The sequence below is a fragment of the Peromyscus eremicus genome, chromosome 7 (assembly GCF_949786415.1).
Source record: "Peromyscus eremicus chromosome 7, PerEre_H2_v1, whole genome shotgun sequence".
Classification (NCBI taxonomy): domain Eukaryota; kingdom Metazoa; phylum Chordata; class Mammalia; order Rodentia; family Cricetidae; genus Peromyscus; species Peromyscus eremicus.
Window position 1 is genome coordinate 62,852,698 of NC_081422.1, and position 72,089 is coordinate 62,924,786.

A 72,089-nucleotide genomic window follows, 5' to 3' on the forward strand; every position below is an offset into this window, starting at 1 on the left:
TCTTGGATGACTTTGATTAACATAGTAAGTTCCAGATCCATCCATTTTCCTGCAGATTTCATAATTTCACTTTTCTTTACAGATGAATAAAATTACACTGTATATCCATATCATATTTTCACAATCTAGTCACTCATTGATGGGCATCTAGGCTGCTGGGTTCAGTGGCCATAGACCCTTAGCATCTTTTAACCCTGCTATGTGTTTTCAGTGTCAGTCAAAGTTGAGAATCAGTGAGTTAGCAAAATAAACATTTGAGTCTTCCCTCACAAAAGCCCAACTCCTAGTTAAGAGTCAAGTTCAAATGGAAAGCTATCTAACATTACTCCCGTAGTGTTCATTGCCCAATGCCCATCCAAGAGCAGTTATAAAACTGTCTCTGATAACTCAAATACCCTGGCCTATTCTGACATCCCTATCCCAACTATAACCTCAGACTTAAATGAATTGTGTCTTTCTTATCTTAAATCATCCTTCAGACTCCAACTGAAATGAGTCATGACTTTGTACAATTTGTTCTGAACAGTCTCTGGAAATTTATTGTCAACTCTGTTCTCTACACTGCCCCATTTCCCCTTAAAAATGAGGAGCCTGCTGCCTCTATTCCATGTGGATTACAGAGCTATTATAGAGCAATTCCACATGGATGATAGAGCTGTTTAGAGTTGTTATAGAGCAATTCCATATGGATTATAGAGCTGTTTAGAGATGATTATAGAGCAATTTCATATGGATGACAGAGCTATTTAGAGCTGTTACAGAACAATTCCATATGGATGTTAGAGTTGTTTAGGGCTGTTATAGAGCAATTCTATATGGATGATAGAGCTGTTTATAGAGCAATTCCACATAGATTACAGAGCTATTCAGTGCTGTTATAGAGCAATTCCATATGGATTATAAAGCTGTCTAGTGCTGATTATAGAGCAATTTCGTGTGGATTATAGAGCTGTTTAGAGCTGTTACAGAGCAATTCCTTATGGATGATAGAGCTATTTAGTGCTAATTATAGAACTGTTAACTGGACCTCTAGGTGAGCATAGTTAGGAAGATCAGCTACTCTGACTCATCAGGGCCCTCTTCCTCCAGGCAGCTAGCCAGGTCCCAGCTCCATACACTTTGATACTAAACCATGTGGGTATGTAGACAGGACAGCCTCTGCAATTTCCTCTGATGCCATCTACCTTAAAACAAACAAATAAACAAATAAGCAGGCCCTCTCACTGGCCTGTAGCTCTCCAAGTAGATTAGTCCACTGAGTCCCAGGGATTCTTCTGTTTCTATCTCCCCAGCCTTAGGTTTATAAGTCTACTCCATCACACCTGGAATTGGGGACCAAGCTCAGGTCCTCATGCTTACAAGACAAGTGCTTTATCAACTCAGATATCTCCATGGCTCCCTACCTTTCAAATTGAACCCCAAATCATGTTTGATTTTATTTGGGATACATGGACTGTATAGACGAATTGGGGGGAAATTATGGTTTGACACACAAAGTGTCCCAGTCCACTAACACCATATACTCCTTCTGTTTATGTCTTTGAAATCAATAAAGTTTTAGACTTTTCTCTGAAAGGTCTTGACCATTTCTCAATGTATACATTAGATATATTTTAGGAATTTATTTGTTCTTAGTATGCAGACTGTTCACATATGATTTTTGTATATTGACTTTTCTTAGTCAGTAAATTTACTATAATTTCATATTTATTCAAATAACACCTCTGTTTTTTCTTTGGGGCTTTCAAATATAAAATCTTAAAATCTTTATTTCCTTTTTACCCATTGCTGTGCTTTTGTTTCTGCTTTCTTACAGGATTAGCTAAGATTTCCGATGTCTAATCAAAATTAAACAAAAGTACTAACAATGAGGGTAACAGGATGTATGTGGCAGGAAAGCAGAAGGCAAGATTGTGTATAGGGAGAAAAGAGGCCAGCAGGAAAGGGAAAGGAGGAGGCAGGGGAGGGGAGGGAGAGGGAGAGGAAGCAAGGGAGGGGAGTAGAGAGCTGGAAGAGGGAAGGGAGGGGATAAGAGAGGGAAAGGGGATGGGGGAGTAGAGTGATAGAGGAGTTGGGAAGAGAGTAAGGAGGTGAAGGAAGCAGTGGAGGGGAGTAGAGGTTGAGGAGGCAGGGAAGGGGAGTGGAGAGTTAATGAGCAAAGTAATAGATGTATGTACAAAATGTCACAATGCCTTGTGTTTTAACTAAGAGATTTAATGAACTAAAACCCCCAGTTTGGGAATGTTCTATTTTTAGATATTTAAATATACATTTAAAATAAGTTAATGTAAAACCTGAGTGGCAGTGGAGACACCTTTATTTTCTCCTGAACCACAAGCATAAGCCATTCTAGTATCATGTCACATTTTTCATGTTATTTGCTGTAGGCCTTCGCAGGTTTTCATCATCCCCTGAGTCATTTACAGTGAGTTCCCTTCAGTCTCTAATGGATAAGTTATATTTCACCCCTAACTTCTCACCTGTTCTGTAACCATGCCTTTTGTCCCATGACACTGCAATCCTTCTCTCTTGACATGTCAAGCTTTCCCCACCTCATCAACGTTGAGTTTGGTTGGAGACAACACTCAGTGATATATGATGCCCATGGAACAACTATATGCCAGGTCCAAGCTTTGGCTATAGGCAATGTACCAAGTTTCTACTGTCTTTTCTGTTGCTTCTGCTGCCTCCAGGAGAACATGCCTAGAATAGCCTAGCAGTCCAAATATGTACAGTCTTAAATCTGACCTAGAACTTGAGAGCAAGCCTAGGTGAAGCCAATGTATGCCATTCAACCACCATCAGACTTGGCTATGGTATCAATAATTCACCAGGGCTCCTAATATCTGGCTAATGTCTTCATTCGTGGATAAATGTGGAGTCCCATAGAATGCTGCCTCTTCTTCCACTGTGGGGACAAGCATATGTTTACCTCCCTTAATCTGTGATTACATAAAGTTGATGCTTTCTTTCATGTAAATCAGTTTTGCCTTGATAAAAGCAATTTTACTCAGTCACGATGTGTTCTGGTTTCGATGGATTTCTAGATTTGGTTGGCTGATTTTCCTCAGAACTTTTGCTCAGTGCATCAATGTTTATGAATGAGATGCCATGGGATTTCCTTCTCTGGAGTTGCCCTTGTTGGGCTTGGTATCAAGGTTAAAGCTGTCTTTTTTGTTTTTTGTATCTTTTATGAAATTCATTCTTTGACAGTTTCATACATCTATACAAGATATTCTGACTATTGTCACACACTCTCTTATCCCCCTCCCACTCATCCACTCTCAGTCATCCTCCAAACCCCTCTCCCACATTCATGTCTGTTTTGTTTTGTTTTGTGACCCACTGAGTTTAACTGGGGTCATCCAGGTAGCTAGGGATTTGGAACTCTCCATTGGAGCATGGTGGGTTTGTAAGTGGGTACACAACTGAAGACAGTGTCTGCCCTTACCCTAAAATTTTCTCATAGCCAGTAGTTCATCAGGGAGGAATTGGGCCAATCCATGATTGACAATTGACAAGGCCAGTCTTGTGTAGGTCCATAGTCAACAGCAGCTGCTACCATTAGATCTTGAATGTGTTGGCAATGTCATGTCCAGAAGAACATTTCACAGTGCTTCTCCTTATGTCCTGACTCTTACATTCTCCCCACCTCCCTACTCTGAGATGTTCCCTGAGCCTTACAGGGGTTGGTATAAATGCCCTCTTTAGGGCAAGCACACTATGACTGTGCAATATTGCAATATTCCTCACCCCTCTCTGAAGATATGTCCCTTTTGTGTTTCTTCTTTAGACTTCACCTATGTATAAATTCATGTAATATTTTCTTTCTATCTCTGGCTTATTTCACATAGCAAAATGTCTTCCAAATTGTGAAAGATTGCAAGATATCCTTCATGTTTAAGGTTGAATAATACAATAAGGTTGAATATATACCTGTACCACATTTCCCATACCTGTTTGTCTCTGGATGAATGTTCAGGCTGTGTTTACATCTTGGCTATTGCAAATGATGTTGCAGAGAAGTTGAGCACTGGGTTCTTTAATACAGAGGAGGATGTCTGCGTCATGTGGCCACTGCATTTCTGTTTTCTTTAGGAACACTTGTACTATTTCCCTTGATGGATGCACAAATCTATATTTCTGCTCTCCTCTTTAAGTATCCATCGTTGTATTTATGTGCTTGTAGTTGTTATAATAGCCATTCTAATGGCTGTTAGATCATCTCAGGATGGTTTCTACATGCTTGATGATTAGTGATGTTGAACACTCTCTCATCTAGTCTCTATTTTGACCCCTTTTGATCAGGTAAATTTTGATTTTTAATTGTTTATTTTGCTGTTGAATTGTAAGATTTTCTTTTAAAATGTGGGTAATTAACCCCTCCTGAGATATGTACTTTACATGTATTTTCAACAAATCTGTGTGTCGTCTTTTCTCTGTGGTGTTTCTTTTGCTGTACAACATCTTCTTAGTATACTATGGTCCCATTTTCTTACTTTTGCTTTTGTTGACTGAGATTTTGGCTTTAATCTCCCCCACTTCCCCCACCCCTACCCAAAAGTTTTCAAGGCCAATGTCATGGAACTTCTACCATGTTCTTTCATGGAAGTCTTATGGGTTTAAGTCTTATATTTCTGCCTTTTAATCCATTTTGACTTTTCCCCTGAATATAAATGCAGTTACCTTCTTTGTGTGTGAGTATCCAGTTTTCCCAGCCCTTCTTATTGGCCTGGTTTTTCCTACGTGAAATCTCTTTGGGGCCCCTTATAAACAGCAGTTCACCACGTGGGCTCAGATTTGTTTTTAGGCTCTCTCTTCTATTCTGCACATCTATGTTTCTATTTTATTTTTTGTCAAAGTACTATGTAATTGTAAATCAGAAAAAGTGATACTCCTGACCTTATATTTTAAAAGTATTATTGCTATTGTATTCAAGGTTTCCTCTCTATGTGTGTAATTTTATATGAATTTTACTACTTGTGGTGGTTTGAATAGGAATAGCCCCCATAGGCTCATATATTTAAATGTGTGGTCATTAGAGAGTAGAGCTACTTGATGGGGATTAGGAGGTGTGTCCTTGTTGGGGGTGTGTAACCTTGATAGAGGAAGTGTGTCACTGGATGTAGGCTTTGGGGTTTCAAATGCTCAAGCCAGGTCCAGTGTCTCTCCTTCCTGATGTCTGTGGATCTAGACTAGGACTCTCAGCTACCTTTCCATCACCATGTCTGCCTGCACGCTACCATGTTTCCCTGCCCCATACGGATAATGCATGATGGACTAAACCTCTGAAACTGTAAGCATGTCCCAATTAAATGCTTTCTTTTATAAAAGTTGCCATGGTCATGGTGTCTCCTTATAGCAATAGAACACTGACTAAGACAGTACTATTTTTCTATTTTTATAAATAATGTCACTGGGAGCCTGAAGAAATCTCTCAGCAGTTAAGAGCACTCAATGCCCTTCCTTATAGAGGACCCAAATTCAGTTTTCAGCACCAACATTAGGTGGCTTGCAACCACCTAAAACTCCAGCTCCAAGAGTTCTCACATCTTCCTTGGGCCTCATGAGTGCCAGTACCCATACACAGATACTTCACATATATATAATTGAAAATTTTAGAAACAAGTCTTGAAAAATCTCTCTCTCCTTTTTTTTGAGACAAGGTGTCTTTAACAGTTCTAGCTTTCCTGGAACTTGCTTTGTAGACCAGGCTCTCCTCAAACTTATAGAGATCTGCTTGCCTCTGCCTCCCAAGTGCTAGGATTAAAGGCATGGAGCCACCACCACCCGGCAAAAACAAACAAACAAACAAACAAAAAACTCTTTCATTTCTTTCGTTTTATAAATTCTAACAGTCTTATAAGTTTTAAAATGCTTTAAGACTTAACAACTTCTTAAATAATAAAATTTGGGTTTGTTGTGATGATCTGTGTCCTACTTCCATTATATTCATTTTTTTATTTCATTTCATCTATATATTAATTATTTCTTTTCTTTGACTAACTCTGAATGATATTAATGTGAAATTTATTGTGGTTCACAATTTTATTTTAATACAGAATAAATTGTTAATTTTTAAACTGTATTTAATGGTAAATATTATACAGCTGTTGTATGCTATGTGCAATATTTATCAATGAGATCAACTTTTTAAATCATTATTTTGATTATTGATCAAAATTTGATTGATAAAAATTTCTTTATTTTTCCTGTTTTTTTCTTTACCTTTGCTAAAAGTCACCCCTTTTTGAGTATTTCTAAATTTCTAGTTACAGTTCTGTGTACATATGTACACACACATACACACACACACACACACACGCACGCATGCACACACATATATACATACATATATAGTGAAGGGGAAAGAGAGAGAGAGAGTCATTTCATAAGTCTGTGACTCTAGAGAGATCTGTTACAGTTATAGTTATGGTTCTGTCTAGTTTTTGCTTTACTTAAACACATATAAATGTCTACGTGGTCGCATGTGACAGTTCCCGTATTCAGTCTCTGTGTCTCTACTGTCTGTTGCTTCTGCTCCTCTGCCACAGCACTTCGTTACCTTGTGATTCTGTTAATCTGGGGTTTGATCACTTTTTTTCAGGGAAAAAATATTTGTGAGACTCCTTTGAGGCTAAGCATAAAAATCCATTCAGCCACAGGGAATCTGCTCTCAGCTGCCTAAAGCCTAAGTGCCTTTGAAAGAAAACCCACAGCTTAGCAGGTTTTAACCATCTTTGCAGTGTTAAGTTGGACTGTAAATATACATCATGGATGGCTCCATCACTATTCTGCAACTTCCCTTGCCCATGTTTGTGGGTGGGCTGGGTTTACTTTTTCATGTTCCCTTCATTAAAGATGTAACTCTTGATGCCTTAGATTTATGTAGGCATATCATTAATCTCTTCACATAGAGAATGGACTATTAAAACTTAAACTCGAGTTCTCTAGGTTATACGTACTCCTGGGCTAGAGGGTCCCAGTGTTATGACTGTCTGTATGAACTCTTACCCTGTTTTAGACTTGGCTCTCATTTACAGTGCTCTCCCAAAGAGTTGTAAAAACAGATGTGTAAGTCAGCATCTGTATCATTTTGTGGGGGTGGCTTTCGCATGCACGTCTAGACCCTGTGTCGATAGAAGTGGAATGTGGATTTGGGAATATTTTTGAGAGAATGTACAAGATTTAGAAGATGACTGTGTATTAGTCGGTGCTGTGGCAGAGGAGCAGAAGCAACAGACAGCAGAGACACAGAGACTGAATACGGGAACTGTCACATGCAAGCATATTGAAATTTATATGTGTTTATGTAGAGCAAAAACTAGACAGAACCATAACAGAACTCTCTAGAGTCACAGACTTATGGAATGACTCTCTCTGTCTCTTTCTCTCTCTCTCTCTCACTATATATATATATAATATATATATAGATATATCATATATGTGTGTGCATATATATGTATATATACACATATATGCACACACACACACACACACACACACACACACACACACATATATATATATATATATATATATATATATATATATATATATAAAATTGGAATGACTTATAGACTGCAATCCAATAAAGGCTGACTGTGAAAGGAAAGTCCAAGAATCTAGTAGTTGCTCAGTTCCAGAAGGCTGGGTATCTCAGCTGGTCTTCAGTCCATGCTGGAATTCCAAAGAAGTAGGCTCCACGCCTGTGAAGGAATGGATGTGCTGGCAAGGCGAGGGCAAGCAGGTGAAGGACAAACCCTTCCTCTTCCAGCTTATACAGGCTTCCAGCAGAAGGTGCGGCCCAGATTAAAGGTGTGCCTTCCCACTTCAAGATCTGGATTAAAGGCATGTGTTATCCACCTCAAGGTCCGGATCAAAGGCGTACTGTCTTCCTGCCTCAAGATCCAGATCACAAGTGTGTTCTTCACTTCTGGTGTGTAGTCCATTCCAGATGTAGTCAAGGTGACAGCCAAGAATAGCCCTCACAACCCGGATTTCTGTCCTGTGGGGAGGAGATAAAACATGAGAAAATATTAAGGACATTTCAGAGGCTTTAGTCCTGAGCAACTGGGTGACTGGTGATACCAGTGACTGGGTTGAAACAGACTCAAGGAGAAGGCTAGAGCTTGGAAGAAGAGAGGAAGAAAATGATCTATTGTGATGTCTATTAGGCAGTCAGCTAGATCACGCTTACAGAGTTTTGACACAATATATGTTGTAAAGAGAGAGACTTTGTGCTGAAAGGGATTTTTGTTTTAAGATTGTAAATGTGGAAAAACTTTCATTTGGCTGTCAAAGTCATTCCAAATGGACAGCAAGTTAAATGTTTAGGGAAATGAGTGGGAATTAGAAGCAGTCATCTTTGAGGTGATGAGTAGATATGAGTCTGGGCCTCAGAGTACTTATGGTGTAGGCATTTGGAGGGGGTATCTTTGGCTGACACCCTACAGAAGAGCTGGGGCAAGTGGGCATAAGGTAAGTTATAAGGAAAGAGTGGACTGATTAAGAAGATGTTTAAATATTTGCAGAAATACATTAAAGATGCAATTAGTCAGCCAGTCCTTGCCCCATTCCTCCTCAGTTTCTCAAGTGCAGATGTTGAGAGGGGAGGAGGATGTTAACTAGATAAGGATGTTCAAAGTCAGTAGATGGCAGAGAGATGGACAAGACGTAGGAGAGGACTTGGCAAGGACATGACACAGGTCATGGCATGAAAGATGGTGAGAATATACAAGAAATAATGAGTGGTAAAAACAGACCAAAAGGCAGAGAATCATTGCCCTATCCACTGCCTCTAGTGGGCACATTGGAGGGACTAAGCTGGAAGGGAGTGGAAGGGGTACGAGGCGGGGATGCTATTGGCAATGATCAGGTCTAGGATTTGTCCACAGAAGAGGCTGGTGAAGGGAGATGGATCAGATAACAGGCATCGAGGTCACCAATATCTAATGGTGCTTACTGAATGGCAGAAAGGAGAAACCTGATAAGCCTGGGGCTCAGGCAGGAAGACACAGCAATTAAGTTATAGTGAGTGTTTCCATCTGATGACATGTACTTAGAGTACTTTTATAAGGTTGTATTTGTGTGTATGTGTGTGTGTGTATATATGTATGTATATGTGTATGTAAATAAATTGTGTGTGTGTGTGTGTGTGTGTGTGTGTGTTTGTGTGTGTGTGCAGGTACTACAGAGGACAGAAGAGGCTGTCAGCTACCCTAGGGCTGGAGTTACCAGGCACTTGTGCTCCATGATGCGAGTGCTGGGAACCAAATTCAGGTCCTCTGGGAGAGCAGAACTTTCTCTAAACCACTGAGCCACCTCTACAGCCCCATATAGTATATGTTTACAACACCACATGATCTCATATATAAAAAGAATCTAAAGGATTAACTCAGTAAAGAGGAGAAATGTGGTGATAGGCTCTGAAGTGGAAGGGAAATGGACAGATGATGTTGACCAAAGGACCCAACATCTAATAAGTTGAAGAGAACCATTCTGCAACATTATGATTATAGTTAACAGTGATGTGTTATATTCTGGTAAATGGCTGACAGTAGATTTTAATTATGTTCACTGCAAAAATATATAAGATTGTACATGTTAATTGGCTTACTTCAATCATTCTATTATATATATATTTATATATGAAGAACCTCACACACCCTAATAATTAATATTATATATTACATATTTTAAAACTTTATAATATAGATCATACATCATTTTTATCAGTTAGAATTAATTAACTGCAGTTGTTTTGAGACAGGGTCTCACTATTTAGCCCTGAATAGCTTGGAAATAACTGGACCAATCTGGACTCTAATTCATAAAAATCCACCTGCCTCTGCCTCCCAAGTGCTGGGATTAAAGGTGTGGACCACAACACTTAGCCAAGTAACTAATTTTTTGCAAAATAACTTGGAGGCAATAGATTTCTGTGGTTTAGCACTGAAAAGAAAATAACAATTTTGCATTGGGTGGTGTGGTAGCTGAAGGAAGCCACAGTGAGCTGGGAAGAACCTCACACACCCTAAGACCAAGCAGTTTATGGATAGAAAAGAAAAACCAACTTCTAGTAGAGGCCTCTGGGGGAGGAGGGCCAGACGTCAGCACCAAAGTGGACAGGCCAGTTAAAGATGCAGCTGAGAGCTCTTGCTCATTCCAGCCTTTGGTCTACAGAACAGATGTTAGTAAAGGTCCAAATGGTCCATCTGAAGAGGACCCTAAGAATTCTGAGCTAGGGGGCATGGTGCCCTGCAGGATGGTTGCGGCTCTCCCTTAGGAGGAAGGTGAAGGCCTTAGTCTACAACTTCAGTCTAGAGGATGGCTTGTCAGGCAGGCTGCTGGATTGCAGTTGACATGGGAGATGGGTAATGGGAAGACAGGTGGAGCAGAGGCTGAAAATCACCTCTAGGGACACAGAGCTCTTTGAGTCTTTCTATCTCTCTCTCTTTCAAAAGATTTATTTCTATTTTATGGCTATGGGCGTTTTGCCTGCATTTAAGTCTGTGTGCCTTGTGTGTGCCTGGTGCCTGTAGAGGCTAGAAGAGGGCACTGGATCCTCTTGATCTGGAACCATAGGTGGTTGTTAGCCATCATGTGGGTGCTGGGAATTGAGCTCAGGTCTTCTGGAAAGAGCAACCATGTAACCACTAAGCTATTTCTCTACCCACCTATTTTAGGGATAGTACAGCTCACAGTGACATGGACCCTCCCACATTAGTTAGCAATTAAGGAAATTGCCCACAGACATGCTCACAGGCCAAAGTCGACCTGGGCAGTCTTCTATTTATGATTCCATTCTCAGGTGACTCTTCATCTGTGTTAGTAAAGCCAACCAAGTCCCTAATGCCTGTTGTTGATGCCTGAGGCTTTTAAAAAAAACTCTTCATAATTCTGTGTGTGTGTGTGTGTGTGTGTGTGTGTGTGTGTGTGTGTGTGTATATGTACATACATACCTGTGCATGTGTGTACATACAGGTAGAGGCCTCACCTATTGTTCCTTAGTCACTATTGAGCTTTATTTTTCGAGACAGGCTGGTCTGTCTGCCCAGGGAACCCTTGGGATCCTCCTGTCTCACTCTCTCTCCCAGTGTTGGGATCCCATGTGTGCACCACTGCACCTGGCTTTTTCATGGGTGCTGTGGAAATAACTCAGATTTTTATGCTTAGCAGGCAAGTACCTTAACGACTGAGCTATCTCCTGAGTCAAGTCCTTAGCAGTTCCTGACAGGGTCTTAAGTGGATGCAGGACTCTTCATATCTATACTTTGTTCTGATTGGTGGGTATGTAAGTGCATCTTTGAATGCCAGATTTACACAGTTCCCAAGTGGCTACATAGAGAATGGACTAGAATAAAATTCATTCATTATCTAATTATATGATTTTAGATTTTAATTTCCTAGGTCTCACCTTTAAGCTATAATATCCGAAGTCTGAACTCAATTTTGTAAGTCTCTTTTGACTATGAATTCCCCAAACTTCTGGAATGTGGGGATGGCCAACATATCAGGTCCTCACTATATGTGCCCAGATATATTCCTAATTAACTCACTTCGTCCTCACAATGAGCCTAGGTGGTAAATAATATTTATCCTCATTTGTGGATGAAGGAACTAGGGCTCGGAGCAGCTAAGCAAACTGCCTCTGGTCACCCAGTTAATAAGGGGAGGAGTGGAGAAGCCAGCCAGTCTTCCACTGAAACCAGTGCATGTGCTTATCCTCCTTCCTCCCTATCACTCTGCCTCCCCACACCTCTGCCTTAGCAGTAATGGAAGAGATTTTTTTTTTTAATCAGATTTCCCTTCCTGCCTTTTCACTAAATGGACTGTCTCAGGCTTAACCATGCTAGATAAAAATCTCAAGGCTATGAGATCAGAAATCTGTCTCCAGCAGCCCTTCCTCGGTAGGCCCGTGATTGGCTGGAAGGAGAGACATCTTCGACTTTTCAGAAGCCAGAAGAGCAAAGTTATTGCCCATTCTCAGTGCAAACAGTTGGGCTTCACTTGGGTTTGGGAGTCTGGCAAAGGTTCAGAGCTTTGCATTTTCTGTGAAGCCATTGCCTATTCCTGTCAGGAGATCAGTAAATGCTGAGAGAGATTCCAGAGCTGATGGGTGAGTCACAGACACCTGGACTCCGCAGAGCCTTGCTTGCACAATGTGCCATCCAGATGAAACCCTGTGTTCTTTGTGTTGTGTGGACGCTTGCCATCAACCTTGTAGGACTGGGTGTGGAACACTGATGGACAGGAATAGAGAAGGTTCTAGAAAGGACATTTAGAGGTGTTTTTGGAGGGTTTCCTAAGGTAGGTGTGACTTCCTTTAAGATCAAATGCTGCTGGGACAAAGAGTTCAAAGTTTTTGCTCTATTGTGGCACACAAGGGAAACCATAGTGCCTCCCTTTCATGATCTTCACTTCAGTTTTCTTACACGTCTAACAGAGACAAGCTCAATAGGTCAGGCTGGAGTAGAATGAGATGCTGTCACTCAAGTGAAGTTGGCACACAGTAAACACATCATATCTTGTAGGATTTGTGAGTATATATGTGTACATGTTCATTTGTATGAGTGCATAGGTGTACACATACATGTTGACATGTATGTCTGTGCATGTGGAGTCGAGCAGTCCACTAGAAGACCACATTGGGTGTCTTCCTAGATTGTGCTCCATCTCATTGTTTTGAGACAGGGACTCTCACAGAACTCAAAGCTCTTTGATGCAGCTACACTGTCCTAGTGATGGAACCCCAGGGTTTCTCCCTCTTGACTCTACCTTCCTAGCACTGGGATTACAGATGTATTTGTCACTTTAAAAAGGAACAAAACATGGTGTGGTGGTCTGAATGAGAATAGGCCCCATCGGCTCATATGTTTGAAATCTTAGTCCCCACTTGGTGGAACTGTTTGGGAAGGATTAGGAGGTGTGGCTTTGTTGAAGGAGGCATGTCATTGGCTTTGAGGTTTCAAAAGCCCACACCATTCCCAGTTATCTCTGACTTGTGGTTGTTGCCTCAACTACTGCTCCAGCACTGTGGCTGCCTGGCTGCTGCCACATTCTCTCTATGATGTTCGTGGACCAACTCTATGAAACTGTAAACAAGTGCCCAATTAAATGATTTATTTTATAAGTTGCTTTGGTTGTGGTGTCTCTTCACTGCCATACAAAAGCCACTAAGACACATCTGGTTATTGGAGTTGGGTCTTCATGGTTATGTGACAAGCACATTACTAACCAGGCCATCTGTGCCAAGATTTTAAATGCTAAAGCATTGTGCTTAGGGAATCTTCAAGATTATATGCCTTGTTCTATTTTGGATAGCTGAGAACACCAAGGGCAACACAGATGGAATAAAACAAACATTCTTTTTATGACGGTTGATGGCAGAAGCAGGGTGAGACCTTAGCTCAGTGGTTCTCAACCTTCCTAATGTTGTGAACTTTAATAGAGTTCCTCATGTTGTGGTGACCCTCCCGACCCTAAAATTATTTCATTGCTACTTCATAACTGCAATTTTGCTACTGTTATGAATAGTAATGTAAACATCTGATATGCAACCCCCAAAGGGGTTGTAGCCCACAGAGTAAGAACCACTGCCTTACGTCTTTCGGTACATAGATTATCTTTTCCCTACATCTTACCTGGACCAGTTGTGAGTCTCCCAGTTCCCTTTTCTTGCTAGTTCATCTGAGCAGAGACGAACAGAGGACAGGGCGTGAGAAGAGCCAGACAGCCAAGTGTGCGAGTTCCTGGCTGGCTCTGGCAGGTGACTGGGTCAGATGGACACCTGGGTACGCTGTGTGGTACTTCTCCTTCATGACTTCATGCTGTCCACATGTCATACTGGTAGAAAATGGGGCTGTTAACATGACTTAGGAGATCTTTGGGAGACAGGAAGCTTCTTTCTGATTACCCTACAGCCTTCAGGGTCCAAGAAATCTCTGAAGAAGGCTGATGCTTCTAGCCTCAGACATAGTCAAGAGGTAAGATGGGCTTGCCTGGATTAAATGGGAATGGGCTTCTGGATCAAAACTACAGAACACTGGAAGCTACTGCAATGCTCACCAAAGTAGCCCAGGGAGTGTCTGTCGCTGATGTCACATTCTGGAAAACAAACAAAAGTAATGGAAAACTTTCAAATGCTGGATGTGATCTTCAGCCTTTCTCAATAGCATCTTGGTGACAGCTGAGCTCACGGCTGCAAAGACAAGCCCTGCCATTGGACTGGACTGCAATGGGACCACCATAACCTGCTAGTGCTGTCTCCTCATGAAGGAATTCTGGGCCCATGTCCCCTTTATTCGCTTTTAGTGTCAAGCTGCCAGGTAGCCTCAAGATATACACCAGGCACATGATATATACCTGTTGTTGAAACATTGTTCCCAAGGACAATACGGGATGCAGGGATGCTCTAGCTTATGACCTGTATCTTATGTTTCGTTTGATGGTTGGCATCAATTGCAGTTGTTATTTCTGTGAGGGGTTTGTGTGTACAGCCTCCACCTGTTGCTTATAGATAGGTGTGTGTGTGTGTGTGTGTGTGTGTGTGTGTATGTGTATGTGTGCCTGTGTGTGTCTGTGCCTGTATGTCTGTGTGTCTGTGTATGTGCCTGTGTATATGTGCCTGTGTATCTGTGTGTGTGTGTGTGTGTGTGTGTGTGTGTGTGTGTGTATAACAGTGACAGCTTCTCCAGACTTTGGCCTTATTCTCTCTACAAATGCATATTAGGAGTACAATATAACATACTCTGTTTTGTCTAGTCTATTATTGCTTATTTTATAAATAATAATGTCCTCAAAATTTCTCCAACACCATCAATGGGCAGGAAAATTTTGGAAGACCACTAAGCTCTTTTTATTTATTTTTTTAAAATGTTTTATTTTGTTTATGTATGTGTGTGTGTCTCTGTGTGTATGTGCACATGAGTACAGTATCATCAGAGGCCAGAAGAGGGTGTATGATCTCTTGGAGCTGAAGTAACCACTGGTTGTGAGCCACCTGTCAGGTGCTAGGAAGCGAACTGTGGTTCTCTGGAAGAGCAGCAAGTGCTCTTAACTCCCGAGCTGTCTCCTCAGCCCCTAAGCTCTTTTTACATAAACTGTCTAAGAAGATTCTCTACTGAGAGTTAATGTTTTCATTTATCAAGAGCTGTTCTGTGAAATGATAAGATCATTATGTCCAAAGCACAGGTTTTCATGTAAAGAGAAATCTAAGGGGACTACGTTTATTTTTGTAGCAATGATTCAATTCCTGGTGACTGCCAAAATCCAGGTGTTCAATACATGCTGTGGTGATACCCATGGTTTCCTGTGAAATCTCTTAGCTTCCTTCCTTCCTTCCTTCCTTCCTTCCTTCCTTCCTTCCTTCCTTCCTTCCTCCCTCCCTTCCTCCCTTCCTCCCTCCTTCCCTCCCTCCCTCCCTCCCTTTCTTCCTAAAGGAACTTCATCAACTAAATGAACTGATTGTTGTTCCTTAATAGGTAGGACTTGAAGTTTACTTTGAAACATAAATTAGCATATTCTTAAACAAAGAGGGATTTCTGTGCTCAATTAAATTTTAAACCTTGTTAAAAAGCAAAAGTGTCAAACATTCTGAGCCTTAAGAAAAACTGTGAGAGAAAGGAGAAATAAAAACCATGTAAACTTTACAAGTTTAACACAATGATATTATAATGCTTAAAAAATAGGGTTGTTTTGATTTTGCTTTTGTGTGTCTATGTGTGAGTGTGAGTGAGAGTGAGAGATGAGGGGGTACCTGGGGAGGTAGAAGAGGGTGTTTGATTCCCTGGAGCTAGAGTTATAGGTGGTTGTTAGCTGCCCATTGTGTGTGCTGAGAACTGAACTCGCATCCTCTAGAAGAGCTGTAAGCGTTCTTAACCACTGAGCCATCTCTCCACAATGTATACTTTACTGAGATAGTAATTAAGGAATTCATTGAGTTCTTTTTTATCTGACAGGCTTTGTTCTCTGGATTCATCCCTTCACTTGACTCCTATGATCTCAAAGTGAGGGAAATACTGTTCCAACTGCTTCTTAGGTGAGGAAAGTTGGGACAAAGAAGGTGACAATTAACTCAGTGTTAGCCAAGTGACAATGCCAGACTGTCTGTCTCCAGAGTCTGGCTTTTCTTGCCACAGTAAATATGGAACAGAGGACCATAGACCTTGGAGACAGAGAACATCAAGGGGGTTAGAATCCTGACGCTGCCACTTACTGGCTGCATGACCTTGGGCCACACTACATATTCAGTGTTGCTCTGTTGTAGACTGCTTGGCTGGTAGACAGCTCTATATTGATTAGGAATGATGCCAACTGAGTAATGATGCCAACTGAGTCACTGCATGGTACTGCATAAAGAGACCTGTATTAACTTATCAATGAGGACAGGGATGTGCTGGTAAATGTGAACAAAGGACCCTGGAGTTTGAGAATGGGGCATCTTCCAGATTTAGATATAGTGTCTGCTGATTTTTGTGGCATGCATGCTACCTCTGTAGTGAGATGTAACTTAGTGTCTAGTTGTAATGAAAGACATGGTTATCAACTTTCAAATAACAGAAACTTACTCCCATCTACAACTGAATGATTTCATGCTCTACACCAAGTATGTACTTTAGTTTCCAGAGAACATCTGCAATCAGGTAAGACATCAGATGCTCATGATGTAGTAGACAGATGTGCACAGAAGGATAGTCATCACTGTTCTACATGTAAAAACATGGGCATGACTTATTGACCTACAGTGAAGAACTGGAAGTCATAATGGCATAGTGTAGAAGGACTCACATCATTCACCACTGAGTGCAGCCAGCATTGAATCAATGTGTAAAACTCTATTTTGTTGTGGCCGCACACTGTCCTAGGCACATTGAACAGATAGGATATGGCATTGAGTGGGCCTCTAAAATAAGAGCAGAAAGATACAAGATATACAGGGGAAGTATGTATATGTCAAATCAATAAAAAAAAAAACCCAACTCCATGTGAAAAATTTCAACTTAGACTATTGGTGATTCAAACGTATATGGCCACAGCAAGGAATATGAAAAGGGAACAGATAATACATGAAAAGCTCTTAGCAATGTCTGACACAGAGTCAGTGTTAACCTAGCTATAGTTATTACTGTGAATATCTGTGGTGTAATGTAGTGAGGGCAGGGGAAGGACTGTGGTCATTAGATTTTGTAGACATTACATTGATGTGAAAAGATACACATAATGTGGTGCAAAGTAGAATCAATATAGAGTATTGATTCTATATATAGAGTATCAATACAGAGTATTCAATATAGAGTATCACTATAAACAGTATTCCCTCTCTGTTTTTTTTTAATAAAATCTAGCTCAGTTTTTGTAACAGGGAATTATCTGAAATATTAGAAGCATTTCTTTATCAGTGGTATGATATTAGAGAATTTAAGTTTCTTTGTTGTGTTTATAAGGGCATACTACATTATTTCTTTAATTTAGAAAATTAGATGTATATGTGTGTCTATGTATGGGCATGTAGATGTGAGCACCAGTGACCTCAGAGGCCAAAAGAGGACATTAGATTTCCTGGGTCTGGAATTACAGGTGGCAGTAAGCTACTAATGTGATGCTGGGGACTGAACAAGGGTCCCCTGCAAGAGCACTACATGTTCTTAAATGCTGAGCCAATCCCCTAGCTCCAGAGGGATTTCATTTCATCATTAAAATGTTTTATTTAAGTTTAAAACAAAGCAAACCTATATAAATCTTGGCTTTTTGTTTCCCTAGAAGAAAAGTTGTATCTGCTGAGGTGGTTTGAAAACCACAGATGTTGAGTCTATTTTTCATTAGCTTTGTTAATAAGTAGATCAGTTTATAACAAGACATGGAGCCCAGATTTGATTTAGAGTGCCTTTACCCCTTTCACACTGCATGGCTGAAAAACAGAAAAAGAGAACTGAAACCAAGAAAAAAAAAAAAAGGAAATATACAGAATTACTTTTCTTTTTGTCATCTTTTACTTTTAACTACAGCTTTATATTTAAAGCATATTTCCTCATACTGTCACAGACAGCTTCTATTTTCTCCAATCTGACAATCTCTGTCTTTCTGCTTCGGTATTTACAGCATTTATATCAGTGAGAACATTTCTAAGTGTATTGACACGGAAGTAGGCTACCGAGGATGCCACAGGGAAGTGGGTGGATTTCACTGGTGCGCTGCATACATGCGCGCGTGCACACACACACACACGCACAGGAGTGCACATAAACATGAAAATATAAAGTGGATGATTTAGGAAGGAGGAAGAAGATAGGAGGAGGGGTGTGAAGGGACAAGTAGGGAGTGAATGTGGTCAAAATACATTATATATTTCATCAAATTGAAATATGTATTTGATCAGTGCTTTGGTAATATAATCACCCAGTTTCTCCTTCATTGTTCTTTTGTTTATTTTTATTGTGTGTGTGTGTGTGTGTGTGTGTGTGTGTGTGTGTGTGTGTGTGTTTTCTTGGTATGTGTGAGTACAGGTGTGTTTACAGGACACAGCATGTGTGGAGGCCAGGGACTACCTTGCATATCAATTCTTGCCTTCTCCTTGGTCAATTAAAAATGGCATTTTAAAACCCATCATTTTGTGTGACAAATATCCACCAATATATAGCAGCCCACGTGAAGGTTCTTTATTCCTTCAAGAATATTGCAGGCATTTTTTTAACCTCTCTAATTAGATATTATGAAACTAAATACATATACTTCATCCAGAAAGGCGATGTGAAGTAGGAAACAGTGTATCTCAACAGTTTCTTCTGCTTCATTGGAAATAGTCTCTCAGTGCGATGTACTCTTGTGTAGCTCTGTTGTTGGGGACAGTCACACCTGCACTCCAGGATGCTTGGCAATAAGTGGTTGGGAAAACAATTTAAAGACATGAAGTGGGGCTGGGGAGATGGACCAGAGTCACGGTACATGTGATGTAAGCAAGAGCACCAGAGTTGGAAATCCCAGAACTACAGTGTGGTGTGACAGCCTACCTACAATTCTAGCCTTAAAAGGATGAGACAGGATCCCTGGAGTCAGCGGGTTACAGAGACTAACTGTCTCTGGGATCCCTGGAGTCAGCAGGTTACAGAGACTAACTGTCTCCGGGATCCCTGAAGTCAGTGGGTTACAGAGACTAATGGTATCCAGGATCCCTGGAGTCAGAGGGTTACAGAGACTAACGGTATCCAGGATCCCTGGAGTCAGCGGGTTACAGAGACTGTCTCTGGGATCCCTGGAGTCAGCGGGTTACAGAGACTAACTGTCTCCGGGATCCCTGGAGTCAGAGGGTTACAGAGACTAACTGTCTCCGGGATCCCTGGAGTCAGCGGGTTACAGAGACTAACTGTCTCCGGGATCCCTGGAGTCAGCGGGTTACAGAGACTAACTGTCTCCGGGATCTCTGAGTTTGAGTGAGACGCTGCCTCTAAAAAAGAATAAGATAGACAGTTATTGAGGAAGGCACCTGATGTTGGACTCAGGGCTTCACACTCATGTGTGCATGCACCCACAGACTAGTGGACATGCATATATACACATGCACATACACACATACACACTCAGGAAATAACGGAAAAGAAAAGATAGAGACTGCCAGAGGCATTTCTCTCTAACCTTCCCTCTCCATAGCCTCTCTGCCCGTCTTTATTGACCTGGTTCCCTTTATAAGGGAAAAGAGATAGGAAAGTTTCACAGTGAGGTAAAAGCTATTTTAAGTCCTCTTTTTAAACAAGCTACTTGGGAAGATTGCATTTCATTTACCATATGTCGTAATGGCTCTCGACAGAACAGGGAACTGTTAGACCCAAGTAACTTGAAGATCCAGGAAGGTGATATAAACTACTTCATTTCAGAACACTCTATCTGCTGGGAGATGAGTCAGTGGGTGAAGAGCTTACTGTGCAAGCATGGGGCCCTGAGTTCAGATTCCCAGAACTCACATAGAAAAGCTGGGCATGCTGGAGCATCCCTGGAATTCCAGGGCTAGGGAGGCAGAGACTAGAGGATCCCCACGTCTCACTGGCCATCCAGTCTAGTTGTGAAAAGGTGAGCTCTAGAGTCCATGAGAGATCCTATCTCAAGAAATAAGGTGGATAGCAGTTGAGAAAGACTCTCACCATTGACCTTGGCCTGCACACATGCCTGCATAGTTGAGTGTACTGCATGTATGTGCACACACTCATCTCTCTCTCTCTCTCTCTCTCTCTCTCTCTCTCTCTCTCTCTCTCTCTCTCTCTCACACACACACACACACACACACACACACACACACACACACCAAAACTCAAAGATAAATGTTCAGATGTCCAGTACAATATTTTACTTAAGTTACAGTTGGTTTGGTAACTTGCCCGACATAAATTCAGTTCAGTTGATAAAGGGCACGGCGGTATACACCTTTAATCCTGGCACTCAGGAGGCAGAGACAGGTGGATCTCTGTGAGTTCAAGGCCAGTCTGCTATACAGAGTGAGTTCCAGAACAGCCAGAGCTTTCAGAACGAGGGAAGGAAAGAAAAGAAGGAAGGAAGGAAGAAAGGAGGGAGGGAAGGAAGGAAGGAAGGAAGGAAGGAAGGAAGGGAGAAGTGAAGGAAGGAAGGAAAGAAAAGCCTGAAGGATTCCAACAGATTTTAACTATATTTTGATGAAATTTTAAGTTGACTCTCAGTGTGAATCATCAGTCTATTGAATCAAATGTTCTAAGTGCTTGTACATGTAGATGTACATTTTCTCTTTGTTGTTCTTTTCTCCCATTTATTCATTTGTGTCTGTGTGTGTGTGTGTGTGTGTGTGTGTGTGTGTGTGTGTGTGTGTGTGTGTGTTTGTAGGCCAGAGGACAACCTGCAAAGTTGATTTCCTCTACCATAATGTGGGTTCCAGGGAATGAACTCAGGTTGTCAGGCCTGGCTGGACACTCCTCCACCCAGTGAGGCATCTCATGAGACTTTACCTGGCTATTCTTTATCAAACAGACTGAGATGTGCAAAGAGGTTTGTGAAGGCCAATGAGGAAGTAAGCAGCCCTGCCCCAGGTTAGCACGCAGCCCTCTCACTCAGAGATGTGTTCACCAGATTCCACTTCAAATTCAAACCCTCTCAGGGCTCCCTGGCCTCCCCTGTATTGTTTCTGTCCACCTCCTTGGGCAGCCAAAATGGGTCTAAGATACCCTGTTTCTGTCCACACCCGGATATCTTATTTCTTTCTCCAAGAACAGTGTTTTCCAGTGTGGGATAAGGGGATCACATTACCTGGATGGTGCCTGACTTTTTGCCTGTTATGTGTTCAAAGCTTTTGTGTTACCCGAAGAAGAACAGGTGGGAGGGAGGGAGGAAGAATGGAGAAAGGGAATAAATTTTTTGCACACCAGAGAAAAAAATATGAACAATCACCACTAATAACATCAAATGAAAAAAATGACTTTATGTTTCATTATAAAAATAAGTAGAAATTGAACCAAATCAAATTACAGAATTTCAATTTTCCCCATTCCAAAGAACCTTTTCTTTAAAAAAGAAATCATTTATTAGCATTATTTCTCTTCTTCCCTTTGCAGGATGTTAAAGTGCCCCCACTGTCGAGCAGAGGACAGTTTTGTAGGGATCAGAATCCATGCTGCCGCATCCAGAGCCCTCACAAATATGAATTCTGTGCTGAGCTCTCTCTCGGGAAATAGGTTCAGTGGGTGAGTTCTCCTTATTGTAGAGAGAAAAGTTGAAGTTTGTAGACTTCTTAGCAGAGAAACTTCCTTCTGAAGAGCCTTTGAGGTGAGTGAAATGAGTCAGAAGCGCACGGATTACATTCTGCTCCAAGTGCCTCAGGGCTCAGAATGTTGGGCAAAGTACGCTTTAGGTTTTTCCCAGTACAGAATTGAAAAAAAAATCCTGCTGTTGCCTGAAGCACTTTCCCAAGCTCAAACTGTACTAGATCCAGCTCCTAGACCTCCCCTTCTTCCATCAGAGATGCAGAGGAGCCCAGGGCTTCAGCCTGCCCTCAGGGAGTGGGTGTCTGGTCGGGGACCTTCATGAATGACGTCACTTATGGGAAGGAAGGAAGGGTGGAAAGGAGAAGAGAAAGAAGGGACTGAGGAGGGATGAATGAAGGGCAGGTGAGAGTTGGGTCCACGAAGGGCTTCGGACATGCTGGTGTTGTCCTTGGTGCTAGTGAAGTCACTAGCTCAGTGCTCAAGTGTGTGGAAAGTCACCAAGTTAGATGTGTGTAATACATGGGCTTTTCTAGTCTGTACATGACCCTGTAAAGTTTTAACACTTTGTGAAAGAGTAATGTGTGTACATGTGATAAGCACCACAACCAGGAGCAGCCTAAGGGAGAAAGTTTATTTTGGCTTATGGTTCCAGAGGGACAGAATCCATAATGGTGGGATGGCAAGGCAGCAGAGGCTGGAAGCCAGCTGGTTGCACTTCAGCTGCACATTGGAAGCAAAGCATGCACTAGAAATGGGAAGAGGCTGTAAACTCTGAAAGCCAGTGCCCAGCAGCGTGCTTTCTCCAGCAAGGCTCCAGGTCCCTAAAAGTCCCATAACCTCCCACGAGAGCACCACTAACAGGGAACCAAATGTTCAAATACACGAGCCTGTGGGGGATATCTCATTCACATCACGGCACATGCACAAGCATGGATGTTTCCCCTTGTTTCAATTTTCCGTATTTTTCTACATTTTGCATAGTGCTATGTGTTCTATCTTTATTTTAAAAATGATTAGGGGAATTTGGTGCATTTTTTTCTAAATACTTATTTTATTTATTCTCTCACTCTGTGTGTGTGTGTGTGTGTGTGTGTGTGTGTGTGTGTGTGTGTGTACATGAGTGCAGTACAGAAACCCTCAGTTGCAAGAAGAGGACATAAGGTCTCCTGGACCCGAAATAATCTGGCGATTGTGATTCTCCCAAAGCGGGTGCTGGGAACCAAACTCAGATCCTCTGGAAGAATAGGAAGTGCTCTTAACCTCTAAACCCTGGCTGCTGCTCTCTGCATTTTTCTAAGAAGGAATAGAAAAAAATGCATTCTGCTACATGTTTAAACCATAATTGATTTATCTAGCTCATAGCTACTCAAAGCAATGCATTAAGGAGTACCTGTATATATTATTGCAAATATTATGAACATATTATATAAAGGTCATACATGTATCAATATATACTTGTATCAATCTGTAAAATTACTCAAGCAAATGCTAAATTGGTCACTAGTTTTGACATATGTTGACACATTCGTCTATTAACACTATTTGTCTTTTTGTCTCCTACCAATAATGAATGAATGTTCTGTTTTTCCATGCTGTTTTTTTCCATTTCACCAGCAGGATGTATTCTCAGCCTTTTTCAGTGAGGCTGATATGACATGTGAAAAGCAGTACCTGTTAATTTAATCTATATTAACTACTTTATTAATTTAATTATTAGGTAGAACTCATTCCATATGTTTACTTTCAAGTATGTTCTTATTTTGTCTATTTTTGTGAGTTACCACTTGCTTATTTTTTTTCATTTTTAAAAATTAATTAATTTATTTTTGAATGTATGTGTATGGTGTGTGCCTGCCTGTCTGTATGTGTACCACACTCACGCACTGCCTGCAGAGGCCAAAGGAGGAAGTTGGACCCCCAGGATCTGGAGTTACAGGTGGTGATAAGCAACCTGATGTGGGCACTGGGGACTCAACCAGGGTCCTCTACAAGAGCAACACATGCTCTTAACCACTGAGCCATTAGCCTTACCACTTGCTTATTTTTAGAATTATGATATAATATATTTAAGATGAAAGTTTCTGTTTTAACCAGTTTTAAATGCATAAGTCACCGGCCTTGGGTGTGTTCTCTTGGCTGGGTACCAGCATCAGTAGACATCTCCAGAACTTATCCTGCAAATGGAAACTCTATAACCATTAAACACTAACTTCTCATTTCCTTATTACTTTTATGAGCTTTCTATATATTTAGGATAATTCATAGTTTGCTGTGTAAATCTTGACTGTCATTCTCTGAAGTGGACAATTGCTTTTATGATTCACTTTCTGCAGACTTCCCCCAGTGCTTAACTCAATGGCTCCTACCAAGGTCATTGGTGACCTCTATATTCTTCAATCCAATAAGTGAGTTGAGTTCTCACCTTACCTGCTGGATCAGCAGAATCTGACACAATTGATCACATCCTTCATTCTAGTTAGACATTTTTTATTCCACTTGGAGTCCTGGCTGCCAGGAAGCTGGTGGCATTTGTTCAGCCATACTTGTCACACCATGTGAGTCTCCTCTCTCAACTCTTCTCCAGGTCTTCCAGACTTCAGAGAGCACCCACTCCCCTCCAAGTGTCAGGCCTTGCCTGGTCTTTCTTTGCCCATGCTTACTCCCAGGGTGACTTCCTCTGTCTTTGGCTTTCTGCAGCATCAATATGCTGGTGTCAGATCTTTTGTAGATGCCATCTCTGAATACCACATGTGTGCATTTAACTGCCTACCCAGTATTTTCACATGAATGTTCAATCAACTTATCAAGACTAATTTCTGTTTCTGATAATAGTAGAACAAATTTATTGAACCACCCTCTCTGCAGATAGCAATTTAAATAACAAGAATGTGGGCTGGAGAGATGGCTCAGTGATTAAGAACACTTCTTGATCTTCTAGAGGACCTGAATTTAGTTCCCAGCACCCATGATAGGTGGCTCAAAAGCACCAACTCCAGGATATCTGATGTCCTCTTCTGGTCCTCCATGGGCACCTGCACATATATGTTATATGCACACTGAGACACACCACATAGATAAATAAAAAGTAAAACGATAAATAATATTTTAAAAACACATTTGAAAGTATTTGTAGCTAGAGTTTTCCTGCCTGGCCCACAGTCAGGACAAATCTCTATCACCTGCCAGTCCCACAGCCTCAGACCCGACCAAGTAAACACAGAAACTTATAGTGGTTACAAATTGTATGGCCATGGCAGGCTTCTTGCTAACTGTTCTTACAGTTTAAATTAATTCATTTCCATAAATCTATCCCTTGCCACATGGCTTGTGGCTTACCAGGATCTTCACATGCAGCTTGTCATGGTGGCGGCTGGCAGTGTCTCTCTGACTCAGCCTTCCACTTCCCAGCTTTATTCTCCTCCTTGTCCCGCCTACACTTCCTGCCTAGCCAATGGCCAATCAGTGTTTTATTTATTGACTAATTAGCAACACATTTGCCATACAGAACATCCCACAGCAAGTATTGGAGATCAGTCAAATAAGGAACTGTAGAGCAGTTGATGCTTGAAAACTGGGAGGTAGGTGTGTGTGTGTGTGTGTGTGTGTGTGTGTGTGTGTGTGTGTGTGTATGTGCATGAGTGTGTGTTTGCCACACAAGGCAGAATGGGAGAAAGTCATGGATTTGCTAGATTGAAGCATCAGAGGGCAGATGCTTTGGGAACTAGTAAAATGGCTGGAAGATTAGGAGAGAAATACCCGAAAGGATCGAGCTGAAGTCAAAGCATGTGAACCTGAACTCTTCTAACTCTCAACCCATCACTGAACTGCATGTGCTGACGGGCAAACCCCAGCCCTCTGCATCAGCAGCCAGAAAGAACTGAGGATGGCTTAGCCTCTTTGTATTGCAGGGCTGACACTTGGAAACTTTTGAATGCCTGGTCTTTACCTCAAGATAACAGAATTCAGAAACTCTGAAATGTATTGCTATGAGGTCCAGTTTTCAATAAAGTAATTACTAGACAAATGAAGAAACAGAAATGAAACCCAAATCTAGAAAAAAGATGTCATTCAACTGGATGGTTTTCAGACTGGGTGGCAAGTGTCTTTACCTGCTGAGCCATCTTCCAGGCCTCTACTTCAAGCTTTTAACCACTATGCACAACTCTCTGTAGTGAGAAAGACCTGACTCCATATCAGCACACCACTGTCTGGTGTCCAGAGATGGACTCTGACTGCTTCCCAGTTAGCTTAAAGTGACTCCACTCAAAGACCATTTATTCTAGATGTTCATTTACAAGTGGAAAGGGGACAAGCTTTAGAGACAGGCATGGTGACACCTGCCAAGTGAAACAGCCTAGCAATGGTTGGTCGGGTCCTTGGACCTATTTGGCTGCAGTGTAAGTTTTCACATGACTCCTAAGAAAATTTTCCTGAGGGATCAAAGGATAGGAAGGGAAGAAGGATGTCACCTAGAGCAAGCATGTGCAGACTGTGGACTGTAGATGTATCTCAGGATAGTTGTGCATGTGGCCAGATACCTTTGTAGATTACAGCATCATGTCACAATGTCAAAAGGTTGAACAACATCTCCTCTAGCATAACAACAAGAAATAACACCGGGAGAAACAACCATGTTTGGCAACTGATTATAGTTTTAAGACAGTAGGAGCCCAAAGGACAATGGTACAAAAGACAAGAAGACCTAAGTTCCCCCTTAGTAGAACCATAAAGCTAAAGACAACCAAAAGCAGCTAAAACAACCAAAGAGGAAAATCTATGTCTGGACATCCAGCTTAAGACAATTATGGACTAGAAGATGGAAAAGGGATATAGGACTTTAGACATCATGGAAGCCCTTCTGGTTACAAAGAAAATTCCAGTGACTATGTCACAGGATAAAGATCTGGACAAAGAAAGGTAAGAGTTTCTGTTGCTATGGAAGTGTGAGTGATAGCCGTAACCCTTCTAGGATATCACCCACAGACAGCATTGAGGGGGAGGCATCAAGAGAGTCATGGGAGATTTAAGGTTCTATCAGAGCCAGAGGTGGCTTGACTGGAGCCAGCCATGACTGTGGGCTTCAGAGAATACACAGTCACAGAGTAGGAGGAAGTACTGAAGCTTAAGATGGATGATTTAGTCTAAAGTACAGAGAATGAGCAGTGGGGTGGATGAGAGTGTGACTTTGGTGGTTTAGCTAATGAGTCAGAATGTTGGCTGTGAACAGAAGGAATGGCTTAGGTTACTCTGTTGAGTAGGAAAGACATCAGGCTGAGCAAAGGAAGGTAGTTCTGAAGAACTGAGTGAGAAACACACACACACACACACACACACACACACACACACACACACACAATCTACTTAACTCAGGACAACCTGGTGTATTTTTCCCTTTATAGATCATAACTGCTAGCATTAAATGAATTATTGGTCTTTGCTAGGCATGGCTTTCTGTAGTTAAAGTGGATTATTGCTTTTATAATGTTCCTATAAGTTGGTACCAAAATGTTCTCACTTTTTGGAGATGAGAGAAAAACTACAAAGATCTCAACCCACTGGGAGTTGAAAATATACAGTATACAATAATAAATGCTGCATTCCAAGAATCCACAATACCCTCCACTGTGGTTTGGTAAAGTTCAAGAGAGCTTTTTCACTGGGCCATTATCAGCCATTTATTTATTCAAATGGGTTCAAAAATAAAGTCTATTGGATCACACCATCATAGATAAATGGGGGAAGGGGGCAAATAGGCATCATTAAATCCAGAGGAACCTATTTTTTTCTGTAGACCCAGCCTTAAGGAAAGCAATAAGCAGACCACCAAAGGGTCCTAGATTTGGGTCAACTTCAATATCAAAGTGCTCCAAACAGAACTGAGGCCAAGGAACAGAAGTATACACAGTAAATAAATCTGTGGGCCACAGGGTAAAATTGTGATTCTGAGTGATTGCAGCCTGGATGAGACAGCACCTGTGTAGGGAGCCCTGTGGCTTAGTTCTGGATCCGCATATGAACGCTTGTTCATTGGGTCTCCACAAGGCAAAGCTGTAGAGACAGTCTCTTCCTTGGCAAGAACCTGTGGACCTCAGGACAACACAAAATACTGCTGAGACCCCACAGCCTGCACGCTCTCTTCTCTGTCATGATGTTGATGATTCTCTTGGCAATTTTTAGTGTCACTTCATCCGACATGCACGGGACAGAAGTGATCATTCCTGGAAACCCCATTTTCTTCTCCAATATTTTCCCCTAAAAGTTTTTGGGAACTGATGCTTCTTAGATTACTTATAGAGAGGCTTAGGCAAGCAGGACCCTTCTGTAGGACAAGGGAACAGTTAGAGAAATACGAGCTAACTGCATGCAAGCCGTTGATGGCAAATCACTCCAATTTCTGCAAATCTGCTTTGTTACGTTCTGAATGATATTGTTGTTCTTGAGAATATGTGCCTATGTTTATCACCTTTTAGCCCTGTAAGGACAGGATGTACCTGGCTCGATATTTAGCCAAGCTAAGAAAATGCTGAATATTGTTTTTGGTTTAAAAGTTGTTTTGATGTAAAAGTTGGGGGAAAAAACATATTTGTTTTTTCTGAAGGTTACTGCTGAAAGATGGGGAAACATGCTTGTTTTTAAAGTATAAATAAATACGACTAAAGCTATTGGGGGCCAGTCACTTGTGTGAAACTCATCCAGTGGTTGGACACACTTCATTTCTTCACGCCAACGCCCCTTACCCATCTCAGGACCTAAATCTGGGCTGTGGTAGTACCGCAGTGGTTGAGAGTCTGAGAGATGAGGCCAAGTTCCCACTAGAATCTGGAAGAGTTCTAGCTTTAGCCATGACAGTTCAATTGGGAAGTCTGGTTAAACTTTTGTGTGCAGACAATCAAGTTTGATCTGAGAACCAAAGCTCAAAGTTCACAGTGGACTGAGAGTTTCTACCCAAGGAAAGCTGAAGACTTTCTACCCAAGGAAAGTGAGACTGAATGACGGGCATTAACTACAGTCTCAGGAAGGGTTAAGGGCCGATCCTGAATAATGACTTGCAGGGAATCCAGAACTAGAAATAAAAGAAAAGAGGAGGAAATCCAAGACTGATGAACCACCAGACCAGGAAACGGAATTGCTGGGAGTAAAGCGAATGTTTCTAAGAAATTTCCCCAGAGGTCAGAGTGCTTCCAGTGTCTTTATCAGTGGCTTCTGGGAAGCTGTGAGAAGTTCAGATCATGTAATGTGGAGATGGTGGGCATCAGAGAACAGAGGGAAGTCAAGTCAGAAGCTCACTGTGAACCCTGGACAAAGAGGAGGGCTCTGGCGAATGGACATAATGGGCTCTGTAGACCCCTCCCTGGGAAGTGGAATGGGAAGCTAACACTATGGATTGCACTTAATTCAAGGCTCCAAGCAGAATCCAGTTCTGCTACCCACTCAACATACTGACTAGATTTCCTAGGTTCAGTCTTTACCTCTGTAACCATGAAGAAGCTTATTTAAAACTTATTTAAGTTTAAAACTTATTTCTCATTTCCCCATCTGTAAAAGTGAAAATGTTTTGATACTACCTCATATGAACATTATAACAGCAATAATCTACATTCACTACAGAAAACCATGCCTAGCAAGGACCAAGCACTCACTGCTAGCAATTATGAGCTCCAAAGGGAAAATACATAGGAACAAGAAGCAGAGACAAAAACCAAAGAAGGACCTATTTCCTTTTCAGTTCATGAGATGCTCTTAAAAGCAAATAGCATTGATGCAAAGTCTGAGGGTGATTCAATATCCCCTAAGCAGTGGTTTTCAACTTGTGGATCATGGCTCCTTTGGGAGGTCAACCAACCTTTTCACAGAGGTTACATATGAGATATTTATATTATTATTCATAACAGTAGCAAAATTACAGTTATGAAGTAGCAATGAAAATAATTCGATGGTTGGGGTCACCACAACATGAGATGAGAAACTGTATTAAAGGGTCAGAGCGTTAGGAAGGTTGAGAACCACTGCCCTAGAGCATATACTCAAATGTAAATTCTTACTACTATGTATGTCAGCTCATTATTAAAATATAGAGAGAAATGGATGACACGTTTGAAAAAAAAAATAGTGGAGAGAGACCTGCATCTGCTGAGTCACCAGATACATTGAAGAGAAGACAATAATACAAGTGTGACCTATTCTTGGAACAAAAAGTCACAGTGCTCCCTTGAAATGTAGTTCAATAAATGCCCCAGGATGGGCAGAAATTCCATTGGTAGAATCTTCATTATGTAGAGAAAGTTAGCAGAGTGCCTGCTTGGTTTCTTTGACAATGGAATAAGCCAAACAAACCTTCGGAAGCACCCCAAGTTGGCATTGTTCAATGTTCTACCACAGCAACAGAAAGCAAACCAGAGCCCCACGGTCCACAGGCTGGTTGCTCTGAGATTGTTTCAAAGGCGATCATTTGACATTTTCAGAAGTTTCCAAGAAATTGGTCAGGTTAAGAAGCAATTACTCACAGGCATGTCTGACTAGACAGTATGACAGTTGATGGGATTCTCTGCTTTATCCATATTTGTCTAACACCCCATGAGTGTGGAAATTTAGATTGACACTTGACATAATGATGAATTTGTATGGACCACATATCATTTCAATATTCTTAAACTTTGTTTATGTGTGCATGTGTGTGCCTGCTTGAGTTTATGGGTACCATGTGCATATAGGCTCCCTCAGAGTCCAGAGGAAGGTGTCAGATTCCCTAGATCAGGAGTTACAGGTGGTTGTAAGCCACCTAAGGTGAGTGCTGGGAACCAAACACGGGTACTCTGCACGAACATTAAGTACTGTTAACACTGGACTCTCTCTCCAGCTGCTTTAGCTCTGACAGGCTCCGTGATGGCAGCTGGAGGGGTGTAGACAGTGGTTTCTTTCAATGCAAGGCCCTGCATAAATCTTGAACAGCTGCCTTCCCAGCTGTTGGCACATCTGTACATTGCTTTCCAACTGTAGCTTCTGCTGCCACTGAAGGTAGATACCCCAAGCAGAGATTGTATACAGGTATGACATTTCCTTTCCATACAACCCAATTTGAAAGGACGAGCTTGACAGGTTAATATTCATGAGGAAATATTCAAAATCCCTTGGAAGGGTGCTGGAGAGGGGCCTCAGTGGCTAAGAGCACAAACTGCCAGCATCGGTGACATGAGGCATCGACGGGACTCTGATGACTCTAGTTGGGTGGTGTTGCTACTCAGGAGTCCCCTGCTTTACTTCATTTGTGTAGATCTGGTTCTTTGTAAGGGATTTATGGCAAAGCCTCCTGTGGTGGAATACTGCTGCCAAGCCTAGGGGAAGACAAATTTTATTTTCTCTTCCTCACTTCTCTCTCACCCCAAAATAGTCTCTTCTGTCTAGATATGGACAAATTTCACAGACTCACATTTCAGTTCTGGGGGTTGTTTTTTCATTTGGCTCTTTTTATATATTTGTTTTTCTTTGGGGACTATTTTCTCTTTCTCTGAAGTGCATCCTTTAGATATTTCATGTGTGAAGATCTGTTGTTGGTAAACTCCAAATTTACTCCAAAATATTTTTTTCTTTATCATCTTTCTCATGGAGATTTTGCTAGGAGTATACAGATATTTTTTTCCCCTCGGGATTAAAAAAAGTATTATTTCACTATATCTTGGTACCTATGTTGTCTCAGCCATTTTATGAGTTCATTTGTAGTTGGATTAAAGGTATTCTTCTTTTGTAAGGCAGAAATTTGGCTCACGATTTCAGAATAGTGTTCACGATTGTGGGTGTGTCAAGGTGGCAGAAAAGAAACAGCAGCTTGTAACGATGTTTCCACAGTTGAGAACAGAGAACAAAGAAGTAACGTGTGCATGAGAGTGCCCAGCTTACCTTCTCTACTCTTGTAGAGTTTCAGATTTCCTGCATAGGGAATGGTGCCACCCACAGTAAGCACTGTCTTCTACTCTAAATAACACAGTCGAGATAACCTCTCACAGACTTGCCCACAGGCCAACCTAATCTAGACAATCTCTTATTCAGGCTCCTTTCTCAGATTGTTCCAGGTTTTGTCCATCGATAATTCATCACAGATGCTCAGTATGTACTTTGATGTGGCAGTTTCAACAGCAAAGACACATGCTGATATAACCACTCAATATAATCTTTCTAAAGGCTGCTTTTGTAATTTTTTAAATTTATATAGAGAGAGTTTTGTTTGGTATTTGTTGTTGTCATTTGTAGCTAGAGTTTTCCTGTCTGGCCCACAGTCAGGATAAATCTCTCTCACCTGCCAGCCCCACAGCCGCTCAGACCCGACCAAGTAAACACAGAGACTTATATTGGTTACAAACTGTATGGCCGTGGCAGGCTTCTTGCTAACTGTTCTTACAGCCTAAATTAATCCATTTCTATAAATCTATACCTTGCCACATGGCTCCTGGCTTACCGGCATCTTCACATGCTGTTTGTCATTGTGGTGGCTGGCAGTGTCTCTCTGACTCAGCCTTCCACTTCCCAGCTTTATTCTCCTCCTTGTCCAGCCTACACTTCCTGCCTAGCCAATGGCCAATCAGTGTTTTATTTATTGACTAATTAGCAACACATTTGCCATACAGAACATCCCACAGCAGTCATTACTGAATCTGAGAACTTTCATCAATTCTGAAATTCTTATTACTGTTCAAATACAACCCTCTCTGTTTTTCCTACTATTTTTCTCCTGTAACTTTTATTTGACATTTTCTAGACTTTCTCTTCTAATCTCTATGGTTCTTAAAATTATCATATTATGTTTGATTTTTCCCATAAGCAGTAAACACTAGCTTCAGTACATACTACATGATAAGCAATTTCCTTGATTCTGTATTCCAATTTTTACCAATTTGTAGTCAGACTTTCTTTTGTGACCACCAGCCCCCAAATAACAACACAAAGACTTATTATTAATTATGGAAGCTTGGCCGTTAGCTTAGGCTTGTTCCCAACTAGCTCTTACAACTTAGATTAACCCATTTCTATTAATCTATGTTCTGCCATATGGCTTTTTACCTCTCCTCCATTCTGTACATCAATATACCTAGATTCATCCACCCCTCCTTCGACTTCCTCTCTCTGCCCAGAAGTCCCACCTAACCTCTCCTGCCTAGCTATTGACATTTCAGCTTTTTAGTAAAGCAATCACAATGATACATCTTCATACAGTGTACAAATATCCTGCAACGTCATAGCTCTCTGGATATGATGATCATTCAGGAATAATTTCATAAAGGAATGAACAAGTGACTAGATGGAAGGTTGGTCTACTGGGCAGATGCCAGAAAGGCCAGTCCTTAGTTAAGTTGGAGGTGGTACTAGAAAAGGAAGAAGGGTGTTGAGTTACAGGGCTTGAATATTGTTCTGAATGTGATAGGAAGCCATTGGAAAGGTCTTTAAAATTACTATTATGATTAATGTGCTCCTTTTATGTGTATGAGTGTTTAGACTTCATGTATGTCCATGTACCATGTACATGCCTGGTGCCAGTGGAAGCCATACGAGAGTGTTGGATACACTGGAACTGGAGTTACACAGTTGTAAGAGCTGCTATGTAGGTGCTGGAGCATAGGAGCGAGGCAGGAATGGGCTCCAAGGGAGAAGTTGGGAAGCATTCTGCCGAGAAGCTTGTCTGTGGAGGGAAGAACTGAGGCAGGGCCAGGATGGTACCTGGGGAAGTGTCAGTATGTGTTGTCAAAATTTCCTGCCGGCCTGTGGTTTGTTAGTTCTTTTCTTAACTATGTCTTTGGATAAGCAGAAAATTTAATAATATGGAAGCAGACAGAGTTAGCATTTTAACTGTCAGTGTGATATAGCCTAGAATCAACCGAAAAGAGACTTTCTATTGGATAATTGTTTTTATCAGGCTGGTCTTGGGGTGTGTGTGTGTGAGGGGATGTTTTGATTACTAATTGATGTAAAAGGGCCTAGCCCACTGTGGGTGGTACCATTCTCTAGGTAAGTAGTCCTGGGCTATAAATGAAAGGTGGCTAAGCATGAGCCTGGGAGTGAGCCAGCAGGCAGCATTCCTTGGTGGTTTCTACTTCCGGTGCCTGCCTAGACTTTCTTCAGTGATGGACTGTGACCTGGACATGTAAGTCAAATAAACCCTTTCTTCCTCTAAGTTGCTTGTGACCATAGTGTTTTTTATTACAGTAACAGAAAGAAAAGTGGAATCAAGGCCAATTTATCTATCTATCTATCTATCTATCTATCTATCTATCTATCTATCTATCTATCTATCTATCATCTATCTATTTATTTTAACACTATCTCTGATCTTTTAATGAAATCTTTGCCTAACTCTAAGGGATATTTTTCCATATTTACTTCTACAAGTTTCATAGCTTTAGTACCATGTTTTGATCTATATTACATCTCAATTTAACTTAAGTCTACATACTGTGAGGTAGAAACTGAGGGTCATATTTCCTGTAAATACTGAGTGAGTCTATTCCTTTTTTCTTTTAATTTTAAGACCAAGTCTCACTAAGTTGCCCAGGCTGTTTGGAACTCAATCTATAGCCACTAAGGCAGGCCTTGAACTTGTCTTGGGTTCTTCCTGCCTTAGCCCCTCAAGTAGCTATAATTTCAAGCCTGTGCCACCAACCCCACCCCTGCCCCCAGTTTTGAAAATATGTTCCTTCCTCTTTCAGTCTAAATATTAATCTAAATGTTAAATATTACTCAACTATGTATCAGTTTCTTCCTAGCTCCTATGCTCTGTCCCATTCACTTACTTCCTTATCCAAGGCAACACCCTTGTCTTAATCACTGCTGTGTTAGAACTACTTTAGAAGGCAGGTTACCAATGTCTTTCCACTTGGCTCTCATTATCCACTTTTTATCCTGGGGCATTTTTATCCACTTTATCACTGGGGCATCCATTCAGTTACTTCCTCATAATAACGGAAACACCATTTTCATTGCATCTCATCCATTCCCTTTTTTTTTTTTCATTATTTTAAGAAATAATTTGAATGCCAAGCCTGTGGCGAGCACAAACCTTGGTACAGAAAATGGTAAATGAATCAAACACACTTCCTATCTTAAGCTACTACCATAGTGAAGGAGAGACAGAAAACAAATATTCCACAGTGCACCAAAAGCAAATGCTCAGTCAATAAATATTTAGTGAGCACGCGCTATCAGCTTGGCAGCGGAGAGCACTGAACTTGTGTCAAATTTCAGCTTTGCCAATGTAAGTGTGAGCTCTCTTCCCAGCCTGATGTCGCCCACATAATATCTTTTCCAAGCTGCACATTTATTGCTAAGTACTTGGAGACTTCTCTTCTGAATATTTTCTACGACAAAATCACAGTGACGTGACTAGGAATAGCTTACATTACCACAGTGCTTTTACCTTTGCAGAGTGTATTTTAGATCCATTATTTTTATTCTTCTCTTCATGTTTCTCCCATGCTTTTGGAGAAGCTAATATTGTTGTTTTACTTTTTATTATTTTATGTGTACGCCTGTTTACCATATGCATCCATTACCCAGAGACTCCCAAAGAGGGCGTTGGATCCCCTGGAATTTGGGTATGACGGTTGTAAGCCACCATATGGGTGCTGGGAACTGAATTCTGGTTCTCTGCAACAAGAGCCTCTAATGTAATTATTTTTATTTGACAGTAGAAAGTAGATCCCAGAAACCTTAAAAGATTTGTCCATTTTCCTTTAGTAAAGGTGAGAAGCCATCCTCCTTCTCACTCTGCCTGCTTCTTTTCCCATTTGTCTCATTAGCATCTTATCAGCACATACCCTGATGGAAGAACTTCCCAATTCCCAATTCCAGGACCACTTACGAGCTCCAAGGGAAGCTGCCACAATGGTACTGCCTGTGGGAGGACAACAATGGATTGACGGCCTTATCTTTAAGTGCCGATGGAGAGTTATGAATGGGGGTGGAGAAAAGAATCAAGATCATTTTCACTATTATAACTGCCTGCAGAAGATTCATAGTGTTCCTGACACGTTCTTCGTCGTTTTCCCCAGACTTCTGCTGGCAGGCGAAGGTCGTCCCTTCCCACCCAGCTCTGGAGTGAGGTGATAAATGTTTTGGAAAGCTCACACAGGGCACAGTGTTCTGAGTTATAAACAGTTTCCATTGATACAAATGTTTAAACTTGGCTTTCTTTTCTAAGCCTCCATCAGAGTGCTTGCAAAACGGCAGTGTCCCTGATAAATGTCATCCCTATTGTGAGACTTTTAAGGATACTGGCTTTAAAAAAAAATGAAGACATGTAAGTGGCTGGGTATCTTTTTTTTTTGAAGATATATTTATTTTTATTTTATGTGTATGAATGTTTGCCCACATGTATGCTGAGAACTGAATTTTGGGTCCTCTGGAAGAGTAGCAAGCACTCTGAACTGCAAGGTGTCTCTCCAGACGCTAATATTGTAGTTTTGCATGCCTTCAAAGTTGTCACATGTGTGGGATGGTGTCTCTTTGTATTCAGAATGGATCACACAAAACTGGCCAATCAGGACTTGAAGGACATTTACTTTTCTCTGCCATGGAAAATTTCCCTCACAGCTCAGCAAATGTAGCAAGCTATATTATGATGATGTGGTACATTATTTAGGTTATAGGAAGAGATAAAACATTGTTCCCAAAGCAAATATTCATCAGGAAAAGGGATAAGGCCTACAGGAACCTTGCACCATGGTACTGGCATTAGAGATATGAGTACAAAGTTATGCATACACAAAATAATAGACAAGGAAATAGTGATGGCTATGGGTGTGCATGGGCTAACAGCAATGTGTGTATTTCACAGCTCTATCCAGGGAGAGGACCAAGGAGCAGCGAACACTTGTACTGAGATCTTGGGTTCTCAAGTTCTTACTACTTGTTCGTACAAGGGAAGAGGTGGTTGGTTACAAGACTGCAGCAAGAAAAACACAAGGTAGATCCAGAACATCTGCACAACCATACACACACACACACACACACACACACACACACACACACAATCAGATAACAAGAAAACAAGATGGAGGCATTGGCATCTCATAAGAGCACAGGGATTCTCCTTGGCCAAACCCAGGTGAACAGAACAACAAAATAGAAAACATCCATTGGGGCATAGATCATAGAATAAAATAAGCACAGGTCCACATTGATAAAAAGTGTGAGATAATGAGTCCATGGCAGGGGCAGGGGTGGGGGGGCAGACATTTCCACACAAGCTGGCATGAGAGGACCACAGTGAAAAAAAATGTCGTGGGCTGGTAGGATGGCTCAATGGGTAAAGGCACTTGTGGCCAAGCCTGATGACCTGAGTTCAATCCATGGAACTCACATAGTAGAAGGAGTGAGCTGACTCCTACAGGTTATCCTCTGACCTCCACACCTGTGCCCTGAAATGTGCACATGCATGTGTGTGCACACAATAAATAATAAAGAAATAAATGTATGCAGGCAAGATCCACAGAGGGATGCTAAAAGCAGTGGGCGTCAGTTTAAGGAAAGGCAGGATACTGGCACAGAAGTGTCTCCCATGATATTTATTTGTTTATAACAAAGGGAGGAATAGGAATTGTACAGTGGCACAATCTGGCAGAAACTGTCTTCACAAATGGATCAAGATGATGTGACATCACGTCACCCCTGGTAAGACACATGTTTGGTGCACTTGCCCAGAGAGCATGTTGGAGCACAGCTGATCAAAAACGTGTCACCTCAGTCTAGTGATGAAACATCCAACAAGTCCAAAGTGAGGGATGAAGTAACTGGCCAAGCCTTTGAAAAAGTGACAGTCCTTGGGAGGCATGGAGACTTAGACAGACTATCACAACCCCGAGGAAGGCATGGCAGCTCAGGGTCCTGTGGAGTCCTGCACTGGATTCCAAAATAGAAAAGTGCTATTAGAGGAAAGCATGCTGGAATCAGACAAAGTCGAGGATTAGCCAATAGTATCTCGCCAATGTTAACTTCTGAGCTTTGGTTATCATACATAAGAGGTCAACAGTATGAAACTCTGTGGAGGGTGTATGGGAGATGCCCTATGGTAGCTGAAAATATTGTGCAAATATAAATTCATTTCAAAGTTGAACTTTGCATATTGAGAATAGCACTTTCTTTTCTCTGAGTGTTGTATGTATGTGAGGTGTGTGTGTGTGTTTGTGTGTGTGTGTGCGTGTCTGTGTGTGCACACGTGCGTGCATGTGGAGGCCAGAGGAAGATGTTGGGTTTCCTTCTATATCAGTCTCCACCCTGTTCCCTTGAGGCAGGATCTCTCCCTGAATTGGAACTCATGATTTCCCCTAGGTTATCTGGCCAGTGGACCCTTGGAACCCACTCATCTTATCCCTGCCATGCTGGGCTTATAGCCGTATGTGACTATGCCCAGATTTTTCTTTTTCTTTGAATGTGGATAATGGGATTCAGAGTCAGGTCCTCATGCTTGCACAGCAAGTGCTCTTATCCACTGAGCCATCTCCCTGGCCCTAGGACATTTCTCTTTTTCTCCCCCCACCCTTTTTTTTTGAAATATTTCATTAATTGGAACCCAGCTGACTGGAGGTTTAAACTTCTCTGTAGTCCTGCCTTGAGCTGAGCTGATAAATATGGTATTATCTAGAACTTATTCATAAAATTCACTTGCAGGGGAAACCCTGGGGTTTGTGCAGATCCAAGAGAGCTGTGTAGTTCTGCTCCAAGGATTTCAGCTAACTTCTATTTCCATTCTCTTCTGTCCTGCTTAGCCCTGATCTCTGGGCAGCCTCAATACACACAGATACCTAGAGCTTTGTCCTCACTGCTTCCTCAATCAGCATCACATTTCTCCCTAAGCTATGTGTATGCACTCTCTGTGAGCTAGACCTTAGTTCAAATGAGGACCTGGCAGAACTAGCCATGTGAGTGGCAGTGACTTAACTCTCTGCAGAGCACAGGGGACTTTTAAGTGTTGAGCATCGTAATTGAACCAGAGTGTCACAATTTCTGGAACTTTCCTTTTTAATTTGTTGTCATTGTTAGTTTTGCTTGAGACTGATTGCTCTGTGGCCCAGGTTGGCTTTCAATGCTCAGCCTCCCCACCCGGCCCGCCAGTCATTTGTGTTAGGTGTGAATGACATCCTGGGATTCATTCACTTATGTGGTCACTAAACAAAACTCTCTGAAGTCTTCTTTCTGTCTGGCACTCTGTCTTTACCTGTGCCTTAGAAGCCTTCACCACAAGCAGTTAACAATGTGGACTTCCCTGGAACAGTTGCCAAAGTCTAGGAAACAGTGAACAAACAAATACTCTGGGTATAAGCCATGCTGGAGGAGGGGGATGTTGGTTTCCAACCTCCTTGGGATCTCAGGTTGGAGTTAATAACACCATCCCTACTCTCAGACAGACATACAGATTCTTGTATTCACCATCTTCATCTGTAGAACCAGGAGCAAAGAGAGATAAAATTGACATCGATTATTACAGAATATTTGTTTACACTGTGAAGATGTGTCTTTGCCAAGGCACCTTCTGATTGGTTTAATAAGGAGCCGAATGGCCAATAGCTAGGCAGGAGAAGTTAGGCAGGACTTCCAGGGACAGAGAAGACTCTGGGAAGAAGAAGGGTGGGGTTGCCAGCCAGAGACAAGAGAGGAAACAGGAGGTAAAAGATGGAAGAGAGGTTATGCCATGTGGCAAAATGTAGATTAATATAAATGAAATAATTTAAGTTGTAAGAGCTAGTTGAGAGAAGCCTAAGCTAAAGGCCAAGCATTCACAATTAATAAGTTTCCGTGTTGTTATTTGTGAGCTGGCTGCCAAAAAAACTTGCTACATTAAAGTTAGAAGAAAAATACTTTTCTGGAGTTCTGGAAACTTCTAAATGAAAATCAGCATTACTCACCAGGTGTATCACTGAGCTGGAAATTAACTTCTGTTTCCATAAAGGGGCTTATGTTTGCCTAGCTGGCCTTGAACTCACTATCAGCATTGACTTCTGATCCCCTGCCTCTAACTGCCCCATGCTGGGAGTACAGATATGCACCATCATACCCAGTTTATGCAGCGTTGGGGAGAGAACCCAGGGCTTCATGAGTACTAGGCAAGTGCTATACCCACTGGCCTATATTCCCAGTCCCTTAGCTTTCATTCTTTACTGATTTACCTTTAGGCATCCAACTGGAACCTTGGAGGAACTAATTTGAGCTATGAATAGTTTTCTTCATCATGGTGGAAAAGGAACTGACCTCAGGCAGTGGTCCAGCTGCAGACTCTGAGGTGCACATAGCTACAAAACAATGTAATTAATATCTGCTGAGTGGGGAGGTCAGGAGAGCCTAACATCGACATTACCAATCTGGCTGTAGAGGAAACAGGGATGCTTATGGGAAAGGGACAAGATGTCCTCAAGAGGAAGAACAAATCAGGTACCATGTCTCCAGAGTGCGGCTATGTTTTACAGTTGTGAGGTAGAGACCAGTCAATGATATGGGATGATGCCTTGGTGGTATCTGTTGAGGCCATCTTGGCGGCCATACCCAGGCTGTATTGGCATTTGTCAAGATTACTATTCTTCTAGACGGTTCCATTCTTTGTTTGAGTGCTGAACTTGTTTTCACTAGTCTCATCCTTTGAGTCAGTCCCAGGCTGTGTCTGCTCATGGTTGTGCATGCTCCTCAGATCTCCTTCAGTCAGTGGCTCATGCCTCCCCATCTCTCAGATCATTCTCTGGTGCAGGTCATCTCAGAAGCCTTGAGTCCCATGTTTGTCTCCAAATGTATCCACAGGCAGGTCAGAAATGCCTGCATGGGGTGTCACCAGCTACCTCAAGGCACCCTGCCAGAGGTTCCATGAACTTGGCTTCTCAGAAGTCAGCCAGTGCCAGTAAGGAGGCATATACCCTGAGTCTGGGAGCTTTGTTAGAGTCTATATTGAAAATAAAATGTGTACAATTGGGTGGCTATGGTTGAGGTACTAGAAAAAGTTTTGTAAGCCACCGGGATGCACCTGTATCTGAATTTCCAGCCCTGGTATTACAAGTGCCCACTGCTATTCCCTAGACTCTTTTTTTTTTAATGTGACTCCTGGGGTAGTGAACTCAGGTCCTTGTGCTTGTATGGTGAACACTTTATCAACTGAGCCATGCCCTCACCCCCTAGGGAAAGCTTGACATTGAGATCCAGGTGATCGGGATTAGCAGCACCTCTGCCTTTCCCTAGCCCCTGTGAGTAAGCTGTATCTTCTCCTAATGCCAGTGCTCACTTCTGTCGGCTGAGATAGGTACTAATTGAATATAGCTGTCTTCTCTTGAGAGTCAGAGGAGATAATGAACATGAAAGCGTTCTGTAACTTCAAAGAACTGTGCAAATTTAGCAAGGGTCTGTTCTTTTATATGATAACCTTAAATAATCATGACTATAATTGAATGGGTCTTTGTTGACATTCTGAGATTTTAAAATTAATCCCGGATGTTTTCCTAGTCAGATCATTACCATCATCATGTGTTATTGAAAGAAGGAGACTCAATTTGGCTGAACATTTCTTGATAAATTAATGTTTACACCATGTTGATTTTGTCAGACACTTTCTAAGTCCACCTCAGCAGCAGAATTTTAGCAAAAGCTGATAGTGCTTGGACAAGATCCTGCCAGATTTGGCCTCTGAAGTCAGAGAGATAATAATACTGAAGCAGCAAGTCTGGGACTGGTGTTAAAAGAGGTAATTCAGCAGTTAAAAGCATGTACTGCTCTGTCAGAAGACCTGAGTTCAGTTCTAGCTCACATCAAACAGCTCACAACTGCCTGTGACTCCAGGTCCAGGAAATCCAACACCTGCTTCTGGATTCCACAGGCATTGCGCTCATAAGTGCATCCCCCGGTCCTGACACACACATATATACACATAAGTAAAAATAAAATAAACCACACACACACACACACACACACACACACACACACACACACACACACACACAGAGTAAAAGTAACTCTGGTGCTAAGAGCTCATTAAGATCCTGGCTGCAGATGGCTTCACCTCCTTTGACTTCTCTGAGCTCTAACTTCTAATGGGAATACTCAGAACTCCTTAGAGGTTTCGACTGAATATATGGTACAGGAATGAGCATAGAATATTCTTTGTAGATTGTTCAGTGCGTCAGATAGATTTTAGCTACTGTCATTAGGAGAGAAACTTTTGCATTTCTCCTTAGATTGACAGAACTCAATCATATTTCTGGCTGTTGGTATGTCTGGTGATGCTCTGCAGGTGAACATATTATAACAATAGAAAATAGAAAAGGCTGTGAGGGCACAGGGGAGGTAGCTCAGATGTATCAGCAGGTGAAGGCATTTGATGTGCAAGTGTGATAACCTGAGTTTCATCCTGGAACCCAAGTAAAGGTGGAAGGAGGGAATGGACTTCTGCAAGTTAACCACTAACTTTCACATGTGCACTATGGTTTGCACAGACCTCACACACTACATCACACACACACACACACACACACACACACACACACACACACATCATGCATACCCCCATATACATGCATCATACACACACATATACCATGCACACTTCATACACTTACACACACACATACACACACACACACACACACACACACACACACACACAATTTTTTTAAAAGAGAAGCCCATGAAATAAAGCCATATCTAGAGTTCAAATCCTGCCTGGCTCCACTCCTGCCATTTGAAAGCTTGAGGCAAATCACTTTGCCTGTCTTCTATTTCCTTCTGTTGCCAAAGAATGAAGTGAACGCTATTTGTTATTACTCACTATGAAAGGCCTGGCATGTCTGCCCGTCACTAAGTGCTGGTGCCTGTGGCATCATGGGAGTCCCTCCTTTGATACACAAGGTGAGGACAGGCCAGAAGAAACCTTCTAGTGCCATTCAGAGAAGGTAATGATGTATTTCAGACACCATTTTCTTTCCATCCCCTGGTCTCCAGATGCAATCTTTCCACTGGAGACTCAGAACTTGCCCCTCCCCACCTCTTTCTGACTAGAACACCTGATGGCAGGCTGGATTGGCACTGCACGAATTATTTCAGTCCCTGGCTCCCAGGTTCCTCCTGTGTTGGTGGATGAGGAGAAAATCACTATGAAATGCTTCCTTAACATGTTTTTTTGTAGTAGTCAATTTTTTTTCAGTTCTAAAATCACCACAAAAAAGATGATGATAAGTCATTTGAAAATTATTTGTTTCATGGCTATTTGGGGGAGAAATAAAAAGTGGTAATTCTTTATTGCTATAGATAGATTTTATTTTTAGATAGATTCTCATGTAGCCCAATCTAACCTTCAACACCCTATGTAGCCCAGGCTGTCCTTGGACTCCTGATCCTCCTGCCTCCATTTCCTGAGTGCTAGGGTCACAGATGTGTGCTTTCATGCTTGGCTCTGAGCTAGATCCTTAAGCCCAAATTTGAAAAGCACCAACACACATCAGAAATGGGGCTAGTACGAACTGCTCAGGACTGGCTGCTTGGTAACTGAGCCCCCATCCTCCCCAAGCCCACTGGAAGAGATGACAGTCTGGCTTCACATGCCGTGCTTCATGAGGAAGGTCTAGGTCACTGGTTCTCAAGATTTCTAATGCTGTGACCTTTTAATACAGTTCCTCATGTTCTGGTGACTCCCTAGCCATAAACTTATTTCGTTGCTACTTCATAACTGTAATTTTGCTACTGCTACAAATCATAATGTAAATATCTGATATGCAGGATATCTGATATGTGACCCAACCCATAGGGGTCTTAATGCACAGGTTGAGAACCACTGGTCTAGATTCTCCTGTTTCAGGATTAGCATTTCCCTAGAATACAGTGAGTGAACATAAAATGTTCACCCATAGTCATGAGATGGATTGTTGATTTTTCGCTTTCTCCTCTTTGCCTTTACTACAGACTCTGTGTCCTCTATTATGATAACTTGTCTCTTTCTCTAGTTTTGACTGGGGGTAGCTTTGGAGAGAGGCGGGGATTATGTCTGGTTCTGCTGTAGGTGTTTGGTGATTCTGGCTGTAAGAACTTAACAAGTAAATGAAGTGGACTTGTGCTGGGATGAGCACCCTTCCGGCTTGCACAGTCTGACTCTTAGACCAAACTATTGGCTCTTTTCATTGTTTTAGCTTGTTCTTCTGGTCTTTGGGGACACAGTTATAGTATAATTATTAAAAACATAATCATACTCTTCTTTGCTGCTTTCCTCCCTCTAGTATGTCACAGCCACTGGGTTAAGCAAGCCTGAGCTCCACAAACAAAGCTCCGACCTTCACAGATCTTAAGAGTCTAGAAGATGGATAGAAATTGCCAACAGGAAGGGCTGGAGAGATGGCTCAGCGGTTAAGAGCACTGGCTGCTCTTCCAGAGGTCCTGAGTTCAATTCCCAGCAACCACATGGTGGCTCACAACCATCTGTAATGAGATCTGGCACGCAGGCAGAACACTGTATACATAATAAATAAATACATCTTTGCCGGGCGGTGGTGGCGCACACCTTTAATCCCAGCACTTGGGAGGCAGAGGTAGGCAGATCTTTGTGAGTTCGAGGCTAGCCTGGTCTACAGAGCAAGATCCAGGAAAGGCACAAAGCTACACAGAGAAACCCTGTCTTGAAAAACCAAAAAAAAAAAAAAAAAAAGAAAAATTGCCAACAGGAGGCTAAGGAGGTGACTCTGTGGATAAAGTGCTTGTCACAAAAAAACATGGGACGCTGAGTGTGATCCCTAGGATCCATGTAAAAAGTCACCTGTTTGCACTTGTAATCTCAGTGCTGAAGAGATGGAGAAAGGTGGATCCCTGGAGCTTGCCTGGTTAGCCAACCTAGCCTAATCATTGATCCCTAGGCCAATAGGTGACCCTGTCTCAAAAACAACCATGGTAGATGGCCCCTGAGGAAAGATGCACGCGCGCGCGCGCGCGCACACACACACACACACACACACACACACACACACACACACACACAAGGTACAGTATGAAAAGGAGATTGTGTGAGGCAGAAAAAAAAAAAACGCTATTTCCCAAACTGGAAAATTCTAAATGTCCAGCTGAGATCAGCCCAAGAGTTAAAGCACACTACATTAAAGATGGAGTAAAATGTCCCTCCTGAGACCATCCCTACTCAAATTCATTTCTGCCAATCATAATGTCCTACTTACTGGAGCTTGCTCAGTATTATCTCTATCTCAGCAACTGCCTTCTCCCTGCTCCTACCTGAGCTGCCCTCTGACTGTTCTGCTAATGGATCAGGCTTCCCTTCCTATCTGACCCAGCATCACATTAACTGCTTCTCCCTCCACCTGTCCTGTCCCCTTTCCTGCATCCTGGTGTTGATGCTTCTGTTCTGTATCACCTGTCTACCACTCACTCCATCAGCTAACGAGAGCCAGCAGACTGTGCAGAGAAGGCCAAGAGCTTGGAGGAAGGATGGACTTGAGGATAAAGCCAAGCTTCACTAATGGACAGCTTTGTGACCATGAGCAAGCAGGTTGGTGTTCCAAGAGACCAGAGAGGCCAAGCAGAAGGAGGAAGTTGAGTTTCAGAAGAAGAAAAATACCTGCTCATTATTTTCATCCAGTCTTGATGGTTTCAATGTATTAGTCAGCTTTCTCACTGCTATGACCAAACACGAGAGAAAAACAGCTTCCTGGAGAAAGGACTTTTTTGGGTCACATTCTTTAGCTATCATGGTGGGGAGGACATGGAGGAGGCAAACACTTACATCATAGTAGCCAGGAAGGAGATGGGGAGGAGTAGAGGAAAGAGAGAGAAGAAAAGAGAGGATAGGGGAAGAGATGGAAGGAAGAAGAGAAGGAGAGAGAGAGACAGACAGACAGACAGACTGCCTATAGTGCCTGGCTTTCTTTTCATGCTAATGTCACCCACATGCATTGCAAAATTTCTGCCTTTGCTCACTTTGCTCAGTCCCCTCTGTGAGAACTCTCACAGACACACCCAGCCCACCAGCCAATCCAGTTGACAAAACTAACCATGCAGGTAACTGTCCCTTACAACAGTGAGTTATGGTAACGTGAATGCTGCGTAAGTTCCTCATGCATGTCTCCCCATAAGCCTTCACAATATTCCTATGAGATGAAACCACTTCACAGTGCTAATCTTCACCCCCATTTGACATGGGAGACCCGGATTGAGCTGCAGAAGAAGCCTGTGCCTTTGGTTCCAAAAGTTCAGATCAACAGGAGCCTGATTCAGGATCTTTCCCCAGGCCTTTGCACTGTGGCAGAGCAATGATACTATGTTTCCGGTAATGTGTTTTACTTTCCCCACTTGTAAATGACTAACTACCTATTCTTTGGGAATTGTCAAAATTAAATAAGGTAATGTATAGGAAACCCCTAAAACCCTGGTGGCTACTTTCCTGTCTAAGAGCAGGGTTGCTGAAAGGAGGGTGTGCAGCAAGTCTTTCTCTGTCCCTCCAGCCAGCTCCCAAATAACTACGCAGAGACTTATTAATTACGAAAGCTCAGCCTATAGCTTAGGCTTGTTTCTAACTACTTCTTATAACTTAAATTAACCTATTTCTATTAATCCACATCCTGCCACATGGCTCGTGGCTGTTACCTCTCCTCCTACACATCCTGCTTCCTCTGCATCTGGCTGGAGACCCCTTTCTTCTTCCCAATGTTCTCTCTATGCCCTGAAAACCCTGCTTAGCTATTGATCATTCAGCTCTTTATTAAACCAACCCAAGGGACACAACCTCACAGTGTACAAAAAGATTATTCCACAACAAGGGTGTCCTGCTTAGGGTTCAGTCAACCTGACACAACCTACAGTCATCTAAGAGGAGAGGCCTCAATGGGAGATTGCCAAGACCAGATTGGCCTGTGGCCATGTCTTGGGAGGGTTGTTTAGATTGTTTATTGATGTTTGAGGGCCCAATCCACTGTGAATTGTAGCACGAGTTCTAATTGGTCTTAATAAAAACCTGGAGCCAGATGTTGGGGTAAATGCTGAAAGATCATAGAGACGAACAAGCCACAGTCACCTCTCACCTCACCAACTCCTCAGCCAAAAGGACTGAGCTCCTGTCTCCTCCTGCCTTATATTCCTTTCTCTGCCCAGCTATATCACTTCCTGTTTCCTCCTCCCTGGTGCTGGGATTAAAGGCGTGTGTGCTTCCCAAGTACTGGGAGCAAAGGCATGAGATCCCAAGTGCTGGGATTAAAGGTGTGTAGCACCACTGCCTGGCCTCCCTGGCTGGCTAGTGGCTGGCTTTGCCCTCTGATCTTCAGGCAAGCTTTATTTGTCAGAGCATACACAAAATATCACCACAGTGGGTGGCACAATTCCCCGAAGGACTTTAATAAATGGGTCCAGATATGGATTTCAGTAAAGAGTCAGCCTTATCTTCCCACTCATGGCTTTGCCCTCTGAGAAGGCTTCAACCCACCTATCTACCCTTCCAGCGTCTACGCATGTCCCCTTGCATATGATTGCCTTGCTCACCTTTGGCACAGTTTACTATCAAGAGCATTGATTGACAAGAAGATGGTTGTGTCTGCCCTAGAATGAAGTTTGGAGGCCATTTACATGGTGTCCAAAGTACCAAGAGGGTCCCCTGTAAAGAGAGGGGTGTAGACTATAGGTCAGCATACTCTTGACCCCCAAGATGTTGCAACCTAGAAGGAAGAATGAGGGAGAAATGCACACAGAGCATGAGCAAATCACCTTGGAGAATATATGGAAGCCACAGTAACAGACCCCTCCATTTTCCTGCTCCAATGAATTGTCTGCCCTGTGGATACCAAATGTCAGTCAGGCATTACCTTTGCTAGCACTGGTATTCTCCAAATGTCTCTTTCAGATTTTGTATCTTCTTTTCAGTTTACTCTCTTATTTAACGAATTATTTATGGATTTATTTAGTATATAGAGGGATATGCATGTTGTGGCGGGGCGGGGGGAGTGAGTGTAATATACAAAGGTGGCATTCAGAGGACAGTTCCTAGAGTCAGGTCCTTCTTTCTACCGTGTGGATCACAGGAATCAAACTCAGGTTGTCAGACTTGGGAGCCTTTATCTGCTGAGCCAGCACCTACTCCCCATCCCCTTCCTCGAGGGTGCTCATTCACAAGTACTTTTCTGAGAAAGGCTGTGGAGAGGGCACTTTTGAGGCTTTCCATGTCTGAAAACAGTTATTCTAGTCTGAGGATGGTAACTTAGGTGTAAATTCAGCAGGAGCCCCCTTCTCCTCCTCACTTAGAAGGCACGACTCAAATACCTTCTCTAGTCTAGTGCTACTGGTAAGTACTCATGTGCCTTCAATTCCTATCATTTTGCATGTGCACAGGCACACCCCACCCACTCTCAAACCTTTTAGGACTTTCTCTTCCTTCTGGCTTTCTGAAAATTCAGGTCAATGCATGCCTGGGTTTTAAAAAATTAATTGCATTAGGTACTGAGGGGCTCTTTTAGCTTGGCCACGTTGGTCCTTCAGTTGGAGTTGAACACAGCTGAACCAAAGCCCAACCAAGACGAAGTCAGAGCCAACTCGCAGACTAGTGGGCAGGGAATAAATACTGCCATATGCTGCTGGGATTTGCGGGTTGTTTATTGTGATCACGAAATCTGACAAATACTCATTGACTGTCAATCTGTATTAGGGAGGGAAGCATTCAAACCCTGGTTTGAAGTTCTGCCTGTGTGTGTTCATCTGTGTGATGTGTGTATCTGTGTGTACATATGTATGTACTTATGTATTGTGTATTCAGTTGGGCCCTGGTCACTCTGGGACCTCCTGCAGAGATTGGGGAACACCCGACTGTGTCCGTGGAGTACTCTTGAATATCACCTGGTCTTGCGAAGTTTCTTTAGGGAAGCCCCCTTGGTCCCTTCCTGGGTGGTAATCAGAAGTCTGATTAATCAGAAGGTAATCAGATCTGCTGAGTGGGGGGAGGGGACAGGTATCTGAACTAAGACTTTACCTGACCCGAAGCTTTCAGGCCAAACTCATCATATCCCTGCCTGCTTCTACCTCTGGTGTCAGCCTGGACCCCTGTGTCCATCATCTCCACAGAATAAACCCTGGCTCATTACTGAGGTGGCATGTTAGAGATTAGGACACATGGCTCAGAGGGATGATGAGGGCTCCCTCGTGACCTGCTTCTCAGCTGGAGGGCATTTTACCCTTGCGAGGGTATTAATGATGTCTGGAGACTTTTCGGTGTCTAGTGAACAAAAGTGTCAACTTGATATAGAAGAGAATGCAACCAAAACAAAGGAACACCCAATCCTCAGACACCAGCAGGAATCGGGCTGAGAAACAGCCTCAGACAGAAGCTCTGGCATTTGCCTGTTCTCGGTACTTCTGCCGTGTGCAAGAGTAGCCTAGAGCCTCTGGTTCCTGAGATCTTTTCCCTGAGGCTAACACATGACTCTGGCTGCTTTTCTCAGAACTCGCTGGTCAGGGACAAATGTCCCAAGGGTTCTCTACCTTCTAGTCTTCACCTTCTAGAATTCTCTTGTAAGATCTCTGGCCCATGTTGGTATATGCACCTGTTTTATTCCTTTATTTTTGTCTGAGAGATAAAAGAAATGTCTTTGATTAATCATGTTTGACTGGGAGTCTTCATCCTACTGAAAAACTCTTAAAAAACTATTTTCTTTCATTTAAAAACATTGTTTAGTTTTTTCATACAATGTATTCAATCATATTCTTTCCTCTCCCCCAACTCCTCCCAGGCCCTCCCCACCTCCCTAAGACTGTAAGAGCCAGAGATGGTGGATGATCCATGAAAACAGCATCTTCCAGAGACAACAGAGTCAATACATATATATGAACTCAGAGACTGGGTGACAGCACATAGAAGACCTGCATAAGTTCAAACTTGACGGAGTCCCAGCACTGAGAAGGAGAAGTGGACACAAAGTCCCACTGCTAACCAAGAAGCTACTTGGCAATTGATTCCTGCTGGGAGAGGGAAAATCAGTTTTCATCAATGGAATGACACTGGGTATATCAACCATTCTCCAGAGCAGTCCCCATGTGCAGGAGTAGGTAGCTAACACGAAAATGCGCTCTCTCTCTCTCTCTCTCTCTCTCTCTCTTTCGTGTGTGTGTGTGTGTGTGTGTGTGTGTGTGTGTGTGTGTGTGTGTGTTTATTTTGAAGATCCTGGGTGCTGTAGAGTAGGATAACTTGTCCAGTAGGAAGGATGGAGTGGGAGGTTTTTCTCTTCTATGAAACTGCTGCAGTGTCAGTAGAAGCAGTGGCCGGTAGGCACAGGAGGTGAGACAGAGGAGGTACGGGAGCTGCAAAGACCACTGCAGGTCATGGGGCTCAATGGTCTCCATATGGCTCGAGGCTATGGTGAGGATTCTGAACACTTGGTCACCACTGGCAAGGCACCATAGGGAGGTGGAACTGAGCGGGAGCCTTTCGTATTGGAGATCTTGGAATATTCCGGACCTAGTCTCATCTCTACCTTCTTTATTGTTTTGCTTTCTCCTCTCCCTACTCCTCCCAGAAAGCATGATGTTCTTACTTCTGTCCCCACACCCCTGAACCCACCCCCGTGAGTTTGCTACAACTATAGGAACCCCTGCAGGTTTCCTCCACCACCCCCTCCTTTGAGTCATTTTTTTTCTGGTTCAGGATTGTTTTTCTTTTGAAAATATGTTTTAGGTCCTCTTTTACAACATCATCCACACTTTACTGAAAGGAAGCTTATTAAAGTCTAAAAGCAGCTCAGGAGACAGCACCTCCATGGGAGCGGAACAAAAAAATACAGATGGCAGAAAAACAGAGACTCCTGCTTTTATTAATTAAATGACAGCATAGCAGCTTCCTTTGCTTCCAGTTGCAGCCTCAACCATACAGGTTTAGAAGTGGGCAGTGGACAGATACGAGGCTATAAATAATTTTAGACTTGGAGTTTTAAGACAGAGTGAGACATGCAGCAGGCAGAGTGAATTCAGCCCACCTAGTCTACAGCAGGGATTCTCCCAGAGAAATCAGAAGCACGGAAGTGAAGAAGCCCCTACCATCTCACAGCACACACCCTGGTCCCCTGGCTCTTACAATCTTTCTACCCCCCCCCTTTCCTGTGATGTTCTCTGGGCCTTAGATGTAGGGGTTGTGTTTTATGCATATGAGTTCTTGCCTACATGGAGCTCCACATGTATGCCTGGTTCCTGCAGAAGCCAGAAGAAAGTGTCAGATCCCCTGGAACTGTTTGTGAACTACCATGTAGGTGCTGGGAGCTACACTGTGTCCTCTGTAAGAGCAGCTAGTGTTCTTAACTCCTGAGCATCTCTCTAGTCCCAATAGTAGAGATGTTGATAAATTTCTGGCTGAAATGTGGATGAGTTTGGGTTAGCTGATAGCTGGGGAAGGAAGCAGCTGTGCCCAGGAGGTGGTAGTTAAGGCAGCCCCTGCAGAACCCCTGGGGGGATCTAGGACCAGAGACAGCAAGATCAGTCTACCACTGAGAACAGAAACCCAGAGGGAAAGAAGGGCTCACTAGTCTACACAGCCTCATCCTTAGAACAGCAAGCTCAGCATAGCTCTCCATTTCTAAGCATGGGAGGATCACTAAGGACAACCAGGTTGATAATGTAACCCAGCAACAAGATGGTCAGTGTTTACGAGTCAGCCAGAGATACAGATGAAATCTTAGGAATCAAAGCAAACCTTCAGTAATCCTCCATGTTGCCAAATATTGGTGAGGACATAGACAAGAAGGAGCCATTACACACTACTGTGAGAATGTAAGTTATCCCAGCAGCTGTGAAGGTCAGCATAGAGATTCCTTAGAATACTGAAAATAGATCTACCCTGTGACCCACTATACCACTCCTGGATATGATACTGTTCACCAACAGGATCTCACCTAAGGCCCTCCCTAGCTTCAGGATGGATCTGCAAGGATCAAATGTCACCTTGGTAAAGGATCCCTAGATGCCCTAGTGAGACCTAACCCAGGAATCTAAGAAACAGCCACTGGCAATGTCTAGAGGAAAGAGGATATGCATATAGCAAGAGAAGAGAAGAAGCATTATGAACTAAATGTCTCCTGTTCATACTAAACATTATATTCATACATGCTTACATTCCAAATACATCAAAGGAATATAAGAAGGTCAGAAAATCAGTATTCAACCATCAAAGTACGATAACCACTCTGGACAATTAATCATATAACATGCCAGGCCCTTGAAATAGGAATGTTTGGGGCTGAGGAGACGGCTCAGTGGGTAAATGCTTGCTGTGTAGCATGAGGCCTGAGTTCAGCTCCCCAGCACCCATGTAATGAATATGCTGGGCCTGGTGGCACATGCCTTCAATCCTAGTGTTAGAGAGGTAGAGACAGGTGAATTCCTAGGGCTGGCTGAATTGGTGAGCTTTAGGTTCAGAGAGAAAGAGAGAGAGAGAGAGAGAGAGAGAGAGAGAGAGAGAGAGAGAGAGAGAGAGAGGGAGGAGCCCTTGTTTTACAAAAATAAAAAAATGCAGAGGACCCTAGGAAGATATAGAACTTCACTTCTGACCACCATGTGCACACACACCTGCACACAGACAAGCAAGCCACACACAAATAAATATACATACACACAGGCACACACCACACAAACATATACACAGCCAAAAATGAATAATAAAATGGGAATATTTATAATCCAAAGACAAAGGGGAGATAAGAATATATATATATATATATATATATATATATAGTCTTAAAAGTAAAACACATTAGACTTAAAATGCTATGGGTAAGATAAGCTGTAGATGAGACACAATTTAAGGGAGCATTAATACAAGTAAAAAAAAATGAAAGATGCAAAGATTTTCATCCTCACCATTTACCAGGGATTTGCAAATTAAAACAACAGGATACCACTTCACAATCATTTCCTTAACCAAAATTTTAAAGTCTTAAAATATTAGTGTGTATAGGTATGGATATAAATATAAAATCCCACATACTGCAGAAGCATATAAGTTTTCACCACTTTGTTATTAAATATTTAGCAAGACCTGTACACAGGAAGTTGCTTATAATTTACAGATCAGCCAGACAAATGCTCAGTATCCCAGAGGGAATTTCACACTTGCTATGGTGGAGGATATTTAAAAGGACCATCATAGTATTATTTTTGGTAACTAAAACTTAAAACCAACCTTGCTTCTTCTTATTCCTGTGTGTGTGTGTGTGTGTGTGTGTGTGTGTGTGTGTGTGTGTGCGCGCGCGCTGTTTGCATTTTTTTATTCTTTGAAAACTTCATACATCTGTGCAGTGTATCTTGATCATACACACCCCACCTCAAACTCCTTCTAGGACACCCATCCCCTGCCCAACTTTGTATCTTCTTTATTTTTATTTATTTATTTATTTGTTTATTTAACCCAGCGAATCATGTTTTTGCATGTGTGTGGGCATGTGTATGTGGACATGCATGGTTGATGCTAGAATCATCCTCAATCACTTTTCTGCTTTATTCACTGAGGCAGCATTTCTCAGTCAAACCCAGAGCTCACTGGTATGGCTAGTCCCAGACACTTTATATCACCTAAAAATAATGAACTATAATTATCCATGCGTCAACATGAATAAATCTCAAAAATTCTCTTAAAATGTGTGATATGCTATTTATATAAATTTAGAAAAATGTGCAAAGTAATTATATGTTGTTTAAGACATGTGTGTAGTAGCACTGTAATTATATATCTAATAATATGAAAATTATGGGTAGGCGTAGAAACAGCAAATTCAAAACACCAGTTACCTCTGGGAAGAAAGGAAGCGTGAGATTGGAGGGGTTCAGAAAAAAAACTCCAATAATATCTTTAGTCCAAAAAAAGTATCTCAAGAAATTACAAATATATATGAAAGAGAAAGACAGATAAAATGAATTAAATTATGTGTCTAACATCAAGTATCAGTAATTAACATTTTGCTGATCTAATTTTATGGGCTTTTTCTACACACAGTCACATATTTTTCTAGAAATTTTAAAGCAAATATCAGACATCATTGCTACTTTAGCATAAATACTTGAGAAAATATCTTTGACAACTGAGATCATTTTATTTTACTTTTATATTGTGTTTTTAAATTTTTATCATTTTAAAAATTATAGCATGCTTATTTATTCTTTGAGAATATCATACATGCATACAATGTATTTTAATCATAGTCATCCTCTATTCCTCCCCTAACTGCTACTAGATCTTCTCCCACTCTCTCCCAACTTCCTGTCCCTTTTTAAAATATGTAACCTACCAAGTCTAGTTGTATCCTGGTAGGTGTGGGGACATCACTGGAGCAAGGTGGACCTAGCAGGGCCACACCCTCAAATAAAATTGATTCTCCCTTCCCTAGAAGCCATCAACTGTCAAGAGCCCCTCAGCTGGGGTGGAGCTTGTGTAGCCCTCCTGATCCATGCTGAGACTGTGAGGGGCTTGATCTTGTGCAGGTCTTGTACAGGTAACCACAGCTAGTGTAAGTTCATGTCTATGATGACCCTGTTTTGCAGTGGTCTTCTGTGACCTCTGCCTCTTAGAATCTCTCCACCTCCTCTTGCAGGATAATCCCTGAGTCTTGGGAGGGAGGGGGAGAAATGAATAACTGTTGTGTGTCAGTAACTCCAAGTGGAGGAGGGCAATGTGGAGACTGTGTTAGACAGGCTCCCACTGAGCTGGTTTCCTTCACTGCAGGTTGGAAGAGTGTTGCTCTCCTAGATGCAGTGTTCAGAGGGGAGATGCTGTCTCAGGGCTAGACAAGCTCAAGGTGTTCCTGTTCAGAGAGTGAGGCCATTCCCCTTTGGAATTCTGTACAGAAAATAATAAATCTAGTACAAGTAAAGTGTATAAATCCAAGACATAATGGCATCATGACAGAGAGCAGAACATGTCCAGGCTGCTGCCAGGAGCCACTTCACAGTTCCTGCTCTGAACTCTTCATTAACCCAAACCATCCCTATTCAATTTGGTGCCCTGCACCGAGTGGCCTACATCGACTTATTTGCAGTCTTGCTTACCTTCAGCCCTGAGTCCCCTTTGTTCCTATTTGACCCTTATATCAGCATATATTACTTAGGCTCATACCCTTCCTAGTGTTCCACTTGGAGTCAACCTGTGGTGGAGACACTCCTAGGCTAGGCTTCAAAGGAATTGATGGGCAGGTGGAAGAAGGGGGCGTGGTTCACCATACAAGCTTCTTCCCTCCTACCTTGCTGGCTGAGGGTTTGGAATCCATATTAGCAGTGAGTCTTGAAAACAGCAAACAGAAACAACATTCAATGGTGGTGTTCAATTCAAGTGATTGGCTCTGTGATCATTGGGAGGGCTATGGTAGTGGCTCTAGGCTGCATCCCAGTACCCCCAAAACTACCTGAAAACCTGATGCCTCAAGGAAACCACCTTTTGCTGCCCTGAGCAGGACATTGTCCCTGGAGATAAGTGACATTTTGCAGTCACAGGGTTCCAGCTATACAAAGTCAGGGCCCTACCCCTGCAATCTTAATCTCCCAGCTGTACTTATGGTAGAACATAGCCATCAGAGCAAAACAGCCTCCATCTTTATCAGCTCAGCTGGGCCTGCTTGCAAAAATCCATTAGGATATGGCTTGTTGACTGTTGACACCCCCTCATAGAGGGAGGGAGTGGAGAAAGTCCAAGGATCCTCACCTGAGATTCTGGCTGCTCCTTTTCAGCCACTGTTATGCAGTCCTGTCCTAATTGCACAAGGCCTTGGGGTCTCCGATGGTGTAAGTGCATATGGACTAGGGTACATTAAGAAGAAGTCTCCATCTGTGCGGCTGTATGGAGGTCATCATGCTGTGTATCAACTTCCCAGTGCGGCTGCCTTGAGGTCACTCAGGCTCCTCTAAGTAACCACTTACTCATTCTCTGTAAATAAACCCATAAAATCATTCATTCCCCAGGTTGAATCTTAGTGAGATCATGCTTTGGTTTGTTATTGAGGCCTTATGAGGGAGAGGGAAACATTGTTTATGTCTCAGGGGAGGGAATTCTCACAAGAGTAGAGAAGGCCCTGGTACGTTGCTGAGGAGGAATCGAATTTCCCTTGCTTGATAGAGAACAGCCTGTGGGTTTCCTTCCCACACTCAGATCTCTCACGGGGCCCAACAGTTGACTTGAGCCAACACTCCAGCAGAGCCCTCCTGTTTCCCCTGAAGAGGCACTGCTCGAGTAGAAGCCCTCCCCCCACTGCATCCTGCCTCTTTTTCCACGGTGCCTGCTGCTCACTCAGGGACATCTAGGCATAGCTCATCATAGGCTCCATGGGATCCCCTCAAACTCTGCCCTTAGTCTCCTCACTCACACTGCCAGCAGTGCTTCTTTGTGCTGACTCGGTCAGACTCTGGACCACCTCTGAAAGAAATTCAAGGATGACAGGGGATTACTCATGTGGTAGGATGAGTGACAGATCATCAACCCTGTAATTGGAGGTAATGGGACCACTGAAAGGAACTGTGTCCAGGGGAAGGTGGAGGGAATAAGAGTACTTGTCTACCGGAGATAGCCGGGGGTCCCTCCTTGGCCATCCTCAGACCACATCCCCTTGAGCCCACACTTGTCTTGATTCCTAGTGTAGTGTCTTCCTACTGCCCTTCACTCCTTCATCTGCGTTTGCCCAAACTCTACACACAGAAGGACCCTCTACTGGATCTTTGTTTATCCTGAAGCTAGCTGTCCTCTGTACCAGTACTGCCTTCGTTCTCATTGGTTTAAGTGTTGGCCTTGTGCCTGTGACACTCACAACCCTTCTCTGAACTCACGCTGCTGAAGGCTCCTCCCCTGGGGACTCTCAGGACCATGTAGACTTAACACATCCAAACAGAACTCTCAGTCCCATCTCAGCCCAAAGCTTTTTCCAACCTGCATTCCCTCATTTCAGTCGTGGACTAACAATCTACTCTCTGCTCTGTTCTCTTAACACCCCACCTTGATTTCTCCCACACTCATTATCAGCAAGTGAGCAAGTTCTGCAGGGCCACACTCCAACACAGACCGCTAATCCCTTTGACACCACCCAAGTTTAGCCAGCCATCATATTTGGTCTAGTCTAGGCTTAGCTTCCTGCCTTAGTCATGATGCCTCTACTCCCACACCATCAAATGCATCCTCAAAGAGCAACAAGCATGATCCTTTCACGATGAGGCCTGCACCATCCTGACCTACTTAAAACTTTCAAGTGCTCCCATCACCTCTAGAGAAAAGTCCAAATCCCTTCCACCTCATGGATGCTCTGCATATCTAGTCTTTGTTTACCCTCCAGAACACTTTGCCCACCATAAAGCTTGCTGGTGACAGGGTTGTTTCTGGATACCCAGGCTAAAGAAGTTGCTGAAGAGGTTCCTGGACAGGAGGAAACAGGGACAGGCCACTGAAGAAGGGTTGATGCACTCAGCAGAGGGGCCTTCTGCCCACGCAGACCAGACGGACTCAGATACCAGCTAAGTGGACATAGAGAAGGGATCCCTATGACCATGGAAGACATGTGACCTCTCACAGAGGCCAGGCTAAGTCCTGTACCTGGCTCAGCTAGGACCCCCACAGTTATGGGAGCCACCCTGAAAGGAGAGAAACTGGGGAGTTTGAACCTTGAATTGATTGACTTTTTATTATCAAAAGAAACTATTTTAAGACATAATATTATTTTAGTGGAAATGCTAATTTTCCTTTTCTTTGTCTTTTCTTCTCTTTGCCTCTGTCTCATGGAACAGGAGCTCCAGCGCACAGGGCAGAGAGCAGTAGGAAGGTTCATGCTAGACGTTCTGAAGCACTCTTATCTGGGAGTGTCCAAGTAGACCCATCACAGACAAGGATACGGACAAGCGCTGGGGAGAAGCCAGCCTAGCTTGTAAAGTTTTATATTTGATGCACACACTCTCCCCCAATTCCTTTGCAATGAGCCTGTGGAAAGCGAACTGAGAAGAAAGCAGTGAGTGTTGACGGGAGCCAAAGCAGCCCTTCACCTGCCGGCTTCCTGATTCTGAGGAGAAGGTGAAGCGCTCTTTCTTGCCCTCACCCACACTACTGTGGAGCACCCTTCTTTGTGCGCTATCGTTACCCAGCTTCCTCAGCAGGCTGTGATCTCTTCAGAACAGGCCCGGTGGCCCTTCATCTGCTGGTCCTCAGTACCAACCGGACTCACAACCACTGGGCATTTAATAAGTGTTTATTGAATGAAAACAATTAGCATTCCATCACAAGAGAGATTCAGTCCTTGGGCTTCAGACATTATAATTTTTCCCGTCACTGTTTTTTCTTCCCAACTCCAATTTCATAAGGGAGAGACAATGAAACAATCTGTGTTAATAATTTATATTCAGTACAGATAAGAAAACCAGAATCCCAGAGAGATGAGGCTGTGGACGGCACATCTTCGTTGTGAATGAGGAGGCAGTGACAGGATTGGGGACCAGGAGGGCTCCATGGGATGAAGTCATGGGGGTGATGGCTGGGGCTGAGCAAAGAAGGTCTTCTCTTGGGTACAACACTTCAGGTGGCTACTTATGTGGTGATCAACATAAATAACACTTTAATGTAATATTTGAAAAGTCAGAAATCGTGTGAAACAAAAGTATCATTTTTCCTGTTGTTACTAACTTTACCCAATTGGTTCTAGTGGGGCCTCGCACAACTCTAAGTGATCACATCTTTATTTAAAATTCTGCTATTTTATTAGATTTCTGGCTCTATTTTTGCATTAGAGTTTTAAAAGTATTTTATTATTTATTTACGTGTCTGTGTGTATGTTTGTGTGAATGTTTATATCTGTGAATGCAGGGACCCTTGGAGGACAGAAGAGGACACCAGACTCCCTAGAGCTACAGTTACAGGTAGTTGTGAGCTGCTTTATATGGGTGCTGGGAATTGAACTCAGGCCCTCTGCAAGAGCAAGTCCATGTTCTTATCTGCTGAGCCATCTCTCCAGACCCTCATTTATGGTTTTTAACACTGCATTAAACTTGATCACTGAGTTTGGGCCATCCCCTTAACTTTTGCATAGAGGCAAACACGTCACCTCCCTGTCAAGGCCTGGGCCTTTGGTATTTGCTGGTCATGAGGTGCATATAATCAAGCCGCCCTCCAGGGCAAGAAAGGGAACCTTATCTGGGCCTGACACTGAGTTTCTTAGACCACTTAGGCTACCGAAGGTGCAATACTACAGATGAAGTTATGTTTGCATGTTTTTTTTGGAGGCTGCAAATCCAAGGTCGTGGTGCCAACATGATTGGGCTCTGATGAGGGCTCCCTTCCTGACTTGTAGATGGCTGTGGTCTCCCTGTGTCCTCACACAGGAAGGAGATGAAAACAAGCAAGCTCCTTGGTGTCTCTTCTCTTAGTGTAGGTGTCACGCCCTTCTTGAGAACATACCTGATGTTCTCATCCAACTGTAATGAATTTTGGAGGCCCCACCCCTTCACAGAATCCCATAAAAAATATGAATGTTGTCAGGGTACAAATATGCAGTCTATATCACCACTGTGACTCTCTCTCTGATACCGTTGACCCTGCAGGGCTTCCCTCAGCAGCAGAATATCTTACTTAAAGCATTCCTGTGATCTAATTCTTGCAAAGCATCTGTGCAAGCAGGCTTTGTTAGCACTGTTTACAGAAGGCAGAAACAGGCATTGGAAGCTGGAGGTAGCACAGGTGTTGTGTGAACCTGCAGCTCCTGATGCCTAACCAATGTCCTTTCCACCGATGCTGCATGGCCCCTGCAACTTGGAAGGATACTTCATTTGTTCTCTGTTTTAACCCCTACATGCTTCTAACAACCCTGAAAGGTAGGCTGGGCAGGAGTCCTCACCCCTATTTTATATGGGAGGCTGATTATTTTGAAGGGCCTCTTGCTGACTCCAGTCCCAGAGAATCTCAATGGGAAGAAATTTCACTTCCGGATTCTCTAAGTCTCCTGCAGAACAGAAAATGCACCCTGTCCCATCCATGAGAAGTGAGACTGAGGAGGTCTGACCACAGGGAGAAGGCTGTGTAACCCCCCTGATTGGGAGGGCCTTCCTGCCAAGGCTCTCTGGTACAGCTTTTGGCTTCCTGCAATCATGGAACGAGCCGGCTTTCAGGCAAGCTGTTCACATCCAGCTCCAGCCTTTACTAGCTGCCAAGGCCTCTGATGTTCACAGCCGTCCTGTGGGCAACGGCAGGTCCCAGGCTCACAAAATACAGATGGTCCCCAGGGCAGGCTGGGGGAGAGCCAAGCTCAAGGCCCTAGCCTCAGCAGTGCTGATCAACTGGCAGCTGGATAAGGGGCTTTCAGACCTTCCAAAAAAACATGCTTTCCCTCCAAACAGGAGGAAACAGAGGCCCAACTCCCCATCAAGAGCTGTAAAAATGCCAGCGTGTGTCTAATGGGCCACATAACTGGAAATTCGATTACGGCCACAGAAGCACAATACAGGAAAGAGACTGTTGATCCCAGCCAAGGACACCAAATGAAATAGGAAGAAAAGGAAATCCCTGGAGGAAGGATTCAAGGGGTGCCTTGTATTGGGCACTGTCTTAAGAAAACCCAGCAATCAGCCAAAGGCTTCATCTGTTTACTGGAATAATAAGGGGGTCTTTAAAAAGAAGGATGTCATTGGGGCTGGAGAAATGGCTTACCGGTTAAGACTACTTCCTGCTCTTGCAGTTCCCAGCACCCAGCTCCAGGGGATCTGATGCCCTCTTCTGACCTCTACTGGTACTTGCACTCATAATACACATACACACACACACACACACACACACACACACACACACACACACACACCACTGAGAGAAACAGAATTTAAAAGAAAGGATGTCATAAATGTGATCACAATAGTAAATATTGAAAAGCCCAGTGTTCATAACATTAAATATGAATGATGAAGAAAACCAATGCATGGATCATCGTGCTTTGCAAGCAGCCCATGAGATAAGAACTCCGGGGATCCATCTCAAAGCTTCTATTTGTGCCTGTGGGGACCACGTTTCATCTGAATATATGTATGTGCCTTTTGCCTCTTCATCGCGACCTTCCCCTCTCTCCTTCTTTCCTCCTCTTCCTAGTCTCTTACCTTACTTACTTTTTCTTCTATTTCATCCTTTCCCTCCTCTTTCCTCCTTCCCACTGTACCTTCCTGCCCTACCCTGTGTCCCCAGCTCTTATGTCAGCCTTTCATTTTTCTTCTTTATTTCTGTCATCTACTTCTTTCTTCACCTTTCCAGGAAGAATTCTGGACTCCAGACTAGCTTTAGCTACCCAGGAAACTCAGACTTCTTCCTAGAATGAGACTGCTGTATAAGGGGCTCCTTGGCAATGCGTGCAGTAACAATTCATGGAAAAAGAGGCCAAGCATTTGAAAAAGACAGGGAATGTATATGGGAGGGTTTGGAGGGAGGGAAGGGAGAAATGGTATAATTATATTATAATCTCAAATTTTCTTAAATTAAAAATATAATAAACAAGGAAAGTATGCATGCTTGCACACTGCCTATATGGTTTCTGAACAAGTATGTTGTGTAGTCATTAAAAATAATGGCTCTGAACACTGTAAAATGGCATGAAAACAGCTTATTTGCTACATTTAAATGAAAAATTTAGGATGCAAAATTTTATGTGCAGTGTAATTACAGTTGGGTTTAAAAACCTGCCAAAGCCTCTCTGTGCTGGGAAAACTGGAGGAGAAACACCAACTGTTAGCAGCCCTTTCTTCATGAGGAGATGCTTTGAGGGGAGTTGGTTTCAATTTTTCACTCCATTCTGAGTTTTATTTCATAAACACATATTGCCTGGTGATGATAAAATAAGCAACCCAGTGGCCGTGACAGAGACCTGCTCTAAGGGCCTCACTCACTATCATTGCAGGGCACACTCTACAGTGGGCTGAGCTTGGTACCTGCTAAGCTAGAAGCAGCAACAGACAAGACCTCATCTCCTGTCGGCCTCCTCCCATTGCACAGTGGCTCACATAGGCCCAGATGGCTTTCCCACCTTGAGCTCAGAAATTCACATTCCCCCAGGGCCTCCCTTCAGAAGCAAGTGTAATACTGGATTTTTTGCAAGCATTGCCATTGTGGCCCTGTGAGAGGGTGCTAGCAGAGGCCAGAGAGGGTATTGCATCCCCTGAAGCTAGTTTCAGAGAGTTGTGAGCCACCTGACTTGGGTACTGGGAACCAAACCCTGGTCTTCTGCAAGGGCAGTAAGAGCTCCTGATGGCTGAGCATCTCTCCAGGCCCTGAGATTATCCCTACTTACCACTGTTGTCCAAGCATATCTTTTCCCTTGAAATCTTAAGTCTACATATTTGCATATTTAACAAAATTGACATTACTAAGGTTCTCATGAATCCCACCTTCAGGATATACTCATGTCTAACTCATTATTTTAGTCCCTGTGATGGTTCACTTTGTCAACTTGACAGCAGGTAGCATCACATGCATTGAGAGTCTCAATAAGAGACTGTCTAGATGGGTATGGCGTGTGGGAGAGCGTCCTAATTGTATTGAATGATGCAGGAAGATCTAGCCTAAATGTGCCTGTCACCATTCCATGAGCTCGGGTCCTAGACTGTATCACAGAAGAAAAAGCTAGCTGCCTCTTCAGCATGAATGGGTTCTGTTTTTAACTGTGGGTTTGCTATGACCAGGTTATGGGCTGTAACTTGGGATTGCAAGCTAAAATAAACCCTATTTCCCCTCTGTTGCTTTTTATTGGGGCATTTTATCACACTAGCAGAGATGAAACTGGGCCAGTAGGTATTAAGGAAACTATTATATCCTAAGAAGGCGAACAGGGGCATAATCTAACCACCAAGTCCCAACACTGCTCATATCTTACACTGGCTTTGGAAATTTTTATTACATATGTGTTTTTACATAGGTACCATCATATTTTCATAGAGTTTTTCCTCAGTTTTGCTCCTAACATTTTATATATTCTTTTGTATTTTCTATCCTTTGTCTTATCTACTTTTCATGAAATGAATATGCCATAGCTATCTTAATTCCCTCACCACTGGACATTTAAGTTCTCCAATTATTACAAACTAAACTTCTATAAATACATTTTACATATTACTTCTTTCCATATGAATTATTACCTTAGGAAAAATTCCCAAGGGTCATATTACTGGTACAAAATATATGGAAATAGTAACGATTCTAAATATGTGTTACTGAATTATAATCTGAAAGGATAGCCCCATATATAGTACCTGGACCTTAATAGAGGCTTAATAAATGTTTAATGGCTGCGTGAATAAATGCCATCAGCAACATATGTAAATCTCCCTTGAATATGTAAACTGGTTAGGAGAAGAAGACTTGGCTTTGCTTCATTAAAGGCACGCACTCTGCCCACAGTGGCTGAAGACGGGACTTCTGAGAATCAGACATTATTTTCTCCTTTATTTTAGTTGTACAAACAGCAGACTTCTAAGCAGGAAGCATTCTCCAGGAAAACAGGTTTGGAGACCTTTGCCTCATTGGAAAGAAATAGCATCGTTATAACTTTGAGCAGCCAGGGTCTGGGCTGGAGGCAGATGGGATCTTCAGTGTTCTTCAATGCTTCCTTGGCTCCCTTGGCTTCCAGAACAATGGATACTCTCCTCGTTCTTGGCTTCTCTGGAGTTCTAGGTTTGTCTCAGGATTCTAAACTGAGAGCAAGTATTAGAGAATAGATCCACCACAAATAACTCAACTAAAGACACTTGCAACCTAGAAATATGCCAATAAAAAGACAGAGTCTAGGTCCCCAAAATAATATGTGAATTGGGAGAAGGCAAAATGACAAGAACTCATATTACAGTCCCGAGAAGAACAGGAAGCCAATGGGAACAGAAGACACCAACAATGGCAGAGGAGTTCATCTTGGTTTTTGATAGAATTTAGAAGAAAAGCTAACTGCAAGTTAATGCTTACAGACTTCAGAAGACAATACTGAGCTTGTACATGTAATAACAGAGTGAAAGACATCAGTGGAAGAGTTGCAGGTCCAGTGAGATGGCTCAGCAGATAAAGATGCTTGCTGCCAAGCCTGATGACGTTAGTTAAATCCCTGGAATCCACATAGTGGAAGGTGAGAACTGACTCCTGCAAGCTGTCTTTTGGCATCCACAATTGCACTCTAGCATGCCCTCAAACCCTCAAAGTAAATAAATGTAAAAAACAAAATTGTACAACTCATGAACATCCGACCAAAATCCACTAAAATTATACCGACATTTGATACAATACACAAGAGGATGAGAGAAGTACCTATTGAGAATTATAGCAAGTGAACCAAGGACATGGCCCAGCAGGACAATGGTAAAGAAGAAAGGAATAGGGACAGTGAAGGCAGACATAGTAGCCAGTATGCATGCTGAGAGACTCTTTCAACAGCAACCCCTTACAGACTGACCAGCAGAAAATGACCCGTCAGAATGCAAACTGCTAAATGAGCAGAGGCAAAGTAAGAATTATGCCACACTTCACGCATCCAAAGTTGGCCCAGAGCAGGGGCCTTGGAGGGACATCCACCCAGTGTGAAGAGAAATAAAGCGCACACAAGGCAAGCTTCTCGCCAAGCCAAGATCATTCCTCTCCTTGGAAGCAGGAAGAAAAATGTTCCAAGATCTGCCCAGAGGACATGAAATGATTTGTCAACAAAGTCCCGGAGATTCTAAGATCAGAAAGCCACGATCACTGAGTGCTCAGGAAAAGGAAATGAATATTTAATGTTTTTACTTGTCTTCAGGTTATCTGGTAGTAATTTCAGCAAAACTGTGCTTGCTCTGCTTCATGAGTTTATAGGCCTGGTTAACACACAATAATGTATTGACCCTCCCTCGTCACTGAGTCTCTTAAGCTCAAAGTGTTAAACTGCCAAAGAAGGATTTGGATACACGACACATATTGAATGGGTCCTTAATGCATTTCTCTGCCAATTCTGTACATGCTACAGATGTGGGGTGAAATGTGAAGGACTCTCAAAATGGGGGGGGGAGCATGTTTTCAAAGAGCCAGTATCATCCTGCATGCTGTACTTGGAACTTTGTGATGAGTATTTGTTTCATCAGAGTAACCGGAGCACATAGTGTAAAGGTCAAATCTTTTTGGAGGGCTCATCATAACTTGCAAGCAGGTCTCTGTCTCCACTGCTCCACATGCTGTTCAGTCTTGCTCTTGATGGAGGCAGGGTTGAACTGTTCTTTCACTGTTTGGCATTTAAATAGAGATCTTTCGAAATAACATGCATATATGGCATTTTTTGGATTAATGAATTTTAAGTATAATCTCTGACTTTCCAGTATGATAGATGAGATTTCAGATCCTTCTCTTCTATCCTGTCTGGCCCCATTATTTTTGAGTAAATCAATACTCAGTTGATACCACCATATTCCTAATATGAATATTATTTCTGACTTCATAGTTGTATGGTTTTTTTTTAATTCTTCCTTGCCTTCTATATTTTAGAAATTGATTGGCTTTTAAGCTTTCTTTTTTTCTTTTTTTTGTGGGGGTTGGTGTTGTAGTTTTTTTTAATCAGTTGCTATTCCCCCCACATAGAAGCTTTCCAACACTATTTCCACAATCATGTCAAGAAATGTATCTATTTTTATTTTTACCCTGGAATACCTCCACCTGGAATGCTCTCAGTCTTGGTCAGAGAAGCTTCTTTCTGGGTTGGCAGCAGTCAGTGCAAAGAATCTCAAGTGGTCCATGTGCTAAGCATGAGAGACTGTTGGGTGTCCAGCACTAAATGGGACATTGTTATCACATAGTCCTAACCCCAGCCAAGGCTGAGGGAACATCTGAGAAGAGGAGGCAGGAAGAACATAAGAGCCAGAGGATGGGGAGGGGTCCTGTGAAGTGCTGTCTTCTGGGCATGATAAGGCCATTGCACTCAGGAACTAACAGCCTCTGTGGTTGCCCGCTGAGGAACTGTTCAAGATCAAGCCAGTCAAACTCTAGCCTGAGGGGGGGGAGGAGCTCAGGAGGCTCCACCCATAATTGAGGCGCTGTTGAAAGTTCTGAGAGGGAGACTCATACTTCTTTGGGGGTATGGCCACTGATCAGTTGTTCTTGCTCCAATGCACGGCCCCACACCCATGCACATATAAGCACCACTAATTGGACACAGTGAATCATTAAAATGAAAATAAGAGGACTTTAAGTTAGAAGAGGGATATACTGGGAAGATCTGATGGGAGTTGTAGGGGCAAATGGGGAGTGGAGATTATCTTATTTCATTACATATGTGTGTGTGTGTGTGTGTGTGTGTGTGTGTGTGTGTGTGTGTATATATATATATATATATATATATATATATATATATATATATATATGGAATTCTCAAAGAATAAATTGAAAAATAAAATAACCAAGTACTTTTTTTTTTCTAAAACAGGAAGTAGGAATAGTGGTTACTAAGGCAGGGGAGGAAGGCAGAGGAAGTAAGGGTAAAGAGGGGCTGGTTAGTGAGTATTAAATGGCAGTTAGCTCTGGTGATCTCATGCATTATGGGTTGGATATGGTTAGCAATATTTTCTTAAATGATTCAATGTGTCTAGAAGAGAAGAAATGTCCTCACTACAAAGAAATGATAATTGCATGAGGCAGTGGATATAGAGGTGCCATTGTTTGATTATTATGCAGTGTACCTAGTTCCTAGTATCACACTACACCCAGCAAATGTGTGTAGATAGTTATTATGTACCATCAGTAAAGAAAACTATTCTGGAGAGATGGCTCAGCACTCAAAACCAAATACTGCTTTTGCAAAGGACCTGACTTTGGTTTCTAGAACCTACCTTGGGTGGCTCTAGGGGATCTTGTATGACCTCTTCTGGCCTCCACAGGTATCTCCATGAACAGGCACAAACCTGCATACATAGGTACATACATACATACATATAATTAGTAAAATAAGTAAATAATCTTAAAAAAATAAAGTTATTTTTATTCTTTTTGTATACCTGTTCATTTTCCCTGTGCCATGAAATTTCATGATTGTGGAGCCCATTCCCTGCTGCATCCCCAGCAGGCCCTACCAATCTAGAAACATATTTCTTTTCACTATAGAAGATTTTCTTGAATTATTTCATTGATTATTTCATGTCCCAGATTTATTCTCTTCTCTTTATAACTATTTTATGAATTTTGAAATATGTATCACTTGATTCTCTAGCTTTAATCTTTTTACTAAAATACTTTGATGTTTTCCACCCCTAATATCACATGTTTAATTTTCATAAGTGATGTGTGATGTGTGTGGGAAGTTGCACTTTTCTAACTATTCCTCTGTCACTGTATTCTGCTCCAGTTTCATGAGGTTTTTATAAAACATTTTATTAATGCTGATTAATTGTATGAAATGGTATATTTCGTAGTGTCCTTTCTATTAAAGTTATACTATGTGCTTTGACCATATCCACTTTCTCTGACTTCCTCTCTCCCCACTAGTGCCCATTCTAAGGATGTTATTGATGGTTGATTATTTATTTGTTGCTCGATTTCCCATGCATAATTCACATTTTTGTCACTATATTCTATTAGAAACTGTCCTCAGTTGTTAAGTAATCTTGCTTGTGTTCATGACTGTGAAGATCGTTGACTGGATTTAGGGTCCACTGTAGCCAGTTCTGCATGAACAGTTCAAAAGTGTCTCTCACGTGAGCATTTTCCATCTTCCTCCTACGGTTTATATCAACTCATAGGAGGACTTTTTTTCACACTTTGTCTGGAGTGCACAGGTCTTGCCGTGAGCAGTCACAAAGCTGAATCAGAGAAGAGAGTTGGAAATTCTCTATCCTGGGTATATAATCATCTGTGTCTGCCAAAACCGTGTCCAGACATTTATTTTCATGTCCAGAGAACAGCCTTCCACACTCCCAATTCGTGATCTAGAGCGAGACATGGGGAAGGAGAAATCAGTCCTTTCCCCATCTTCTCTAACCCTGATTTCCCATCTCTTCAGTCCCAGTGGTAGAGGGCCTGTCTGGGGCTGGGCCTGTTGAAGACTCTCCAGTTCAGTCTGGGTCAGTCGAAGTCTGAGATCACCTCTGCTTCCTCGTGCATTCAGTTTGGTCTCACCTGCTCAGTTTGCACTGACTTCCTGCTTTTCAGTCTCCAGAGTTCTGGAGTTGTTGTTGCCTATCATGTTTGTCCTTCCTCGTCTGTTTATATCTCTTTACACAACAGGTTTGCTCCAATTTATTGGGATTTTATGAGAAAGTGGGATTCCTGGAAGTGCTCAAAGCCATCTGAACTATATTTGCTTTTTGATGGTTGAGCCTTATACAGCTGACCCTTTTGTATGCTACAAATTAGTTGAGAATAGACAGTTTCATCGGGCTTGATCTTGTGTGATTCCTTTTCACAGTCACTTTAAATACCTCTTTTCATGGTATGGGAGAAAGGATGATCTATTTATTCCTAAGCAAAGCCTCAGAGGAGAGTATAAGAGCCCAGGTATCTCTGGTTCTGTAACACCTGTCCGCATCCTCACTACCCACATCCATTGTTCCTTCTTTCAGCCAGTGAATTTCAGTGCACTGCCCAAGAGGAGAATCATCCAAACTTAGATATAGTTAAATGAACAATGTGTTGGCATTCAAAGACTCAGTTTTACCTCTAGAATTTCCTGTCTGTATAATATTAGGGGATTCCTTAAATATAATGCTTTTATTCCTCAAAAAAACCCTGTCTTTATGAGCAGTCTTTTTAAAATTTTTTGGCTGGGTAGCTTAGAATTCTCATCTCTAAATGAGAGTAAAAAAAATATTCCAATAATAATCTTGGGAGATGACCATGAGATAACGACAGAAAAGCTCTCAGCATAGTAGCTGCCATGAACTATCCAAGCTTATCATTCTTAATGTTATAGTATTAGTTACAGGATTGCACATTGATAGGTAATAGGTTATAAGAATTAAACGTCAAAAAAAAAAAAGAATGAAAGGCCTGGGTGGTTGTAGCATAGGCTTTTAATCCCAGCACTTAGGAGTCAGGGGCAGGTGAATCTCTAAGTTGAGGCCAGCCTGGTCTACAGAGCTGGTTGTGGGACATCCAAAGCTACACAGAGAAACCTTGTCTCAAAAAAACAAAACAAACAAAAAATTAAATATCCATCTGTTTCTTTCTTATTATCATGGCTCTGTAGATTTAAAATCTGAATGAGACAACAAACATATATATAATCTCTGTATAAACATTATCTATAGTCTGCCAGGTATTGAAGACCACAAATCAATGTCTTCCTGGATTGGTTAACCAAAAGGAAGCCACATAATGTTAAAGACAACTGCTTAAATCACCTGCCAATCAGATAGATGTATTGTGCATGGTTTCAACTCCTCTTGGCCACAACTCCCTAGATCCCTGGGACTCAGAATTGACAGGAATGTCAAAAGTGAGGCAAACCAAATCCATTCTAGAACTAAAGCTATTTGATATTTTTTAATTAAAAAGTAGAAGAATAATTCTTTTCTCTAATGCTTAAAGGCAAATTAACAGCTAAGGGGAAACCAAGGGTTAAGCATTGTCTTCCTAATGTGATGTTTCCACTTGTTTTAGAGATAAGCTGTAAGTAGTGAAGACTGACCAATGCATCCCTGCTTGGCAAGGCTTTAGTTTGGTTCCTATGGAATCTGCTGTGATCGTGTCCAACTTCCTGACGTGTGTGTAAAGAACCCATAGTGGTATGGAAGGCCTAAAAAGGATTCTAGCTTTTGTCTTCCCATTAGTTTGAGATGCTATCTATAAACACACCTTCAAGGAGAATGTCATTGATATGCCAAGTTAATAGAGTGGGTTATCATGGGCAATCTTTGAAAGGGCTGTATAGTGAGTGGTATTAACATTAGTGACTTGTCAAAATGACATGCCTCATAGGATAAATAATGGTTCAAAACACCAATAATCCACTGCTTGGAATTATGGGACATTAGTTAGAACCAAAGTGGAAAAAGAGAACTAACTCTCTGAGATCAGCCTTCTGAGGAAAATGAGTGAGGCTCATCATCTCTTACCAAGTCGACAGGAAATCTGAGTGCTAGAGAGGCAGAGCTAGAAGGATCCCTCCGGATTATCAGTGGGATAGCCTGTGCATGTGTACCTGTACACCCCTACACACACACACACACACACACACACACACACACACACACACACACACGACATGAGATAGCAAGGCTCAGAGAGCTTACATTGTGTACCTAGATACTCTGGTGTTGATATGGACTGGAACCTGGACTCTCCATTGTTGTGTTAACTTCTTATTCCAAAACTTGACCGGTGAAGAAAGTGCTGAGAAAGGGGGGGTGCATGTCTCTCCCATGTCCCCGGTTGGTTAGTTACTTTCAGCAGAGGCAGAACCAACACCTCTTGGCACTTGTTTCACTGGCCTCTTCTTCCTAATTGCCTTTTCCAGAAGCCATGCATAAATTATCAGTGCATAGATAATTTTCCTGCATTCACTCCTGAGACCAAATCTGCCCTGATCTCAAGATCAACCCAAGATTTGTGGAGAGAAGAGAAAGGAAGCATGCTATAACTGACAGGTGGTTCTGGGGCCCCTTTGGGGACAATTTACAGACTGGCTAGGGCACTGGTCACCAGAAACTCGTTAATTTTCTTGACTTGCTAAAATGGGACTAAGCTCCATCATTCCCCTGCTTCTCAAATGTCTCCTGAGTCGCTAAGCACTAGCAGGGTCCCTTTTCTGGCGATCATATTGGGGCAACCCATGAAAGTGTCCCTGATTTGACTTAGCATAAAGGAGGAGCACATTTGCCAACATGAACATATTCTGTGGAGTTCCAGTTTACATTAAGGCTGTCTGCTTACTAACTCACACGCCTGGGCTTCTTTCTTTGTTGCTGTGATAAAATATCCTGACTGAAGCAACTCAGGGGTTTACAGTTCAAAAAGAGGTGGCCATTGTGGTGGGGAAGTGTAGATGAATTTCTAAATGGTCTTTTTAAATAAAAAAAAAACATGGAGCCAAATATAGGGGTGAAAGCCTTAGAGAAAGACCAGGGAAATAGGGAAGGTCACAGCTAACTTTACCTCACCAACTTGGCAGCTTGCAAATGCAAGTTACTTCCTGTCTACCCACACCTTTATTGCCTTGCTGTTCTACCCTCTCATTGGCTCTCTTAGCCCAGCTACCTCACTTCCTCTTCCTATACAGCTCTGTCACTTTCTGTCTGTCTGTACAGACCTCCAGACCTCTATGGTTGGTACTGGGATTAAAGGCATGTGTCAGCACACTTGGCTCTGTTCCCGAGTGTGGCCTTGAACACACAGAGATCTGCCTCGTAAGTGATAGGATTAAGGGCGTGTGCTACCATTGCCTGACTTCTTTGTTTACTTACAATGGCTTGCTGTTTCCTCTGATCTCCAGGCAAACTTTATTTATTAAAGCACAAATAAAGTATCAGGGAAGACATGCCTGGCATCAGGCAGGGAAAGCATGGTGGCGGGAGCAGAAGGCTGGCTGGTCACATTGCACCTGCTCTCAGGAAGCAAATGCAATAGACAGGCCCTTGCTTTCTTCAGCCAATGGTTCCACAACCTTTCCCAAATAGTGCCACCACGTGAGACCAAAGGTTATTAACACAGAAGCCTGTAGAGGGGACATCTCAAATTCAAACCATGACATGGCTCTAGTTCTATCCCATTTCACAGGACTGGCAATGGCAGAATGATTAGAACCATCTACAAAAGTCTCTAAATGTCATCTTGATAGCTAAGTATTAAATGTAATGCTAGGGTGTTGGAAATGTTTAAGTAAGAGAATATTTTCATGCTTGGAATGTCTTGTCTAGTAAGGAGACCTGTGTCAGGGTGTGTCAAGAACTACCAGTATATGTGCATGGAAGTGATAGGAAAAAATGGCCAATGCAGGATGGTGAACTTTCTAGAATATTATAAAGGTAGTGCCGGAGCCATAATTCAGTAGAAGAGCACTTCTCAGAGTTCAAAGGCACTGAGTTTGATTTCCCTACAATGAAAAAAAAAACAAAACAAACAAAATTTCCCAGACTATTGTAAAAGAAAATGATAAAGGTTCAAACTGGTTGTATGTTGTCGTTGCTGCTGCCGCCGCTGCTGCTGGTGGTAGTGGTGGTATATTTTTTAACGGACTCATGAAGATGGTTGAAAAATAGATATAGAAAGAATATGTCATGAAATTAGAGTTGTTTTAATTTAAATTTTATTTGCTGAGTCTCTAAACCATATGTCAAACATGCTGTGGATGAAAATGGGCTGAAGGGAAGGGCTTGAACACTATTCCTAACAAGGCTTGAACCCTAGTTCTAACACTGAAAAAGCTTACATTTAGGACCAGATGACACAGGTTGAGATCTGTTTGCCACTTAACTGTGATGTTAGTCGTTAGTCTG